Source organism: Cnephaeus nilssonii (genome assembly GCF_951640355.1).
Source record: "Cnephaeus nilssonii genome assembly, chromosome: 6".
NCBI lineage: Eukaryota > Metazoa > Chordata > Mammalia > Chiroptera > Vespertilionidae > Cnephaeus > Cnephaeus nilssonii.
In genome coordinates, this window is record NC_137077.1 from 6,465,481 (window position 1) to 6,533,781 (window position 68,301).

Genomic DNA, 68,301 nt, shown 5'->3' on the forward strand with positions numbered 1-68,301 from the left:
CACCCCCAACATGCCTTCGCCTCGTGTGACTGCCTCATTGTGTCCCACCGCCCACCCCCCCCACCCCCTTGGCCTTTCCCGAGCAGGAGGCCTGGCCTAGACCCCCTTTCCAGCCCCACTCCAGACAGGACTCCCTTGGGGTGGCCTGGGCCCCCGCCCAGCTGCTGAGGAGCTCCCAACCATACCTGGTCGCCAGTGCGGCCGCTCCATCGGCCCCTCCACGCACACCCAGACCTCGCCTCCACACCCACCCACGGAGAAGAGACAGGGATGTGCTTTGGAGGAGAGGCCTAGGAAAGAGGAGAGAAAAAGGAGCCACGGGTGGTGGGCAAGACAGAAAAATGGAGGGTCACCCAGCTGGGCTGAGGGGAGACGTGGGCAAAGAGGAGGAAGAGAGGGGCTGGGAGTGGGAGGGGGACTTCATGATAAGCAGGGACTCCCGCACTAAGAGGGGGCGAGCCCAGTGTGAAGGGATTGGGGCCCAGGACGTGGGGCCCAGAAGCCTTTCAGACCGGCTTGGAGAGGCCCCACAGCCCCGAGCCCAGCCCCCTGGGAACTTCAGTCCTTCTGTCCACCTTGAGCCCCACGGTTACGTGCCCGGGTGTCCGACGAGAAGGGCCCAGGGTCAAGCCGGGCCATCTGCACCGGCAGGTGTGGAGCTGCCCACAGCCTACTAAGCACAGACCCGGATCTCTAGAAGCTGAGGCCGAGAGGGTGGCCAGGTGGGGCTGAGGCAGAGAGACAGCTGGGAAGCAGGCCTGCCCACAGGTGCTCCAGGAGAGTCCTCACTGAAGCAGCACCCGCCAGCCACCCTCACACAGCAACAGGTCCTCCCCTGCCTTCTCATCCCTCCCCAGTTTTTTGCTACTTGCCCATCCTACCACCTGAGGCCCAGAGACTGGGGGGTCAGAGTCGGCCCACTTTTCCTCCAAGCAACAGGTCCGACCCCGCCCATGCGCATCCCTTGACTTTCCTGGCCTGACTACCCTCCGCCTACACCTCCCCACCCCAGCTCAGACCCCAAGGTGGGCCTGGGGCAGCAGCGTAGGGAGCTGGGGTGGGGGGGGGCCTGGCGGAGGAGCCCTGAGTGTTGGGGATGAAGGAAAGCGCTGGAGGCTCCACCTTCTGCCCTTCCCTCCCTCCCCTCCCCCTCCCCCTCCCCCTCTCCCCCTCCTTCCTTCCCCAGCCCTCGGCAGCAGCTCAGTGCTCAGTCAGTCTCAGGCTGTCCGGCCAGGGTGGTTGGTGGTGAGGATTCAGGCTCCGTCCCGACGAGGCCGTGGCCTGAGGCTCAGGGCCCCCCAGCCCCTCCCTCCCAGCCCACCAGCGTCAACCCCCAGCTCCGAGCTGGACCGCACACCTTGGGACACGGTTTTCCACTTCCTAAGGACGAGCCCCAGGCTGGAGGACAGGTCCGAGGAGGTGAGTGAGTGCGCAGCCCGCTCCTCCCTCCCGCGGCCCAGGCCCGGGACCCTGCAGTGAGGTCTGGGGGGAGAGAGGCTGCCACCCACCTGCCCCCCACCCTGCTCCTCTGGACTCCATGGGGCGGGCGGAAGGGAAGAAGGAAAGGTGAGAGAAAAGGTGGGAAATTCCAGGAGCCAGGATTAGAGCCGAATAAAGAGTCCGTTTTTCTTCCTTTCCATCAACAAACCTCCACCCAAAAGGAGGTTTTAAAAAATCCCAAACCCACCCACACCAAGAGACGGTTGGGACCAGGTGGCGGGGAGACGTGGAGGCAGGAGCGAGGAGGCCGAGCGGGTCTGGCATGTGCGCGCGTGCGGGGGTGCAGTGGGTTGAGGGGAGCAGGGCGGGCGCCACCTCGGGCTGTGCGCGTCGCGTCCCGGCCGCCGTCGGGGCTGCGCGCGGCCGCTCCATCGCGCACTCCCTCCCGTCCAGGTGAGCGTGGGACTCTTCGCGAGGACGCCGGCGGCGGGCCCCGGGGAGGCGGCCGAGGCGGCGGCGGTCGGGGGCGACATGGCGGAGGAGCAGGACCTCTCCGAGGTGGAGCTGAGCCCCGTGGGCTCCGAGGAGCCCCGCTGCCTGTCCCCGGGCAGCGCGCCCTCGCTGGGGCCCGACGGCGGCGGCGGGGGATCGGGCCTGCGAGCCAGCCCGGGGCCGGGAGAGCTGGGCAAGGTCAAGAAGGAGCAGCAGGACGGCGAGGCGGACGACGACAAGTTCCCCGTGTGCATCCGCGAGGCCGTCAGCCAGGTGCTGAGCGGCTACGACTGGACGCTGGTGCCCATGCCCGTGCGCGTCAACGGCGCCAGCAAGAGCAAGCCGCACGTCAAGCGGCCCATGAACGCCTTCATGGTGTGGGCGCAGGCGGCGCGCAGGAAGCTGGCCGACCAGTACCCGCACCTGCACAACGCCGAGCTCAGCAAGACGCTGGGCAAGCTCTGGAGGTGAGCGCCCGCCCGCCCGCCCGCCCGCCGGGACTGCCCGCGGGCCCTCCAGCTGCGGGGGGGTTCAGGCCCCACGGAGCTCCTCGGACCCCTCTCCGGAGGTAGCCATCTCCTGGTGGCGCTGGGAGGCCCCCCCACAACTGCCCCCTTGGGGTGGTGTTGGCTCCCCAGCCGGGGCAGCGGGCAGAAAGGCGCCCCCTCGTGGTTGGAATTCTGTCGGTGGCAGGCGGTAGGGCCTAGGCTTCTTCCTGGGGGTGGGGGCCAGCGAAGGCTGGAGGGAGGGAGGATGGCGGAGGGCTCCCACCGAGGCCGAAGGCCGTCACTAACCGCTTCCCCGCAGGCAACACTCTCGGGGTGCGGGGGGGGGGGGGGGCACTGCTACCGGTTTGGTGGCGGGGATGCTGGGGAAACGTTTGGCAAAGAATTGAGGGCCTGGCTGGAGAGGCAGGGAAACTGAGGCAGCCATGCAGAAGAGGTGCAAGGTCGGGGAAGCAAGGGGTCGGACAGGAGCCTTTGGAAGAGGGAGGGATGGAGAAACCTGTGGCCCAGGACCCTGGCCCATCCCAGCTGCCCTCACTGTGCCTTCCTGACCCCCCTCCTTCAGACCGGGGGCTTCTCTCCCCCCCCGCCCCCACGGGGAAGGGGATGCACAGGAAGAAGCGCCTCCCACCCGTCCCAAAGCTGCCAGGCTTGTCTCCCTCCCTCTCCCGTTCGGCGCCATCTTCCTTTCCAGGGCCCCACCCAGCGTTGAGTAACCTCCTACCCCTCCACCCCAAGCTGGAGCTGAGAGCCTGGCCCGAGGAAACTTGGGGCCCTTCCTACCCAAGTCCCTCAGGCTCCCAGGCTCCCAGGGATCAACCAAACCTGGTGGGGACAGCATCCCCCCCAGGAGGAAGTCCGCCAACCGCGGACTCAGCCTGGCCTCCTTGGGGACATGTTGAGAAAGGCAACCCCCACCCCCACACACCCCAGTCCTGGGCAGCTCACAGAGAGAACAGGGGCTCCCCGAGGGGCGAGCCTGTGTAGGTCACCTGATTGCCCACTAGACTGCCCACGAGATAGCCCCGAAAGGCAAAGGACCGAAAGGCCACCTAACGGCTAGGGGCAGAGCCCGGGAGCCAGGGCCGGGACCCGGGCTCCTGGCTCTTCGCCCAGCGGTCTTCCCCACACCGACCCTGGTGACAGTGGGGGCCACCCTGTCACTCTAAGGTGTGCCCAGGAGGGTGTGGGGATGGGCAGAGGAGCGCTGTGGTTTGGGCTTTGTCGGAGGAGCTGCTGCCCTCCTGCTGCTGGGCCCCCTGCCTGCCCCTAGCCCAGTGGAGACTAGGTCCCAAAGCCAAAGGCTTCGGTGCGGGAGGAAGCAGGAGGGCCTCCAAGAGGGATTGACATCTGGCCCCGGCCTTGTCCTTGGCTGTGTGTTTGCTGATGGCCTGGTGCTCCCTTACCCCTCTCAGCCCTCAGCCCACAGGTCAGACCCTCTGCCCAAGGTCCACCCACACCCATGTAGGGCTCAGCCCAGGCCAGTACCGTCGGTGCCAGGGGACAGAACAGAGCCAGTGAGAGACAGACAAGCAGGAGGGAGACAGACTGGCAGACGGAGCAGGCCGTGGGGACGGTGAACAGACCACAGGGGGAGCATTGGAGCAAGAATGGCCCCCACTTCTCCAAGCACTCCATCACCAAGGATTTAAGACGGGGCCTCCATTGCCCCGTCCTGTTCCCCAGCCCACAACCCTGGGCTTAGGCTCCCTCAAGAGGACTCATTCCTGGCCGCCACTCACAGTGTGAGCACCGGGGCCCAGGGTGCCAACCAGGGGTGGGGCAATCAGGAAAACAGGCGCTGCTTGCTCAGGACCCAGTGCCAGGGGTAGGAGGGTTGCAGGACAGTGGCAAAGATAAAGACCCTGCCAACATGTGGGCGGGCTCCCTGGATCCTGGGTGGGATCTTGAGGGACGTCCTGGAATCCTGGGACTTGGACTAGGCTGGCTCTCGCCACGGGCTCCTCCTGAGGTCCCCGCCCCAGGTTCATGACTCCCAGGCCAGCAGGCAGCAGGAAGGGGGGTGATTAGGGAGGCAAAACTGGAAAACAGGGGCCCCCAACCCTGAAGAGAGACAGACAGACAGACGACTATATAGGGAGCTGGAAGGGAGCTGGGGTAGACACACCAGCATCCAGGTCCTGGCTCCTATGTGGCTCCGACAGTCATGCTAACCCGTGCCCACCTGGGAAAGGACGTGAGACGCGGTCACGTGGTGCTGGCTGTATGTAGCTGACCTGCCCAGAGAGAATAGCTAGAGCCAAGAGACTAAAAGGGGGGTCACAGGCTGGCCCCCCAGGCCCTTCCCCTGCCCGGGGGAGCAAATGGAGCAGCAGCCAGTGTCCCACCTTGGGAGGCCCCCAGGTTGGGGTTTCCGGTGGGGAAGCAGCCTCCCCATTCCCTGCCTTATCCTGACCTTGGAGACCCAGAGGACAGAGGTGAAGTGAAGGTGCAGAGGAGACTGGGTTCACGGTTAAGAGCTGTGGGCCATGGGGAAGGGCAGGGAGGGTTTTATGTGGGGGGAGGGGGCGGGGGGCAGGAGGGGTTGGGGTCAGGAGAGAGCCTAAACTGTGAGGTCTGAGTGAGGCTGGGGCTGGGGCTAGAGGTGGTGCCAGAATGGGCTGGTGTCTGGGTGGGCTCAAGGTTAGGGTTCCATCAAGGTTAGGGTACCGGGAGGAACTAGGGAGGGAGGCTGGAATGCAGTGTTGGAATCTTCCCTCTCTTCTGGCCCGTGCCCTCCCTCCGCACCCCCTGCCATTTTCTCACTGACTCACACCCCACTGACGGCTGGGCAGAGGGCACAGGGAAGGTTTGAGCTCAGTGTCCCCAACCATCCAGGGATCCTCCGTGCTAGCTAAGCCTGCTCTTCACCTCAAAGGCAGTTCTATCCCCACCCCAACCCACACACACCTTCAGGGCCCGCCCACCCACTCCCCTGGCCCAGCCTTCCAGAGACCTGGCTGCGGGGAGGAAGGCACACCCCTCCCTGAACCCTGCGGCCCTGATCTGGAGTCCCTGTCCCGTCCCTCAGCCAGAGGGACCCTTGGAGCAAGCTGGGCTAGGGCTGGGCTCAGGGCCTCGCGGGGGGGAGGGGGGAGGGGGGGGCTAAGCTGCAGAGGAATGCTGCTGCCGGCTGGAGGCGCCTGGTATGACCACCCCCTCCCATCCCGGGTGGGAGGGCCCAGCCTTCTGCTGACTAGGGGAAGAGGGTGCCCACTGGGGGTGGGGTGGGGGCTGAGAGAGCGCCTTAGGGCAGAGAACAGAGCTGCTCCCGCAGAGTCCCTTTTGTCTAGGACTCCCCTCAGCACCCTCTGCAAGTACCCCATCCTGCCCTCCTCCCTCTGGGGCAGCCAAGCCCTGAGCACCTCCCCTCCCCACCCGAGCCCCGGCCTGAGGCTGAAGTCCGTGGGCAGGGGCAGTGCCTTCGGGGCCTGCACTGGTTGGTCTGGGCCTGCAGAGAGGGTCTGTCTGCCCGTCCCAGGTCTGGGAAGAGCGCTAGCTCCCTCTACCCTGTCAGCCCTGGCTGAGGAGATATGGCCCTCCCCCCATCCCCCCCCCCCCCCCCCGCCCCCAGGAGGCAGGGAAGGGCTCACACCCTGCCCTCGCCCAGAATCAGAGTTCCAGAGCGGAGCCAGCCCACCCCAGGGCCTGTCTGGCCTCCCCCGAAGCAGCATCAGAGCAGCACCTATTTCTCAGGCGCCAGCCCCCACCCCAGGCCTGGTGCCAAGCACTTCACATCCCTCATCTTGGCCAGCTCCACACCTGGTGAAATGGGCACTGTCACCTGGTTTTGTTGGTGAAGAAGCTAAGGCTCAGAGAAGGGACCTGCCCACGGTCACATAGCCAGTAAGTAGCAGCGACGGGGCTCTCCCCCCTCACCACGCTGCTTCTCGGTTTGTGCACCTCTAGTCCCAGGGAACTCACCCCTGACGAAGCAGAAACCCCACTTAGACAGCTTTGTAAAAAAAATACATATTTTTTTACTTTAGAGAGGAAGGGAGAGGGAGAGATAGAAACATCAATGATGAGAGGGAATCATTGATCGACTGCCTCCTGCACGCTCCCCACTGGGGATGGAGCCTGCAACCTGGGCACGTGCCCTGACCGGGAATCGAACCATGACCTCCTGGTTCATAGGTCGACACTCAGCCACTGAGCCACACACACCGGCCGGGCCAGACAGCTTTGATGGGAGAAGTCTTTCCTCTCCTTGAACTGATGTCTGCCCCTCCTAAGCTCTGTTCCTACTTCTGACTCCGTCCCAAGGGCTGCCAGGAGCAGCAGGCTGGCCGCTCTTATACCCCAACCCCCTGAGAGATTTGGGGGAGAGATCACAGCCCTCTGAGCCTGGGGTTCCGTGGGCCTCACATCTTCCAGTCTGTAAGTCAAAGGGCAAGCTCCCACGCTGGGCGCCCATCCTCGGCCTCAGTTCTTCCAGGGAAGACACTCACAGCGGCCCCTCTGCTGTCTCCCCACGCCCGCCCCAGGCTGCTGAACGAGAGTGACAAGCGCCCCTTCATCGAGGAGGCCGAGCGGCTCCGGATGCAGCACAAGAAGGACCACCCGGACTACAAGTATCAGCCGAGGAGACGGAAGAACGGGAAGGCGGCCCAGGGCGAGTCCGAATGCCCCGGCGGGGAGGCCGAGCAGGGCGGGGCCGCCGCCATCCAGGCCCACTACAAGAGCGCCCACTTGGACCACCGGCACCCGGGAGAGGGCTCTCCGATGTCAGACGGGAACCCTGAGCACCCCTCAGGTGAACACTGGGCTGGGGGCTAGGTGGGGTGTGATGATGAGCTGTGGGTGGGGGAGCTGGGTGTGGGGAGAGGTGAAGGCTGGATGGATGGCGTGAGACCCTCACACTCCACGATAGCCCTGTGCGCTGGGATGGGCTTGCCAGGCTGTGTGGTCACTCCAGCAGGGACCCAGGTGCCAGGGAAGGCAGTGGGTAAGATGGCTCTGGCTGATGGAGGGGGCTCTGCTGCTGAGGAAGGGCCAGTTAAGGGGGCCCTGGGGTGAGCTACAAGAAGGAAAGGCGGGACCGGATGGTTTGAGAAATGGGAGAGCAGATAGAAAAGAGAGCGTTGCCTCTCCCACCTCCCGGTCTGATGGGGACACAGACAACAGGGCCTGTGACGTTGAGCAGTCAGGCCATCTTGTTTCATTCTCGTTAATGATAATAACAGCTAACATTAACTGAGCACCTACGGTGTGCCAGGCACTGTGCCAGCTGCCTTGTGTGTCTGCTCATTCAATCATTCTAAACTGGGAGGAGGCAGCCGCCCTGCCTGGGCTCCGACCTCAGCTGAGGCTCGTTATGCTCACTGGAAGGTGACAAAACCGAGGTGATGTGCCACACGGCTGAGGCCTGAGCCCAGGCTCTCTGGCTCCGGGGCCTCTGCCGGCACCACGGCTGCCTCGCTTGGGCTCGCGATGTATAGAGCGCCGTGCGTGGGCCGGGTGCACGGGAAGTCAGAGCTCTGCCTTTAGAAGATGTGTCCCGAGTCCCCATTTGATCCAGGCCCGGGAGCAGACACTCAGGAACCAGGGTGTAGGAGGAGCAGGAACACACGTGCCTTAGGTATAGGAAGAAGCCAGTGCACCCAAAGCCGCCCAAGACCCAGCGGGGCAAGATCTCTAGGGAGGGGTCCCCCACCATCCATCCAGTCAGGTCTCCCAAAGCACCCAGCCCCGCCCGACTCGGGGCCAGGAAGGCTTCAGGATGGAGGCTGTGCCTTGCTCCTTGGTACTGTCTCTGCTTTACTGATAAGGAAACTGGTTAGGAGACGACAGGGGTCTGCCAGGGTCATACGGTAAGTAACAGTCCAGAACACTTAGCCAGGGCAGGACCCGGCCCTCCCTCTGGTCTGATGGAGGGGCACAGGCCTGCCTGCAGGAGCTCTGATCTCTGTGACGGGATCTCCCGTCCAGTCTCTCTCTCACACACACACACACACACACACAGAAGACCTGGGCCGTGAGAACCACCACCTCAGAATATAACTGTGGGCTTGGGCTTTTTCTCAGCCTTCAAGGCCCAGCTCAGCTCCTTCCCCTCAGGGAGACCTTCACCAGATTCCCCAGGGCAGGGTGAGTGGCTTCCGTTGGCCTGAGCCCCTGCGTGCCCGTCATCACGGCACTTCTGAAGCTGCCTCGTGTGGGTCTTGGGATCTCCCCAAGCCCCTGAGCTTGTGAAGACAGCAACCCGTTTTATTGATGCTTGTGTCCCCTCTACCTGGCACAGGGCCCCCTACGTGTTTGCCGAATGAACATGTGAATGTGAAATGGACAAAGGAGCAGGGTGGAGAAAGTCAGGTATCTCAGTGCCTCCTGAACAAGCGGGAAAAGCCGCTGGAGGAACACTGGGCAGCGTGGTGTGTGTGAGGGGGGAGGGGAGGAAGGGGGCAGGTGGAGACATTGCCAGGGGGACTGGCTCAGCGGGAAGGTTTCCTGGAGGAAGGGGTTGGAGGGAACACTGCTGTCTGGGGAGGAGGCACAGGCAAGCCAGCAAACCTGAAAGGGAGTCAGGAGTGAGGCAGGCGGAGGTCAGCGAGGACAGCAGCCAGCAGGCGGCTGAATGGAGGGCCGGGCCCCACTGGGCTCAGCAGCTAAGGAGCCAGGGGCGCAGGAAGGCAGCGACCTCAGCTGATGGGAGGAAGACTTCCCAACGGGAAAGGTTTTTCCAAAGGAGGCAGTCCTTCCAGGAGGGTGACAGGGAGCAGGACCCATCCGTAAAGCTGGGGAACTTCAAGAACCACTAGAGATCAATCCAAGACGGTTACATAAATCAGTGCCAACCCAGACTGCCCAGGCAAATGTACAAGGCACGCAGGGGTCAGCCCTCAGCTCCTGGAGACCCCTTCTCTGAAGGTGAACCATCAGCATCTAGAAGCCTCTGACCTGGTTTCCTGCTTCTCTCTCTTCCTCCCACGCAGGCCAGAGCCATGGCCCCCCCACCCCTCCAACCACCCCAAAGACAGAGCTGCAGTCGGGCAAGGCAGACCCCAAGCGGGACGGGCGCTCCCTGGGGGAGGGCGGAAAGCCTCACATCGACTTCGGCAACGTAGACATCGGGGAGATCAGCCACGAGGTAATGTCCAACATGGAAACCTTCGATGTGGCTGAGTTGGACCAGTATCTGCCACCCAACGGGCACCCGGGCCACGTGGGCAGCTACTCAGCAGCTGGCTATGGGCTGGGCAGCGCCCTGGCTGTGGCCAGTGGACACTCCGCCTGGATCTCCAAGCCGCCAGGCGTGGCTCTGCCCACGGTCTCGCCACCTGGTGTGGATACCAAAGCCCAGGTGAAGACGGAGACCGCAGGGCCCCAGGGGCCCCCGCACTACAGCGACCAGCCGTCCACCTCGCAGATCGCCTACACCTCCCTCAGTCTGCCCCACTACGGCTCCGCCTTCCCCTCCATCTCCCGCCCCCAGTTTGACTACTCTGACCATCAGCCCTCAGGACCCTACTACGGCCATTCAGGCCAGGCCTCTGGCCTCTACTCGGCCTTCTCCTACATGGGGCCCTCACAGCGGCCCCTCTACACGGCCATCTCTGATCCCAGCCCCTCAGGGCCCCAATCCCACAGCCCCACACACTGGGAGCAGCCAGTATATACGACGCTGTCCCGACCTTAAAGGGGGCCCTGTCACCTCCCCTCCCAGCCCCTGGGTAGTATGCCCTTCCCCAAGCCCTCGCACCCAGTTCCTCGCCCATCTCCGTCCTGGTGGCGGCTGGGGAGGAGGCGGCAGAGGCTGACAGCTGAGGGGAGGCTTTCTGTCTGGCTCACTGCCTTTGATGACCCCACCCCATCCTATCCAGGCTCCAGCCCAGGCAAAGCCCTAGACCTCTAGGCTGGGCAGAGGAGGAGGAGGTTGATTTTTGCCCCTAGACTGGACCATGAGGGGCTGCGCCTTCCCCCAGGATGACCCTCCATCCCAGGACCTGAGAAGGACCCGCTCACCCTCCTCTGGGAGGGGGGAGCATCCAGGGTCGGATGGGAATCGGAGGCCTTGCCATTCCTGTGACTGTGTTTCCTCTTTCGTGGAGAACGAGGGGTCTGACATAACCCATGCCACCTGTGCCACGTGCCTAAGATCAAGGCCAACCCTGCCTCAGTGCCTGGAGTGGGCTATGTCTGCCCCTTGGGGGCTGAGGACAGCTTTGAACAGCCTCCGAGAGCGTGGAAGTGGGTGGGGGCTCAGAGGGAGGTATCCTCATCCCCCCAGCGCCCCCTTCCCTCCTGAACACAGAAAGGCATCACCTTAGAGACCCCAGTTCTATGCCAACAGCCTGGCTCTTCGTCTAATTGGAAAGAGGCCCCAGGTCCTCCACTACAGCCTCCCAGACCTTGAGGAGGTGAGGAAAGGATTCGGAGACAATTCACAGAGCCTTCCTCCTGGCTCTCCGCCAGCTCCCTCTCCCCTCACCAGGCTCTGTGGCCCCTGCTCTCAGCCCCACTCCTGGGCTCCCTGAGAGCTACGCTGCTCATGCCCAAACCCTTGGCTCCGGGAGGAGAAGGGGCCCAGCACCAGGTTGCTAGCAGCAGCTGAAGACACTAAACTCCTGACATGTACATTCTGCCCTGGCCTTCTGCCCTTTGCTTCCCAGTGGTATCTGAATAAAGTATGTAGTTCTGTCTGCCCCTATTATCCTGTTCTGCAGCCCCCACAATCCACATGTAACTCATTACTACCCCCTCTTATTTATCTCAGTAGCTCCCTCTCCCCTCCCCCTGCTCCTAGGCTCTCCAGCTCCTATTAACTCTGCATTAAGCATTCCCCGTAATAAAATGAAAGGTTCCAGCTACCTGCTTGGTGGGCCTGACCTGGCCTGTCTCTTGGTCTCTTCTCCCTGTGCCTGTGCCTCCTCAGACATGTCCTGGAAGTAGCTAGGGGTGGAAAGCAGAGGATAGCTAACCCAAAGGTCTCCTCTCTGCCTGGGAAGGTGGGGGCCTCGCAGTGGGTCAGTGTGCTCAGGGGCTGGGGCCTCCGATGGGAGCTCTTCCCCTAGCCCAGCTGTGCCCACTCTGCAGATGGGCCCCGCCCTGGCTCAAGCTGGAACTCAGCCTGAGCGCCTTCCCAGGAGCCCCTTTGCTTGCCCAGCAGAGGAGAGGGAGTTTGCAAAGAATTCAAGAGACAGGTACTTGAGAGGTGCGTCAGGCCCGCCTTCTTGGTGTCTGGCCAGCCGGCCCAGTCCTTTAGGATGTGATGCTGGGCCTTCTCTCTCTGCACCCCCCTCCCCCCACACACACACATAAACACACACTGGTCCAATCTAGGATCTAGCCGATCTTCACAGCAGCTGCCTGTGTCTGAGTGTAAACCCAGGATGGCAGATGTGCAATCTAACCCTTCAGAGCTTACTCCATCGGAGCTCTTTCCTCAGCTGAATTCCAAGCTGGGCTGGGCGGCAGGAGCCACTCCACCTCAGGAACAGGGGGAATCTTTTTACCACATGCTCCACTGATGGATGGCTCCGATGGTTGGAGTCTTCCTTATACCCAGCTAATAGTAACGGTAATAGCTACCACTTATGGAGTGCTCCCTGGCCAGGTACTTTATGTCATTCAAGCCTATGAGGGAGTAGATCCAGTCTTTGTCCCCATTTTCCAGATGGGCAAACTGAAGCTTCGAGGTTCATGCTAAGAAGTGCTGATGCTCTGACTCCATTGAGCTCTTAACCATCATCTCTTCCATCTGCCCATCACCTGCAGGCCCTACTTCCACTTTTCATCTGAAATGATGCTTTTCCCACTGCTCCAGACCAGCAACCTCAGCTCCCTTATCCACCTCTCACCTCCTAGTCAGGACCTGGGGTAGGGTGGGGTTGGGAGGGGTGGGGTAGAGCGTGCCAAGACCTAGCCCAGTCCTCCAGGGTGGCCAGACTCCCATCTGGAAACTGCATCATGTGAGCGCTTAGGCAACCTCACCAAAACCGCTGGCTCCGTGAAGCTTAGTGGTAGCTGCGAACCCGTTCTCATGAACAATATCTGCTGCCAAGTCCGATCGCCCCAAACTGTATGTAAGATGTGTTCCGGTGTTTCATTTTGTTGTAGATAAATGCAGGATTTTATACTGATCTTTAACAGAGTTCATCTTGTTGGAATTGACCATTTCCCATCTACATTAAACCTTTTGGAATCCTGAATACAACTTACTAGCTCTCCTTCTGTATCTGCAAACCTGAATATCCTATTCAGGTCACTAATAAAAAAGGTTGAAATGAAGAGAAGCAGGCCCGGTGAATCCACTAAATCCTTCATCATTAGTTCTGTTACTACACTCTTAAGGAAAGACTGGCAATCAATTCCGAATCTATTATCACCACAAAGTCCACACTTCATCATAGTACAGACTGCCTGATGCCTTGCCAAGATTTGCTGTAGCCTCCGACCTTCCAGACCAGCCACCACTGAAAAAAACATTTGGTAATATTCTGAGAAACCCTATGCTAGCCCCTGGATCTCTTCATGATCTGATTTCTAATATGCAATAACCGATTCTAGATATGTGTCAGGGATCAATCGGTGCTAACCTTACGTGCTCGTAATTTTTACAACCTGCCCTTTCACCTCTATTGGAAAACAGGGTATTAGTCCATTTCCAGTCTGTTCACTGCTCCTGCTCTCGGTGGGACTCTGCATCTCATGAGATTGACTAGGAAGTCAGTGGGGACTTGGGAAGAGGGAAAATGGACCTGGCTTGTGTTCATCCCTTAGACTCAAGGTTCTGGATGTGCTGGGGCCTCAGTCAGGGAGTGACCACATGTAAAGAGAGGAGCCAGGTGAAGACTATGCTCAGGCCTGGCCAGCTGAGGAGCCAGGGACTGACTCCCTGAAAGAGGAACAGAGTGGAAAAGGGGAGGTGGGAGGAAAAACACCCCCTTCTCCCTCTCTCCTACACCCTATTCCCTAAGGGTTAACCCCCCACTCCCTCTCCCAGCCCCCTCTCTTCTCCCCCACCCAAACCCCATCTCCCTTTAATCACATCTGATACTGAGTGGCCCAGCAGGAACAAAGAGACCATTTAGAGAAACGGGGCCGAGAAAGTGACCCCGCACTCTGGGGCGGCCGCCTGGATGCCAGCACAAAGGCGGCATTTCAGAGCTGAAATTTCAGCACCCAACTTGATTAAAGGATTCCACAGGGTTGGAGGAGGGTGGGAGGGGGTGCGAAGTCCACTGCTCCCTGAATTAACCCTCTTCCAAGGCAGCAAACACCCCTCCTGGGACTGACCGCTCATCACTCCCACCCTGTCCAGCCAGGGTGCGCCCACCCTGGGCCATGCCTCTTGTGGAAGTCAGGTTGGCCCGCTCCTCCTCTTCCTGGAAGGGGAGCTGACAGTAGAATGGAGGTTAAGGCTGGTATATTCAGGGAGCCAATTTTCCTTTCTATCTCCGTTGGTGTCAATATAAACCCTCTCCTTGTCCCCCGCCCCCCAGAGAGGGAGGCTCCAACGTGATTGGTCTTACCGCATGTCCGAATGTCGGGTAAGCAGGGTGAAGAGAACAGGACCCATTAGAACCTAGGACAGAGGGTGTGCTCCAGTCCTGATTTAAAGCCCCGCCTTGAACCCAGGCGTCCTGCTTCCCTGCCTACTATGACCCCAGCACCCATCCCAGACAAGGCCTCAGAGGGTCACGGGCCCACACAGAACAGGAAGGACATCTTCCAGAGGCTGGGAAGGAGAGGGTATGGGTGTGGCAGACCAGGGAGGCGGGCCATGGAGGACACTGTGTGGGCAGTGGCCTGAGGAGCGGTGACAAGGGGGGCAGGTGGGCAGGTGCTGGGTCCTTGCTCCAGCTGACTTGCCCAGCAGGGCTCTGCCTGGGGAGGGCGGAGATCACTGCGTCCCCAAGCTTCCTGCTGGGCCACTGCTCCTGAAAGGGGATCCGAGCCCATGATAAGAGGCTCGAGGCAGGTCCTTAGGAAACAATGGGTGGTTTGATGAGACCTGCTCTGTGATACTCCTGAGAAGGGAGAAGCCCCTGCAGCCAGTCCCCACTGGAAAGGAAATTGGGAGTTTCCATGGCAACCAGCTCCCTGGGCACAAAGGCTGGTCTGTCTGCTGGGAAGGCAGCTGAGGTGTCTCCCTGCAGCAGCCTTTGCTCTGGTGAAGGGGAGCTGGAGGAAAGGATGTGGGGTATCCACAGGGGTAAAGGCCCCTGGTGTTTCTTACTAGTAAAGAGCTGACAGTCACGGGGCCACCGGGATGGGTGCAGCTCTAGACAGCGGGGCAGAAGCTGGTGGGCATAGCAGACAGCCGGAGGCAGAGGGGTGGAAAGGTTGAATAGTTTATTATTTACACGTGTAACGAGTGTGGGAACAGGAGGTGGGTGAGGCGCAGTTGGGAAGATGACTCCAGCTCAGTCCGTGATGATGAGCTCGTCTACCCCCCAGTCTTCATAGCTCCCGTCAGGCAGGTAGCGCCGAATGATGATGGGGATCTTTCGGGCCCTGTGGCGGGGAGAAGGCACATGTACATGAGGGCTGGAGACCCCAGCTCTACAGCAGGAGGGCAGACTGTCTGCAGAATGCAAGGAAAGAGAAGTCTCAGGGAGCATCTTCCTGGGGCTGAGTGTACTTTGTAGGAAAAGAACTGCAATAAAAAGAAGGTTCCTGCATCCGGGAGTGTGGGACAGTGGTCTGGAAGGGCTCTGCCAGCCATGTCTGAAGGGAGGAGGAGGAAGAGTGGGGGCCTGGGAAGGCAGACTGCAGCAGGAACAGGGAACTCTGACAGCCACGAGAGGTGCTGTCTCCTCAGTGGCCTCCCCTTTGCCTGCCCCTCCTCCCTCTCCCTCCTTCTTCCCCGTGCGCTGACTCCTAAACAAGCTAAGATCCACAGGAGCAATCACCTCTTCCCCAGGCAGGGAAGTGGGGTCAGGGTGTGCAGCAGAGAATCCAGGGGATGCCTGCCAGGGCTCTGGAGCAGCAAACCGTGATCTGGGCAACTTACTTGAGCTCTTTCATGGCGATAAGCAAGGGATCTGTCTCCCCCTCCAGCTCCACCATCACGGGGGCACACATCCTGTAGGTATAGGGACAGGTGTTGGGGAGACTGCAAACGCAGGGAGAAAGGTCCAACAGGAAATTGGGAGTGGGGGTGGGGCTTACTTCACAAACAGGATTGGATGGGCACCCCAGTCCTCAACTAGAAAGGTCACCTTCTAGGCAGATAGGCATGGCAGGTGGGGAGCAGTGGTTCAGGGGCACTGACAGTGAGGGTATGTGAGTGGGAGCCAGTAGACCTGGTTTGAATTTCTATCTAATGTTCAGTACCCTCATTTGAAAATCAAGACAAAAAGCCCTGCCTCACCTACAATGACGCTAGGACACTACTGGCTAACAGGCAGCTCTCAGTTCTCTGCATAGACCATTTTATTTGAGGTGAGTATTCTATTTTACTGATGAGGAAACTGAGGCACAGAGAGGTCAGTAACTTGCCCAAGGTCACACGGCCAGTAAGTGGCAGAACCAAGATGTGAACCCCACATGCTCCTATCCACTGTGCTATAACACCCCCCATTTATAAGCTGAAGATCCACAAACTAAGAAAAGGGTATTGTGCATGGGACAAGAGTAAGCTTTAATCACAAGGCCATTCCGTGTCAGCTCCCCTCTCAGGACCTTCCCCAGGGCCTAGGGCAGAGTTTCCCAGCACAGAGAAATGGCATGAGCAAAGGTTCCCCTCCTGATGGCTCTAACCCCCCCGCCCGGCCCCCTCCACCCCCCGGCCAGGCCCTGCCTCAGGGCCCAGCTCCCATTTTCCTTCTCTATCTTGGCAACACCCCTCAGAAGTCCTGCGCTTCCAGCCTCCGCACAGGGCCCACGTCGCCTGCTTACTGGCCCCTGCTCACCTTTCTGGCACGTCTCATGCTACTTGCCTATATTCACCCCGTGTTCCCATCACACCACACTCCGGAGGCTCCCTGACAGGCACTGCTGTTACCTTTGTGTCCTCTTACCACGCGTCCCCTCCCTATAGGCCTGGAGAGACTCAAATGCCTCCACTCGGGATCATGTGCTGGATCCTCAGTGCCGGCTCATTTACATAGGCTTCTCTTGGCACCAACCTCCCGGGACTCTTACTTGTTTGAAGTTTTCCACATTAGACCATGATGAGCACCTGTGGCCCAGGACACGCGCTGGCACAATGCCTGACCCACAGCAGAGGCTCTCAACACAAATGGGAGGGGTGCCAGTTCTCGGCCCGCCTTCTCTAGGAAGCCACTAATGATTCCAGCTCAGGTTTACACTAATAGACCCCAAACCTGATCATCAGTTACCAGGAGAGTACACTAACGTCAGGGTCCCAGGACCCTTTTCCAGACCCTTGGAATGGACTCTCTAGTGAAGGGGCCTGAGAAGCTGCATTTACAAAGCCCCCTGCTGATTCTGGTAATCAGCCAGTGGGAGAGCCCCCAGTTCACACCAGATAATTTACTCATTTTATTACTAAATACTTTGATTTACTACTCCCAAAAGCCTGAAAACTTCCCAAGGGCAGAGACCAAGTGTTTAACTTGCCCTATAGCCTCTCTCAGTAGGTGTTAAAGCTTTAAAGAATGTGGTAAAAATGCCTTTCATGAGCTGCATATGCCTTCTTTATTTTCACGATATGAATAATTAAAGAGCATTCGTTCATCCAGCCCTACTGTGTGCATGCAATGTGCTAAGTGTGAGTGTGTCCTTAGGTAATTTGTCTGCACCAGAGCCACCATAAAAGAACACGGCAATGATTCTTAGGAAGTGGCTGTAGTACACGTCACCACTAGGTGGTGCTAAGGAAAGGCGTGAGACTTCATCCAAAAACTATCCAAGAAATGTTTGTTCAGCACCTAACTGCAGGGTTGCATGCCTGGTGCGAGGGATAAGCTACAGCCCTGGTGTCCACCACTCACAGCAGGCAGGGAACCGCTGGACGGCGGCCTACCCCTTCATCGGAAGGAGCACTACAGACCCAGCTGAATGGGACCATGCCTTGTTCCCAAAGAAAAGCAGGTCCTGGGCCTCAGCAGTGCTCTGAATGTCTGTCTCCACACTTTTTAGCGCTGCACACTGCCCACCAAATGCACACCCATCTTCTGAGCTTGTCCCTCAAGGCACGTGACATCTTTTCCAGTCTTGTGCCCCAAGCCACTTGCCATTCCCCACCACAAGCCAAACTTGCCTGCCTCCACTTGGCCTTGCCTCGTGCTGTTTCCGTTGCCCGGGTTACCCTCAAAACCACCGCCCTTTCCTGTCCCCGCTTGAACTCTAACCTCCTCAAGCAATTACTCCCTTCTCCCCGTTTTTGTGCCTCTAACAAAGCACCACACCTGCCTGCCTTGGGTTCTGGGTATTTGTGAAGGGGTCCACCTCCCCACCAGGCTATAAACACCTGGAAGACAGAAAGATTGTGTTTAATTATCTTCACATTCCCAACAGGTACAAGTGCAGTATCTTATTCAATGTTTGAAAGACTTAACTTACTTGAAAAATAATTTATGAATTATTCTTCCTGCCGGTCATTTTTAGCAGAGATGAGCACTAGACCACCAATAAACTGCTTTGCAACAATGGAAATGTCTTCTATCTGCACTATCCTTATGGAAACCACAGCCACAGGTGACTACTGAATATATAAAATGTGGCTGATGAAACCAAACAACTGAACTTTTCATTTTACTTAATTTGACCAGCTGAGTGCGCCCAGGCCAGCAAGGTCTACTGCTGAGGAACGGATGAGGAGCAATGTTGACCGACCATAAAGCCCTTAATCGAGGTGGGCATGGTGGCCATCTTCACTAGAGGAAGTCAAGTCCCAAGCTGACTGAAAACTCCTCCAGCACGCCGAACTCCACAACGCTGGCCCCAGCTTCCTTTCTACCCTCGTTTCCAATACTCCCTACTTGAAGCAACCCAACTTCCAGAAATACTTCCACTCCAGCTCGTAAGAAGTCTGGGTAGGGCTCCTATAGGAGACCTTCAATGACAGCAACAGTCCCAACCTGCCCTCTCTGTCCCCCGACTTCCTCCTCCCCAGGAAGGAGGAGTGACTAATCTGACAGGGGAACCTGAGGGGGGAAACAGGCATCTGTGGCCTAGGTTTTGGGGGAGTCCCTGCTCTCTGAAAGCCACCTGCCTGCAGAGCGGGGGCCTTGCAGCCTTCGAAGGCAGGCTTGCCCCGCAGACACAGCCTCGATGCCTGCACTGTCTGCACTCATCAGACATCTGCATCTCCGCCTATCCAGTGGCTAGCTCCTGAATCTTGTTATTCTTCAACTGGTTTCAGACTTGGAAGATAAAGGACAGGTTGCTAATTTCAAATCCCCAGAACCCCATCATTGTTCTGTTTTCACATCTCTAGCATGGCCTCTACATGGAGGGCTCTCCTACTCCTCTGGGCTGGCCATGGACAGGAACCACCATAAGCCCAATGCGGGCTGCCACAGCACCCCAGCTAACTGGCCCACAGTGGTCTAGGGTTCTCTAAATCCACACTTTGAGCATGTGAAAGCAGGGAGAGTCTGTTTTTAGGTGCCAGGCTGGGCCACATCAACAGCTCAGAGGCTTACTGTGGCCTGACGGATGGAAAAGACAGCAACGGGGCACACACTCACGCGATCTGGAGGGCTCGGGTGCCCAGCACGCGGGCTCGCTCATACTTGGTCATATATGGTGTGGTGATCCGCTTCTGGTTGGCCTGCGGTCGCTCTCCAGAGGGGAGGATCTCAACATTCTCCTGGCCCTCCTGCACACCAAGGCGGAAAGAGGGAAACTCTCAGCGCGCCTTACTGAGTGAGGGGGGATGGCGATGCCAATGATGATCACCACCACCACCACTACTGCTTATCACCCCCCAGCAACCTTGCAGGTGCCTTACTGACACCTTATTTAACCCTCACAATAACCTCATGAGGTAGGGATTACAGTGCCATTTTAGAGGCTTGGAGAGTTAGCGAACTGGCCAGTCTCAGACCTAGTAAGAGAGAAGAATCATGATCAGGATCCAAGCCAGCTGCCTCATCCAGAAGAGAGAAGCGGAGGGTCCAGAGATGGGGCTGTCCCAGATCAGTGGTCCCATACAGAGAAGCCCTGAGTACAGACGACAAATCACCCTAAGCAGGAAGCGAGGAGCAAACATCGCATTGTCAGACAGGATAACTGAGTCAATGGTCAAGTAGCTACAAAGTCAGTGAAGGCAGAAACTAGCAAACATTTTTCAATTGTTAAGTATATTCTCTATATATTTAACAATTAATTAGCAAGCATTTGTCACATGCCAGACATTGTAATAGGTGTTGAGACAGAAAGCTAAAAGTTTCTACTCTCAAAGAATTCAGAGTCTGGGAAGGAGAAAGAGTAAACAGAACAGCAGTGCTTTGAAGGTATGCAAGTGTGCAACAAAGTTCACAAGAAGGTGAGGGTCAGCTGACTCATGCAGGGGGTTAGGAAGACAGTCCAGAGATGAGACTTGAACTAGTGTAGAAGAATTAACTGGCGTTCCCAAGCCAACGGGAAGGGAAGGACATGGAGACAGGCTGAACTGCATGTCCAAAGGACAGAGGAGGGAGAGAATGTACTAGGTTTAGACAACTAATTGTGGAGTATGATTAGAGCAAAGGTGCACTAGGGTCGTAGGCAGGAGAATAAATTCTATAATAAAGAATTAAGTCAACAAATATTTATTGAGTGTTTACTACATACCTATCAGGTAGTGTTCTAAGTTTTTGAGACAGAGCAGGAAGACATAAAATTCTTCCCCCATATGCAGTAGAGATTAAAAATGGCAGCAGATGCCCTAACCGGTTTGGCTCAGTGGATAGAGCGTTGGCCTGCGGACTCAAGGGTCCCAGGTTCAATTCTGGTCAAGGGCATGTACCTTGCTTGCGGGCACATACCCAGTAGGGAGTGTGCAGGAGGCAGTTGATCGATGTTTCTCTCTCATCGATGTTTCTAACTATCCCTCTCCCTTCCTCTCTGTAAAAAATCAATAAAATATATATATTTTTAAAATGGCAGCAGAGTGAGTGGATGCTGCACAGACATGCTCCCAGGAACAAATTGGAAATACAACTGAAATACAGAAAAACTTCCTGAATAATCAACAGAAGACTCCCTGGAGAGAACCCTGATACCCTAGGACTGAAAGTGGAGACCACATGGAGCTGTGTAGACATTTTAACAGTCAAAGGACCTTGGACATCCTTTAGCTCAAATGGCCCATTTTCCAGACACAACAGAGACAGAAAGTTATCTGCTCAAAGATGTGCAGCTATCGGCAACAGAGCAAACATAAACACCAGCTCTTGATGTGGCACAAAATGGGAGAATCATTTCACCTCGCATGATTTATATGTCTGGTTAAATCTATACTGAAATTTCCCAAATAAAATGTCATAAATGAAAACATTGATGAAAGTATTTGACCAGAAATTTACTGACAGGTGTTTCTACAAAATAAAATGTGTTATGATTTTTTTAAAAAAAATCTTCCCCTATAGAGCTTATATTATAATAAGAAGAGATAAACAATAAAATAAGTGTACAGTATGACAACAGAGAAAAAAGACAGGAAGTGCCAGGGCAGTGATGTGGGAGACAGGGGAGGATGCTGCAGTTTCAATAGGATGGTCACACAGGCCTCAGTGAGATGCCCTGGACAGACCTGAAGGAGGCGAGAAGCAGGTCATGTGGATATCTTAGGGCAATGGTCGGCAAACTCATTAGTCAACAGAGCCAAATATCAACAGTACAACAATCGAAATTTCTTTTGAGAGCCAAATTTTTTAAACTTAAACTTCTTCTAACGCCACTTCTTCAAAATAGACTCGCCCAGGCCGTGGAATTTTGTGGATGAGCCACACTCAAGGGGCCAAAGAGCCGCATGTGGCTCGCGAGCCGCAGTTTGCCGACCACGGTCTTAGGGAAAAGTGTTCCTGGAAGAGGGAACAGCATGATCAAAGGTCCTAAGCAGGAATCTGCCTGGCATGACAGGGACAGCAAGAAGAGATAAGGTCACAGAGGGAGCAAGTGGCCAGGTCATGGAGAACCTTATACATCTTTCTGGCATTTACTGTGAACAGAATGGGAAACCACTGGGTGAGGGTTCTGAGCAGAAGAGAGACACAATCTGACTTAACATTTAGAATGATCACTCTGGATACTCTGTTGAGAATATTCTGTAGGGGCAAGATCAGAAGCAACGAGACCATTTTAAGGAAGACCAATAGCAATCAATCACGTGGGCAGGTAAGAAAGATGACTGGATGCCGAAACCGGTTTGGCTCAGTGGATAGAGCGTCGGCCTGCAGACTCAAGGGTCTCAGGTTCGATTCCGGTCAAGGGCATGTACCTTAGTTGCGGGCACATCCCCAGTAGGGGGTGTGCAAGAGGCAGCTGATTGATGTTTCTAACTCTCTATCCCTCACTCTTCCTCTCTGTAAAAAAATCAATAAAATATATTTTAAAAAAAAAAGAAAAAGAAAGATGACTGGCAGCAGAAAGGCAATCAGGGCAGAACGAAGGCAGGAAAACCAGGAACACAATTTCTGCAGTAATGTTAGTGCAAAGCAATACAGCTCTAAACCAGCTGAGCACTAGGTATGTAGAAAGGGACCAGAGCTAAACCACATGTCGGAGGCAAAGCTGACAGGACAGGAATGGAAGGGCCCAGAAGGGTGGGGAGGAGGTTTCTGACACAGTGAATAGGAACCTGAGAGAGAAATTCAAAAAGAGGGGCTGCAGCTTCCAAACCTAAAAAAGTCAAGGGATCACTCTGTCCAGGAGACACAAAGCACTTCTTCCTCCATCAGTCACACAAGAGGGAGAGCCCTATCTTATTCATGAAGCTAGGAACCCATCCACCTAGCCGCTCAAGCCAGAAACCTAGGAGTCCTCCTTGTCATCTCCCACTTTCTCAGCCCCATAGCCAGCCCACCAAAATATCTTTCATCCGTTTCTCATCATTGACACTAGCAATGCCCAAGTCTAAGCTACAGGCCTCCCACCTGGAGGTCTATGGGAGCTCCCTAGTGGGTCTCTCTCTTTTACTCTTGTTCCTCCAATCCGCTCCTTACTCAGAGGCCAGAATGCTCTTTCTAAAGGGCAAACTGGATCATCCACTCCCTTGCTCAAAACTCCTCAGTGGCTTCCCACTACCTGTAGCTATGAAATCTGCCTGATCTGGGCCCTTATCTTTCCAGCTTTATCCCAGGTCACTCTCCCCTTGCTCGTATGTACCCCCACCCTGCAGAGCACCTGGCACATAATAAACACTCAACACGTTTGTTGAATGGATGAAGGTGACATTTCACCTATCAGTGAATTAACTGTCCCAGAAGCCATGGGCTGTGATCCAAATGGACCAAAGTCTTCGGACCCACCCTTAGAGCTTCTCCACCACCCAGGACTGGAACTCTGCTCACTCTAACTGGGGGTGCGTGTGGCAGGGGCACAAACAGGAGGCAGATGCATTCGGGGAATTACCACTGGCCAGGCTATTTGGCAGCCTGGGCTGCAGAAGAGAAAGCCCAGGGTTAAATACTGACCTCCTCAGCATTCTCCAAGTCATCTAGTCCTTCATCCTCCTCCACATCATCGAAGTCGTCGCCATCAAAACTGTACAAGAAGAGACCAGTTAGTTAGAGCATCACTTAATAGCATCAAAGAGGGCAAAGGGGGTCTCAGCCAATATTGAGGGGGTGCTCGATAAATATCTACTTAATGAGTGAAGCAAACTTGTGTTCAAACTTACTCCCATCAGCCCCCCAAATTGTGCTAGGACTCATGCATCCTGTTTCTTTTCTCACTCTACTGGATCATTCCCATCAGCATATAAACATGTAGATACTGCTCCACCTTAAAAAACAAACAAAACTTCTCTATCCTCTCCCCATGGAGCCCTATTTCCATGCTCTCCTTGGGAGCAAAATTCATGGAAGAGTTGTCCAATGTCATGGATTCCCATTCTTCTTCTTTTTTAAAAAATATATTTTATTGATTTTTTACAGAGAGGAAGGGAGAGGGATAGAGTTAGAAACGTGGATGAGAGAGAAACATCGATCAGCTGCCTCCTGCACACCCCCTACTGGGGATGTGCCCGCAACCAAGGTACATGCCCTTGACCGGAATCGAACCTGGGACCCTTGAGTCCACAGGCGTCAACGCTCTATCCACTGAGCCAAACCGGTTATGGCCCATTCTTCTCTTCTTATTCTGTCATAATTTCACTCCAAGAAGATACCCACCTCCATAACTCCCTCAAAACCACTCCTTCTTTCGAGCATGTTAATGATTTCCACGTTGCTAAATCCAATGGACTACTCATGTTCTCACTGAGCTTGGCCTACCAGTTGGCACCCTAGGCCACTCCCTCTCCCTCAGTACACTCTCCTCACGGGACTGCAAGGACCCCTCCCTCTCTTGGTGTTTCCCCACCTCACTGGCTGCTCCTTCTCAGTCTCCTCAGCAGGTTTCTCCTCTTTCCCCACAAGCACTCCTGTTGGGATGCTCTAACTGCTGATGGGGCCCAGTGAGCAGGAAAGGCGGGGAGCCAAAAGCATCGCCCCGAGGTTGGGCACAGAAAGGCTCAGGCCCCGGGGTCCAGCAGTCATTTCCTCTTCTCCACTGACACTCCCCCGATGATCTCACCTGCTTCTTCCTTTGGAATCATACACTTATGCTGACCAAGCCCCTATTTTTATCTTCAGAACAGGCCTCTCCTTGGACCCCCCACACACACATCAGAACATCATTGTGGCCCTAACTCCAAAATAAATCCAGAACTCAAAACCACTTCTCACGACCTCTGCTACTATCACCCTAGTGCAAGCCACTTCCTTCTCTCACCCAGGTTACGGCAACCCTTCCAGGCCTTCCTCACTTCTTCCGGAGAGCTTCGGTAGCGAAAGTCCTCACGTAACATCGTAGATAGCTTCTGCGACTTTAAGCAAACCAATTTTACCATCGGCTAACCGATACAAACAGGAGTTACGTTCCTACAGCATCTCATCAACGTTGAAACAAAACGACTTTATTCGAGGACCTGCCTGATCTCACAGGATGCTGTATTATCTGTCCACGGGCCGGTCCCCTCTTCTAGAAAGGGAGCACGTGGAGATGGGGGACTGTGCCTGATACACCTCAATGGTCCCAAAACAAGGCACAGAGCCCGGCTCGGCGGAAGTTTGCTGGAAGGCACTTTTGCACTGATCCTCTCTGGACCCTCGAGCCTGAGCCTTTCTGTGCCCAACCTCGGGCTATGCTCTCCGCCCCTCCCGGCTCCAGCACCGCGGGCCCCCTCAGCAGCCCAGGTCCCTCAGATTCTGCTCCTCGACTCCAGGCTCCTCAGCCTCCTTCGACCCAGGTTCCCGCTTCACCCGCCCCTTCCGAGGATCCGCAAAGGCCACTTGGCTCCCGCACTCACTTGTCCTCGTTGTCTGACATGACGCCCGCGCCCCAGCGACCCGGCTCCGCGCCCCACACCCGTGCGCGGAGACCCACAAACTGCGCGCTTCCACCTCGCACAGCGCCACGGTTCTCTGCGCCTGCGCGGTAACCCGGAAACAATCCCTTCCAGAAGGCGGGCCAGTGCTATAGGTGTGCGCGCATGCGCCGAGTAGCTCGCGCGCTCGTTACCATGGTAGCCAGAGCGTCTAGCAGCCCGCTCTGTACACCAAGATCTCAGAGTATTTCTGCTGGGCCTCCGCGCGGTGCCGCGGTAGAACCGTGATTACGGTCTTCCGAGCCCAGCCACCGCTCTCCGCTGGGGGCGGGGTGGGTCCCAGCCGCCGCTCTTTGATGGGGGCGGGGTGGCGTCCCAGCCGCCGCTGTCTGCGTGGGGCCCACCCAACCGGCGTCTTACTTTAGGGTGAGGTTTCAATTTGGGCGTAACACCCAAGGCACTGTCGTGGCTAAGGCCCCCTTCCTAGGGCTTTTCCTGCCACAGACACCGGGTCCAGATGAGGTCTCTGTTCACGTGTGTGCATCCGCCTGCGTATCTGCTCGGGGTGGAAGGATAGGGCACTGTCGCAATAGTGAAGGGCGGCGTCACAATTCTAATGGGACTGGGCTGCTCCCAGACTTTCCTGGTGTTGGGCTGGGGGCGGGGGTGGGGGGAGGGGCTGGAGTAGAGATTGGACCTGGGAGACGGATGTGTCATTGCGTTTTTATCCTCCGCAGAGCCCTCCAATGGCTTCCCAGGATAGGGTAAAGGCAGTGACCAAAGGAACGGGGTTCTGTCGCTGCCCCAAGCAGACCACTTACACCCCTGGAACCTGCGAGCTCCTCAGAGGTTAGTACGCTTAAAGGACAGGGTAAGAGAGGTGGTAAATCCTCTGAAACTCAGGTCTCCCCTATGTGACCTGTGGCTTAGTAAGTGCTATTTTCATTTTACAGAGGAGAAGCGTTGGGTTCAGGAAGGCTCAGGTCCTACAACTTACTTGCAAGTGGCTGAAAGTCAAAGAACAAAGGATTTCAGAGTAGATCATTCTTGCGCATCCCTTAGATCGCGCTTTCCCTTTCCTCCCAGGGAAGCCTATCTCCTCCCCACCCACCACCACATGGAACCAGCTGTTACTGCCCTCACCTTACCAAATACCCTTTCTTCATTGGACTCAGCATAACCTGTAGTCAGATATTTAGTGTGTCCTGTTGGATCAGCATCCTTCTACACCTCTAGCCCGTGAACTCCATCAGGGTACGATTATTCCTGTTTTGGCTCCCTATTGTAGCTCCAGTGTCTGACACATGCTTAATGAATACTTGCTCATTCATTCATTTATGCATTCCTTCACTCAATGAAAAACACGTAAAAGCCCACTGTGTGCTTTGTTCTAGGTCAGTGGTCGGCAAATTCATTAGTCAACAGAGCCAAATATCAACAGTACAACGATCGAAATTTCTTTTGAGAGCCAAATTTTTTAAACTTAAACTTCTTCTAACGCCACTTCTTCAAAATAGACTCGCCCAGGCCGTGGTATTTTGTGGAAGAGCCACACTCAAGGGGCCAAAGAGCTGCATGTGGCTCGCGAGCCGCAGTTTGCCGACCACGGTTCTAGGTGGTAAAGGATACAGCATAAAAAAGGAAGAAGAAAAACCAGCAAAAATGTTTGCTGTCATGGAGCAAATATTTTAGTGGAAGGGTAACAAATTAAAATTATAGAGCTTAGATGGTGGTGAGTGCTATAGGAAGAAAAAAAAAGCAGGAGAGTAAGAGCGGGAGTGCTTGGGTGCAGAATGGTGGGAGGAGGTGGCAATTTTGCATTTCAGCGGTGTGAGATGAAGGCTTCTGCCCGCAGCCCAGGCGGCCTTACTGAAGGGCTTTCTCTTGCAGTGATGATGAAGGAATCCAAACTGACTAAGTTCCAACAGCGACACATCATGGACACGATGAAAAGTAAGAGTCAGGCCCCAGAGGCTTGCTGGGCAGAGGGGTTCTGGGCCACATTCTGAGTGCTCCTGTCTTCAGGAGCAGTGGGCATCATTTTCAAAGGCCAGAATAGTACAGTATCGTATTTTTTATCTTGCCCCTGGGGGATTGACCTTGAGGGGCCTTTGTTACTCCCTCCTGACATGCGTCCTGGGACAACAAGCTTCCTGCAGTCCCCCTCTAGCCAACCTTCCCAAGAGATCACAGAGCCATTGGAACTTCTCGCCCAGCCAAAGTCATCTCAAAACTGTCATGTCTGCAATCTGTTCCTCCCTGTTACACACATACCATATGAGCTCTCCAGAGGAGAGAATTGTGTATATACACTGAGTGGCCAGATTATTATGATCTCTGAACGCATAATAATCTGGCCAATCAGTGTGGTGTGTGTGTGTGTGTGTGTGTGTGTGTGTGTGTGTGTGTGTGTGGCCTGGTACATGAATTCATGCATGGGTGGGGTCCGGCCAGCCTGGCCAGGGGGAGGGAACATGGGTGGTTGGCCGGCCTGCCTGCTGGTCGAACTCCTGGTCCAGGGGACAATTTGCATATTAGCCTTTTATTATATAGGATATACACTGAGTGGCCAGATTATTATGTGTTCAGAGATCATAATCATCTGGCCACTCAGTGTATGTATCTTGTTTTATCCATTCATGGCTTAGCTAGCAGAAACAAGAAAATTGGCAGAATTCCAACTTAGGAAGACTATGCAAAGCCTTTGCACGGCTCACCTCTGACCACAAATTGTAGTATTTATTTTTGGGCACTAAGATCTTGTAAGCAACCTTGCTTTCTGAGATTCAACTGAATCAACATTTAATGGGTCAGAACAGAGACCTGGAAAGTTGCCTTTAAGAGACAGAATGCCAGCCCCGGCTGGTGTGGCTCACTTGGTTGGAACGTAATCTAGTACACCAAAAGGTGGCAGGTTCGATCCCATCGGGAGGCATCCATGATGGTTCTCTCTCCCTCAAATAAGTAAGAGAGAGAGAAAGAGAGAGAGAGAGAATGAGAATGCCAGAGCAAGCGTGACAATTTTACTTGATTCTATCGAAAGCTATTGCCTTCTCTGAAGAAAGAATGTGTGTATTGGGAGGGCATCCGATTAACCACAGAAGCATAGGGAAGGGAGAATCAGAGAGGCAGATAAAGGCAGCGTCTGTTCAGCACTGGCTTGGGGGAGGGAGGATCCATCAGGCCAGGTCATGGGTCAGATGTCCTTCCTTATTGTGGGCAAGGGCAACTCAGGCTGCCAGAGCCTAGTGCCATAGCACATCTGAGTCATAACTGAGTCTCCACAGTCAGCAACATACTAATAAAGTGGTGTCCCCTGTCACACAACTACAGAGACTGTCCTAGAAATTCCACTAAAAGTCAATGCCAAAAGACCCAGGATCATGTCTGCCTTGTTCACCAGAGTAGCCCCAGCACCTAGGTGCTCAATATTTATTGAAGGATTAGTGGTTAGGCTAACACAAGTAACTGGCTCACATAGCTGTGTTATTCCCCTTAGAGGTTTGGGTTTTTTTTAATTGCCTCCAAGCATTGCTGTTGAATCTGCTTTCTTCTAGACTCTCTTTACTTCTCTCCTCTTATCCAAATCCTACTGTTGTTTTGAGCCTTGATTCAAATTCTGTTGCAAGCCACAAATTTCTCTCCTTTACCTGAACTCCCAGAATTACTCGGGCCGTAACTATTTGCTGAGAATGGACCAAAGGAAGAGGTAGCATCTGGCACTGGACAGGCAGAAATAGGGAGCGGAGGGAGCAGGGGGGCATTCTAGGAAGCACAGCATCGCTTTAGAAGAGAGGGGCATAGCGCTGTGTGAAGAGACGGTCCATGGGAAACCCTGGCAGCTCCATCCTTCCAGGTCCTCAGGTGGACACTCAGCCATCCTTCCTCCTCATCTCCCAGACCCCACATCTGACCATCAGCCAGCCGTTGCTTGACCTTCAAACCATGCCCTGACCGCCTCTGCCCTTGGCCCCCAACACTGTATTATATTTTCAACAACAACCAAGAGGGTCATGTTATTCCTCTGCTCAGAACCCTCTGATGGCTTCCAACCTCACACAAAGTAAGAGCCAGTCTTTCCAGAGGCCTACAAAGCCCTGTCCTTCTCTTATCTTCCATGACATCTGACCCCTACTTCCACTACACCCCCCTTGCTCACTGCTTTCCTGGCACCCTAGCCTCCTGGCTGTTCCTGACATTCCAGGCACATTCCCACCTCCGGGCCTCTGCTCTAGCTGCTCCCTCTGCCTCCACTGCTCTTCTCTGAAATATCTGCAGAGCTGGCCCCTCACCACTGTTGGGTCTTTTCACGAGGGCGTCCCTGGCTACCCTATTTAAATTGTGACTCCTGCTGTCACACACTCTATGTGACATACTCTGTATTTTATTTTATCTTATTCCACACCCCAAATGCAGGCGCCATGAAGGCAGGACTTAGTCTTTCTTACCACTTCACCCCCAGTGGTCTGGGCCTGGCAGAGTAGATGCTCATTACGTATTTGCTGGGTGGATGATAGAAGAAGGTGGGATGGACAGACAGGGGCCAGATCCAAACAGGCCTGGCCTAGCGGAGGAGCCCCAGGTCTGGGCCGGGGCAGTGAGACAGATTTGTGTCTATTACCATCCAAACCATCCCTCCTTCCCTGTGGACCAAGCAGGTTTTAGGAATCCATCTATAGAAATAAAAGCACCAGTACGAAGGCTTGATGTGCAAGAATGTTTATTGCAGCATTGTTTGAAGTGGTAAAAATAAAATAAAAACAGCCTGAATTTCTGAAATGTGGAGACTAGTTGAATATATGATGTAGCCATCATAAGGACTAGTATGCAGCTGTAAAAAATAAGTTACATGTAAATGGAGTGATCTTGAAAGAGATCCATGATACACTCTTAAGTGAAGAGTCTACTATGGAATGTAGCACAGTGTGGTCCATTGTATGAGCTCGTTTGTATAGTATCATAAAGAATGGACCAAGCCCAGCTGGGTGTGGCTCAGCAGTTGAGTTTCGACCCAGGAACCAAGAGGTCACCAGTTCGATTCCTGGTCAGGGCATATGCCCAGGTTGCGAGCTCGATCCCCAGCAGGGGGCGTGCAGGAGGCAGCCAATCAATGATTCTCTCTCATCATTGATGTTTCTATCTCTCTCTCCCTCTCCCTTCCTCTCTGAAATCAATAAAAATATGTATTTTTTTAAAAAAGAATGGACCGAGACCACCAAATTGCTACCATTGCAGAGGGGGGCAGGGAGGGGAGGAGGGAAGACTCTTCTGCACTGTTAGCCTCATTATAAAAGGTGCCACTTTTATAAATGGGTAAGAATCCAGTGGATCCCCCACCCCAACCTTTTCCTCCCCAGGAGGAGACGCTCTGCCCCTGTACTGCAGCCCAACATCCAGCCAGAGGGTCTTGCCTTCCAAGCAGCCGGCCTCAGCCGTCTACCTGCCTCCCATCCTGGCGGCCCGGTCCCAGCTCCGACCTGCCAGCATGTGCCAGGCCAACGGGGCCTACAACCGGGAGCAGTTCAAACCTCGAGCCACCAGTAAGTTAGAGGGCCTGGACCGGAGCCCCTCTTCACCCCGTCCACAAGGGGCAGGGGGTGCGGGGAGATGAGCAGGGCAGGTGAGCACCAATCTAATCAAATTCTCCCACTCTTTATGCCAATGCTCTTGAGCCTTGGCACGTTAGCTGGGGAGCGTTCAGGGTGCAGCAGAAAACAGGTTGTCCTTTTTCAAGTTTTCCAGAATGCTCTTTTACCATTAACTGGATTCTGTCAATCTCTGCTGAGTGGCTGACCGGCAGACCTCATGGCCACGGCTCTCTCAAGCTTACACGGTGCCTCAAGTCCAGAGCGCTCTGCACCCCAGCCTACTTCAGGGAGCCCTTCATCCCTCCCTCCATGCACTTCACAGAACTCTTGGCCCAGTCCCTCCTACACCACGTGCGACCAGTTTTCTTAGCCTTGCTCTGCACCAGGGCGGTGTGTGGGTTTTGAAAAGCTCTTGGTTCTTTCAGTCCTTTTCCTGCCTGACTTCACAAGAGGCTCAGAGGCGCGTGGCTAGCAGTGCCTGGATTACAGCAGCCCCTCCCTGTTACCCAGGCCCCTTGGAGCAAGCATGCCCAGTTGGGAACGCCGGCCATGAACCGGGGTGCCCTTCGGGCCTTAACTAGGCCTTTTCTGGGCCTTACAGGAGATCTGGAGAAGGAGAAGCGAAGACTCCAGAACATCTTTGCCACGGGGAAGGATAAGGAGGAACGGAAAAAGAAGCCCCGTGCTGTGCAGCGGAAGGACCCAGCCCCCGAGCTGGACCGGTTTGAAGAACGTAAGCCCCGGGATGGGCCTGTTAGCGCTGGGGAGGGAGTGTGAGGGGCCCAGAATCGGGGAAGGGTTGATCCCTGAGGGTGAACTAGCGAGACACAATGTCTGACCACAGAACTGCTTCCTCCCCCAAGAGGCAGTCCCTCCCCACGCCCCCCTCCCCACCAGGAGCCTGAGGGCCCCATTGCCCAGTGCGATGATGACCCTTCTCTCTGTCCAGTGGTCAAGGAAATCCAGGAGAGGAAAGAATTCCTGGCTGAGATGGAGGCCCTGGGACGGGCCAGACAGTACCGAGGGATCATCCTCACGGAAATCTCCCAGGTAGGAGCAGCAGCAGGCGGGGGGAGGGGACGTGGCCATGAGAATATGGGATCCGAGTAGAAATGAAGGGCCAGCTGTGGTTGAGGTTTGCGGAGTCCAGCTCTGGCCTCACCTGTGTTGGCTCCTAGAGTTCCTGCCCTGATCCCCAGCTTTCCCTGCTGCCCTTTGCAGAAACTACGGGAAATGGAAGACATCGACCACCAGAGGAGCAAGGAACTGAGGAAGGCTCTGGCCACCGCCTGATCTGTCTCCAGGGGGCGGAGTAGCCCAACCTTGACCACTGGAGCCCACCCCATTGCCGAGCAGGGTCATCCCAGGTCAGCCCACCCACTCAGGCCTCCAGCCATGTCAAATGGTCGTACAGCACTGCCCTGGCCTAGGGTACGGGGTACCCGGGCATACACAGCACCCTATAAAATGGACATCAGAGAATGAGTTGATTCTTCCCGAAACTGCACCCAGGGGTCCTGGGTCAGCTGTGCCTCTTGAGACCCAGTCTCAGTCTCTCTCTCTCTCTCTCTCACACACACACACACACACACACACACACACACACACACACACACGGCTTTGAATCTTCCCTTGGGGAAAGAGCCCCATTCAGAGTGAAGGCAAGGCCGGTCTCCCCATTGTGGGCGGACGTCTCGGCCGCCAACAGGCCCGCGTCCCACCACCTGCAGCGCGGGGTGTCCCACGGTTAGTGTCTGAACTCAGGAATGAGCATGGCTCCTTTCGTCCTGCCTGCCTCAGGGCCTGCTTCTTTGACTTCTTACAGCCTTAGGCAAATGTTTAACCACGACGACCGATTGGCCAATAAAACACATTTGACGCAGGTCATTACACATTACACACACCGTTTTGTTTCCAGAGGGATAAGGCTTGTTTGTTCAAGGAGTTAGCCTTTTCCAAGCCTGTTTCTAGCTGTTGGCATATTTCAAGGGGAAAAGGGAACGAACCTCTTGGGCGCCCCATAGCGGGCACTGTGGCAGGTACTGAATTCCTCTCATTCTCTCCATAACCCCCGTGCCCACCCCACCCCTTCCCCGCCCCCGTGGTTCCTCATCCTGCGAGAAAACGGAGGCTCACCACGCTGTGATCACCACGGTCACATCGCTAGCAAGTTGAGTCAGCTTTGCGTCTTTCCACTAAGCCCACGGCCAGAGGAAGAAACAGGGCTGGGAAGGATCCAGACCCGGCCCTGGCTTTGGTTCCGACCCCAGCTCTGCTGCCTGAACCCGGGCACCCCAGCCTCAGCCCTGACTCTCTGTGAGGCCCGGCCTCACAGGAGGCGTCTGCCGCGAGAGCAGCCCGGGCCTGGCGCACGCGGCACGGCCCCGTGGCTTTGGCAATCACGGACCTCCGTCCCCGTGTTCTGTCCTTTCCCGTCTCCATAAACCACACTATTTTGGAAATTCCAAGCAGCCCGCCCACCTGGGAGCCATAAAATCCTGCAGGCCACATGACCCGTTTAGTTTGTGGGTAAACTCTGCCTGCAGCCTCAAACAGATAAGGGAGTGGGGCCAGATCCAGGGCGGCTTCAGGAACAGTCCGTGGGAAGCCTGGTCCACGCCCTCCGGACCCGGAGGCCAGAGGGCGCAACACGACAAGGCCAGCCACCGTCCACCGCATGGCCCCACCGCACGGCGCGAGGCAGCCAACTGGAGGACCCAGATCCGCTCAGCCTGCCCTCGATTTAGTTTCAGATTAGTCGCCAACATTTACAAATTACACACACACACACAATCTGGATTTCTAGCTTCTTTTGAAAAATGGAAAGATCTGACGACACGGCACATTCCCACGGTAGTTCGCACCACCCGAGTCTCCTGACACCGAGGCAGCCCAACGGAGCCACCCCTCAGGTTCCCAGCCCGGCTCTGCATCCTGGCCCCTGAAAGGCCCTGGAGTCGGTGACCCGGCCCCAGGGCAACAGGCACATGAGGAAGGGGGCTGCCAGGGGCTACACGGGCAGGAGCCACCTCTCCCCCCAGAGCAAGGGAGTCCCGCCCGAGGGCAGGCAGTGAGGCCAAAGCCCCCACACGCCTCCTGGGCCACCTGCGAGGCCAGGCACCTGGAGGCGGGAAGGCAGGCAGACCGGGCCAAGGCACAGCACCCGAGGCTGAGGGCCCTGCAATGAGGTGGTCTCCGTTTATTGTTGGCGAAATACAGTGCGATCCTTCCCCAGAGGTGTGCTGAGGGAACGGGCCTGGAGGTCCCAGACTAGCTTAGAGCAACAGTGCTTCGACCAAGAGCTGCTGGCACAGTCCCTGGGAAAAGGCCCGTCCCCATCGCTCCTCCCAGTGGGGAGAGTGGCCATCAGTCCTCTGGTGGGAATAAGTCGGGGAAGAACAACAGGAGTGTGAGGAGACAGACTGGTGATGACCACAGGCAGGAATACGCCCCCCACCCCCCTGGGGGGCGGGGTGAGCCTCAATGGGGCCTCAGACTACAGTGTGTTAGAGAACCGGGATTAGCACCTACGAAGCAGACCCCTCAGTCGATCAGGGAGCTGCCACCAAGCCTGCCTCCAGAGGCCCTTGTGGGGAGACTCAGCTTGGGGCCCCCAGCTCCCCAGGGCGGCCAGCACAGCCCCTGTCCTGTGAGGTCCCTACAGAGCAAGGAATGAGGGAAGCACCTCCTAGAACTTAAGAGATGGAGGGTTTCATCCATCAGCCCCACTCAGGCTGAGGACACAGTCACTGAGCAACCAGGAGACTTCATAAATAGAGGTCCCGAGGGAGAAGCAGACTCGGGCCACCTGCCCCGCGAAGAAGACGGGAACTGAGCCGGGCCCCGCCGGGCAGGAAGCAGCCAGCGCAGCCAAGCCCTGCTCTCTGCCTGCCGAGCAGGACCCTAGAGGCAGGAGGCGTGCGCACACCTCAGGGAAGGACCAAGGAGCTGCCGTCACAGCAGGGCTGGGCGACGAGGGGCAGGTGTGAGGGGCAGGTGTGCGCAGCAGCTGCCGCTCCCCGGCCCCAGGAGCCTGGACCTGCTTGCTCCTTGGTCTGTCACAGCATCTGAGTCCTCAGAACCAGACCGTCAGGCTGAGCCAGCGGGGGCGGGGGAGTCCCCTCGCGTTAGCTCTTGTCCCCCGGGGACTTGCTCTTGGTGTCACGCTTATTTGGTGTCAGCAGCTTCAGCACCTTCACCTTCTTGAACTTCCCCTTCTTGCTGCCCTCGGATTCAGCCTCCTTCTGGAACTCTGCCGGAGAGAGAGGGGAGCCTGAACAACATGGGGGCGGGAGGGTGTGGCAGAGGCCGGCACCTCCTCCCGGGAGCCCTGGGCCGTCACTTCGCCCTCAGCCTCTGGTTCTTTGCCTACAAGATGGGAACCATATTCTCTCCCAGGGTTTTGGCAAGGATCCGAGATAAAGGAATGTGAGAACTCTGAAGTATGGCATACGTTTATCTTTAAAAGGCTGATTCCCTAGGCCGGTGCTCACAGCTCTGTGGGCTCCAAAACAAACACTGACTCAGAGCTGGAAGAAACCTCAGAAATCATCGCTCCTTGCCCCTGACTTTATAGACGAGAAAATGTGGGTTTGCAACGGACCAGCACCGACTGAGCTCTTCGCAGGTGCCAGGCCCTGGCGAAGTGCTTCCCACACGTGTCCCAGCACCCTCAGCACACGCCTGGGCGGCGGGGCCTCTGCCACCCCTTCTGAGGGCCAGGAGTCAGTCAGGTCCCCACTAATACGCACCAGAGCGGGACTGGAAGCCCAGCAGCCTGACTGGAGTCTAGACGCAGCCGCAAGGCCACAACATGAGTCACGGTGGAACTAAGATTAAACCCAGGTCTCCCTCCTCCCCGCTCAGTGCTCCCTTCACCGCTGCAGGCCCTGCCTTATTGCTGGACGGTGCTGCTATTGGAGCCCACAGACTTCTAAGACCAGCTGCAGCTCCCCGGGAGGAATGCAGAGTTCAGGCAAACCACGCTGGGAAAATGCTCACTGCACACCGGGGCTCCCTGTGGGCACCGGGCAGCCCACACCCACCCTCCAAGCCCAGGCCACGGCCTTCCTGCCCACAGGCCGCCTGCCTCGCCACACACGGCCTTCTCAACAAAACAGAACTGGGAGTTGGCACACGCCATCCCTGTAGCGCCCACTCCACCCCTCCGTTCAACCTGGAGGTTAAAGGGGCCAGCGCCGAGGAGGGGCCTCACCTTTCTTCTTAATCATGGCTTCCAGCATCTTATCTTCCTCCTCCTCCCTGAAACGAGACAGGGACGCTGAATGTCCACAGGAGGGAGGGCCAGAAATCTCAGTCCCTTCCAGCCTCCGGCTCCACCAGGTGAACAGGGTGCACTGGGGTCGATGCAGTGAGGGCAACTCTGAGCCCTTCCCCCGGAGCCCCAGGGGAGCCCTGACCCAGCCTGCTCACCTCTGCCGGTCCTCATCCAGGCAGTTGACAATGGCATTGCGCTGCTCAATGAGGGTCACCATCTCCTGCATCAGCACCTTCTCCCGGCCCCGGTCCTCCTCTGTCCAGTCCTTTTCTGCCCAAGGAGAAAGTTGGGGGTGTGAGTGGTAGGAAACCCTCCTGCCTTCCCAGGAAGCCAGGCAGCAACCCCTACGTGCTGAGTTCGGGCCAGCCCTGTGCGAGAGGCCAGGACGGAGGAGCAGATGGGTGGGAGCCCACGTGGGGGAAAGATGAAGGTTATTATAGAAGGGACCAAGGTTATTAGGCTGCCTTCCAAAACACCACCCGTGGGGGCTCAGGAGGGCCAGCACAGCACCTGCTCTAAGAGCAGAGACCAGCGCCTGCCAGACGGCTTCCTGCTTCTGGGCATCCATTCATTCACTCATAAATGCTCACGGTGGTTTCTTGGAGGAGGCAGGGTTGAGCTGGGCCTCCTGAGAACCTCCCGAGGCGGCTGGCCAGAGGGAGCAGGGTGCAGAAAGAACAGGGAATCCCAGGGGTCCTCGTGCAGGAGAAGCCAGGTGACCCACGTGGCTTATTGGAATATTAATGCCATGAAGGAGGGCAGACTAGAGGGGGCCCTGGGGCAGGGAGCCCAGCCATGCACCTGCTGCTCCTCCAGCCTCCTCTCAGGAATCCTCAAGGACCACCTCAGGGCCCACCCGCCCCTTAGGATTCCTCCCACCCAGCCCGCAGGCCCCCCCCCCACATCCGCCACCACAGGACTCGCTGTTTGAAATAAGCATCTAGGCCCCCCAGCCATGCCCCAGCGTCCCTCCGCTTCACCTCGCACAAGGCAGCAGCAGAGGCCCGCACAGTGAGGGGACGGCTCGGGCTTCAGCCACCACCAGTCCAAGCCCTACTCTGCCACTCCCAGACCTGGGGCCCGATCTCCATGGGGAAGCTGAGGCTCAGGGAAGTCAAGTCCGTGATCAGTGTCACACAGCAAGGATGGAGCCCGTATTTGAACCTGGGTAACCTGACACTCACCATCTGCAGCCCTTAGGGTATCTATGGGTCTCCACCCCGCCAACACAACCTCTGGGACAGGGTGACAAAGCCAGGATGTGCTGTCACCATGCAGAGGGCTGGACAAGCCACACAGTAAGGCCAGAGCCAGGCTGGCCGCCATACAGGTGCTCTGCCCACTCTGGCCACGGGGTGTCACTGTGGCTCCCTCCAGTGTGGTCTCTCCTTAGCCTTCCCTGAGATTTGGGAGGGACTATTCTCCCAGGCCTTCCCAGGGACCCTCCGGCCTCCGGGTCTCATCCCACCTCCCAACTTCCCCAGTCAATGGAGAGGCAGGGCCACCGACCCCGCTGGCAGGAAGGGCTGTGTCTACAGGGTCGGGCGCAGGTCAGAGACACAGGTAGAAGCCCAGGTCCACCATCCATGGGCAAGACTCCACCTCTCTGGCTCTGCATCTCCTCACCTGTTTGTGGAAATGCCGGTGCCACACCTGGGCCACAGGAAGTGGCCAGAGCCCTGGCTCCCTCTAAACACTCCACAGTCCCTGGGCCTCTGGGCCTGCAGCTGCGGCTCCCATGTCACAGCCACAGACCCCAACTTCAGCCACTTAATGACCATCACTGTCCACCCCTCAGGGGCCACAGAATATTTCCACATCCACTGCCACCTGGTCCCAGGAACACCCTATGAGGTAGATACCCTCATCCTGTCTGACACTTGAAGCCACTGAGGCTCAGGGAGGCCCGCCCCCAGAACATGAGCAGCAAAACACAGAATGGTCTGCCTCCACACCCAGCCCTCCAGCTGCCCCTCCCCCGCCCGGAGCCGGCCCTGCCCCTCCCTCCCAGTCATCCTGAGTCACGCTGTGCAGGGGCTCCCTCCACCTTCCCTCCCAGAGCGGGCAGGTCCTGCTGAGCTCTAGCCCAAGCATGCGGCCGAGAGTTTGACGTGCTTGCTCTCGCCTGAGGGCGTGAGCCCAGAGCTGCCTCTGGACAGGAAGCTGCTGTCATCTGCTCATCAGAGCAGCCCTGGGCTCTGCAGCCTGAGCCCCACCCCCCGGGGATCCACCCACCCACACGGTCCAGGACGGGGGCAGCCACAGGTGTCTGCTCGGTGCTCTGTGGCCAGTCATCTCCGACACCGTGTGCCCACACGCCCCGCTGGCTCCAGCCAGTTTATCACTGATGCACCCAGACGGCGCCTCCCGGCCCTCCCCCTGGCCCTGTTCCCAGAGTCGGTGTGTCCCATCAGGGCGCTGTCCGTCCACCCCCAGCCTGCAGGGGAAGGACTGGGCCCGCTCCCGTGTCCCCAGGCCCTGGCTGGTGCCGCGTGCAGGAGGCTGCACTCACCTGGCTTGTTGAGAAGGCACCTGAGCTCATACTCCACGTCGGCCTGGCGCTGCTCCAGGTTCTGCTGCTTGAAGCTGGAGGGTGGGAATAAGACGACTATTACTTCGGCCCCACACAAGGCTGCCCTGCCAGCGCCGTCAGTGATGTGGGAAGAAAGTGGGGCGTCTCTCCCCTCCCAGCTGCACAGGTCCCAGGGCGGGGAGCGGGGCCGCGGGGGGAGGACTCACACGTAGATGAGCTCGGACTCCCGCCGCACCAGCAGGTGCTTCTCGTGGATGAGCTTGAACCAGTCCACCAGCATGTCGTCCTCGTGGCCCTCTGCAACCAGATGCCCACTGAGGCCAGGGCTGGCAGCGGGTCCCGCCCTCAGCGAGAGCGGCGCCCGCCACCCCCGCGGCCGCCCGCCGGCCCTCCCGCAGCTCTCGCACCATTCACCCCGCCTCGCAGCTTCTTCTCCAGCAGCACCCCACGGAGTTCCAGGGCGTCCAGCTGGCGCTCGATGGTGTCCACCTCGCGGTGGATGTCCTCCTCGGGGATGTACTGGTCGGCCTGGACCTGCCCGACAGCACCCGGTCACTGAGGAACAGCGCCCCGCCCCCGGCCTGCTGCCAGGAACTCCACGTTCTCGGGTCAGCACTGGCCGCCGCAGGCCCCGGGCCCGGGCGCCCTCCCACGCCCTATGCAGCACCCAGGGTGGGCACAGACACGGCTGCTCCATGCCCCTGGCCCCAGCACCAATGGGCACTCACAGAGGGAGGCTCACTTCCCGCCTCTCGTGGCAGCCCTGCCCTTCTCTGCCACTCCCTGAGCGACATCCCAGGGTGAGTGGCCTTGTTACAGAGAGAGGGACACTGGAGAACACTAGACCAGTGGTCGGCAAACTGCGGCTCGAGAGCCACATGCGGCTCTTTGGCCCCTTGAGTGTGGCTCTTCCACAAGATACCACGTGCGGGCGTGCACGTACAGTGCGATTTAAACTGCGTGGCCCGTGCGCAGAAGTCGGTTTTCGGCTCTCAGAAGAAATTTCAGTCGTTGTCCTGTTGGTATTTGGCTCTGTGACTATGAGTTTGCCGACCGCGGGCCTGGCCCATCTCACTGGGAGCCATCTCAGTGCTCTGACCCTTGAGCTCCTGTTAGTGACGAGCGGGAGGCCCCGCCCATTGCTCCTGCTTGCAAACAGCTGACCTGCTCGAACCCCCCCCCCCCCCCCCGGCCAAGTGAACCTTCCAGCTGGACCACCCAACGCCCCTCCAACACCCGGGCACAGCTACCCAGGCAGCCCATCCTCCCCAAGTGCCCCATGGGGAGCCTGCGGCTGCCACGGGGGGGCTGGGCCCGGCAGTCTGGAGCTCCCAGCTGGTACCTTGCGCTTGATGAGCGGGAAGCCGTGTCCCGGGGCGGGTGGCCTCGCCGGCCTGGGTCCTTTGGTGGCTTTCTTTGTGGCTGGGGACGCTGTGGGCGATGCCTTCCGGTTAAAAGGATTCTCCTTGCAGGACGACTAAAGGCAGGTGACAGGACAGAGGGTAAGTCTGGGAAGGGAGCAGTGGGACTTGGGAAAGCAGGCTGCCCGGGGGCAGGGGAGGAGGCCCCCGCAGAGAGGAATCCCCCAGCATTCAGTCTCAGGCGCTCAGTCATCCAGCACACACCCCCACTCCCCAGCACGGCCAGTGCAGCCGCTGCCCTGGGAACTTGTACACATGCTGGTCTAATTCTCACGGCCGCTCCGCCAAGTGGGTATTGTAATGCCCACTTTACAGCTGAAACTCAGGTTCAGAGAGGTTAAGTAATCGGCTCAAGGTCATGCACTTCCCAAGGACCCAGGCCCGCTGAGAATGTTTCAGGGCGGGCAGCCATCAGCCCTGGGGGCAGGGGGCAGGTCTGGGAGTTTAGGGCAACAGAGCTGTAGTAGCTAATTCAGCCTCATAGCCGCCCCTTCCCCAGCGAGGACTCCCAGCTCAGACAGGCACTGCTCCCTGCCCAGCGTGGCCCAGTCAGGAAGTACGAAAGCAGGAACACCGCCCGCTCCACCCGCCCCTCCCCGCCTTGCATCTGGCCAGCAGGTGGCGGAGAGCAGCTCCCCCTCCTGGGTGAGAACCCTCTCCTCCGCTGGCCCCTGCGTGCACCCAGAGCCGCCTCTGTCCCTCTGCGGACAGCCCTGCCCGCTTGAGGCCAGCACAGCCGGCAGCCCTAGCACCTCCAACCACTCCCCCAGCCACTGGAAGCACAGGGGTCATCAGGGCCCCATGGAGAGGCCTCACAGGCCGGGGAGTGTTCCCCGAGTGTTTACCCAGCTTTCTCCAGCAGCTGGGGAGGCAGGGGGCCCTGCTCACCCCCCCCCCCCCCCGTGCAGCCCGGGGAGAGGTTCCCTCAGGGGTAGCTGCTCGGAGTCCAGGCATGGCCGGGAAGCAGGTATGGTTCCCGCAGGACAGCACCCACCCAAGACCCCTCTTCTGCCCACAGTGCCTCTGCCATCCTCGCCTCACCTTGGGGTTAGGGTGTGGGGATGCCTCAAAAGGAAGCCCACTTGGGACTCTACCTCCTCTCTCCACAGTCGCACCCTGAGGGGCTCAGCAGGGCCAAACAGCCTGAAACCCCAGCCCCTCGGGGGTTCTCAGCCTTTTCTCAGACACACAATTCCTTCACCCAAAAGGGTGTTTAAAGGGAGAGGCCTAAAGAGGGGCGGTCCAAAGTCACCCCTCCCCCACCTCCCACCCAGGAACCCTGGGGCTTCTCAGAGCCGCTGAGGCCTAGAAAGGGGGCGGGGCCAGAGAAGGGGCGGGGCGGCCTCCTCCAGGTCTAGCAGGTGGTGGCCGAGCTGGACAGGCAGCCTTGGTGGAGGTCAGGGAAGGTTAAATGCCCGAGAGGCACATGGGCAGAGGCTGGACCAATAGCTCAGCTGCCTCCCCGCCTTGTCCTCTGTCAGTGAGACCATGACCACAGCTGCCCATAGGAGCCGTCCTGCCCCTCCCCCCGGGGCTGGACCAGCCTCGGGCCTGCAGAGAGCGGCAGAGTGGGGGGGCGAAAGTGGACGATCAGAACCTGGTGGCCCAGAGGGGCTGTGGCTGCAAGAGAGGCCCCTCAGGAACCAGGTGCCCAGAGGACTATCCTGACCCCTGGCGACCCCCCGTTCTTGGCATGGAACTGAAACAAGTGTGCAGACAGCCCACAAAGGTCATGAGCTCCCTGGGATGGTCGCCTCATGCCCCCTCCACCCCCGAGAGGAGACGGAGTGCAGGATGGGCCTGGGAGGGCCTCTGGCATAAACAGGGCCTCAGGGAGCAGAGGGGTGGACAGAGGACGTGCGGATGGATGTGGCTGGGTGAGTGGATCCCGAATGGAGCAGTGCACGGATAGGCAGGTGAGCAGGTGCCTGAATGCATCAATGCCTAGAGGCCAGGCGGGTGGACAGGTGAAGAAATGGACGGGAGGTCTGGCCGATGGACGAACGACAGACAGATTTTCTGTGCCTCAGTGAATGGAGTGGTGAATGGGTAGATGGCCACGGCCAGGTCAGTCAAGAAGTAAGAGGCCACGGACATTCCTGCCCTGAGACCAGACCCCATTCACCGACAGGCCAGCTTCCGGGCGAGGGTGAGGCACTCACCTTTACCTGGAGCTGCGGGGATGAGGTGCCAGGCAAAGGCCTGGGGACCTTGTCTCCCACCAACAAGAGAGGGGTGGGGGCAGCGCCACTGCAGGGCTTGGCTGGCGGGACACCCGAGCTGCCCCTGGAATCGGGGGCGAGGCCAGGGCTGGCTTGGGGCGTCCGGTCCGGGGGAGGCTGCACCAGCTCCCCAGAGGAGGAGAGGGAGGAGCCGGCAGAGAGGCCGGCAGAGGTCCCGGGGGTGCCAGGAGCATGGACAGCAGGCTCTGAGGAGCTCTTGGGCACAGCCGGCAGCTCCAGGAGGTCCCCGCCGGCGGGCTGGCTGGAGCCCTCGGAAGACAGGCTCTCCACGCTGAGGGCCGGCGACGGGGTGGCCGAGGGCGGCTCCGAGTGTGAGAGGCGGGAGGCGTGGAGAGCTGTACAAACAGATGAGCAAGTGGGCGCCACGCCTAACATGGTCCCCTCAACAGATCTGCGGGTGGCCGCGGACACCATGTCCTGCCTCGTCCAGATGGAGCCCAGCACGGCTACCATCTCCACTTCCCCTCCCATATCTGAGCCGACCCAAGCCAAGCCAAGTTTAAAAGGCAAATCTGAAAATAAATTAATTAATTAATTAATTAAACAGAATAAAAATAAATAAAAAATTTAGCCTTAAAAAAATAAAAATAAAAAAAGGCAAATCTGCCAGGGGAGGGGAGGCACAGACAAAACGGAAAGGAAAGCGAGGCGGCGTGCCTGTGCCCCCAGCAGAGGGGGAGGGGCCTCAGGAACGCGAGGAGCGGCAGCCTCGGAGCGGCCCGCTCTGGCCAGCTCTGCCCGCCCCACTGACATCCTCGTGCGGTGACGACACCACGCTTCAAAGTGTTCGAAGTGTCGTCATCTGTGTTTCCAGACAAGGCCGCAGGCGCAGAGCGACGGCACCGCCCGGCACCAGCTGGGGGTGAACCCAGTGAGTCTGCTCAGAGCTCATCTCGTCGTCTGCGTCTCACACCGCCCACCACCTCCTCTGGCTCAGTTAGAGGGTCTCAGGGCTCCAGCAGGGCCAGAGTGGGACCCCAGACCACCTGCCTCTGATCATCTCCAACCCGCTCTAGGCCCCACAATCTGAGGGCTCCCCTGAGGTCTCGGAGGCAGCCGGCCCCGCCACGGTGGAAGGTGACGGGGCCCAGGGCTGAGAAGACTGGCAGCTGGGGAGAGCCCACGATACCACGTGCCTGGGAGGAGGGAGCCCGGCAGAGGGACGCACGCCCGGAGCTGGCCCACCACCACCAGCTTCCAGGTGAGCAGACCGGGACAGACACACGGACAGACAGGGAAGGAACTGCTCAAAGTCACAGGGGCCGAGTCACACAGCCAGGTCAGAGCCCGAGGCTGTCAGCGGCCACGGGAGGGGGTGACTAGCTAGGCAGGAGGCCAGCTAAGCCCTGCCATGTGCTTTGCTGGGAGCCAACGCCATGCTCAACACTTCACCCGAGAACTCTCAGGTGAAGGGGGGTCACCGAGCTAAACGAAGAGTCTAGGACCTGGATTCAAATCCTACCTCCGCTGCTTAAATGCTGTGAGGACCTGGGCAAATCACTTACCCTCTCTGTACCTCGGTTTCCCTGCCTGCGAATGGGGGTAGGGCACCTGTCTCACAGGTTAGCTCCAGGTAAATGAGGGGACACAGGTGAACCACCCGGCACCTGGCCGAGAGGGATCCTGCTGAACCACACCCCGCTCCCGGCCCTGACCCCCGCGTTCCGACTGTCAGGAGAGCTTCCAGGGACACACTCACCAAGCGGGGATGCGCTGGGCGCCCGGGGGGCAGGGCGCTTCTTGGTCTTGGGGCTGCTGGTGGGGGTGATGCCGTACCAGGGGTGCAGGGACTTGGGTGTGGACTCCGGGTGGGCCTGGGCAGGGCTGGTGGCCAGACTGGGTGCAGCAGGGGGCTCCTCCGCCTCCTCGCCCTCCTCCTCCTCAAAGGGGTTGTAGGGCTTGGGCTCCAGGCCAGCTGCCGCCGGGCTCCGCGGGGCCACCTCCTCGCCTCCGTTCTCCACGCTCCTGCGGTCCCGGCTGGGCGGCCGGGGGCTGCTGCTCGGGGGCAGCGGGGCTGGCTTCTTCTTCGGCTCTGCCTGGACCAGTGTGATCCAGGGCGGGTCCTTCCTGGGGGCGGGCGTCCTGGAGGGCAGCAGGGAGAGGCAGGAGCCCTTAGGAGGGAAGGAGCAGCGGCCTCTCTCTCTGGACAGCGCTGCGTCCATCTCCAAGGGGACGGGTGAGAAACGGCGCCTTCCTCCTCTCCCGCCCCAGCACGGGGAGGCCGGTCTGGGCCGCAGGCTGAAATGGACTGACGGTCACATCCCCACTGGACCCCTAGAGGCCCAGAGGGGGTGAACCTTCAGCCCAGCCCAGGAAAGACCCACTGGGCTCCCTCTGAGACACTGAGAAAGCCGCCGGGCCTCTGCATCCGCCTCCCACCAGGAAATGGGGACAATAGTGACCCTCACCCCACAAGGTCACGGGAGGGTCCAGCGGGCACAGCACCGGGCACGCAGCGAGTGCTCACTGAGTCTTAACTACTCTTGTGCTGTCACACACCCACAGGGGGCATCGGGGACGTCCTCGCCTGGGCGCAGGGTCCCCGATGGAGGAGCTGAGCCAGGAACCCAGCTGCGCTGTGCTGGCCTTGTCTCCACCTGCCTGCCAATCCTCCCAGCTCAGTGAGCCGGCCCAGGCCGCCCACGTCACGAAGGCAGCACAGGCGAGGGGAGGCGAGGGGACCTCAGAGGTGGGTGTCTCCACCTGGCACCGCTGCCCACAGGACAGGGGCCCCGGGGAGCCTCAGGGGAAGGGATGTGGGCACAGCACTCCCTCCCCACCCAGAGACGAACCTGCCCATTCTTGGGAGGGTACAGAGTGGGTCCTGTGCCTCCCCAGCAGGTCCCAGGAGCCCCCCATTCCCACCACCAGGGCCCGAAAGCCTCTCGGGGCCCGTACCTCTCTGACAGCTTGGGCGTCCCTCTCGGCTTGGGGACGGGGGGCTCGTGCAGCCTTCCTAGAAGGGAAAGGAGGGTGAGACAGGCCTTCATGGCCGCTGTGGGCCGGGCAGCGCAGTGGGGCACCCGGGTCGCCAGCCAGAGTGACCGCCTCACCAAGGAGTGTCCTTCCTTCCTACCTGGCCGGTCCCGGACTCCAGGTGGCCATGGCAACCTCACCTGCACACGTGCCCCTCCCACCCCGGCAGGGAGATTAGATAAGCACCAGAGGGGACAGGCAGAGGAGGTCGAAGGGCAAGGACAAGGCCTCTGAGACCCCATTTGCATTTCCGTTGAGAAGGGAAAGCCAAGTGCCCTCAGACCTGCCCCTGTGGATGGGAAACGTCTCCACGCACCCAGCACCACTCCTCCTGGCGGCCTCCTGACCCCAGTGCCTCCATGAACCCACAGCAGCCCCCTGCCCCCTAACACTTCAGGCTCTACTGAAATCCGCCTGCGCCCGGCTCCCCCCGGAGACTGGCTACACCACCAAGGCACACACAGGTGAGCACCATCTCTGCCCAGTGCCCAGCTCAGAACAGAGCCGAGCAGCCATTGGGAGCCTCTGCCCCAGCCCCACGGCCCTCCTAGCCTAAGCGCCCTCCCTGACCAGGTGAGAAGGGTTGCCAGCTCATCGGAGGTGCCCGGGAGCCCTGCCTGCATGCGCTCACAGAGCCCAGGCAGGTCATCTGGGAAAGTCCTGCCATGAGGGCCGGGGCAGGGGTCTCCCCGCAGCCTGAACAGAGCCCCCAGAGGCCCCCTGACCAGGGACACACCGGGCCTGTCCCCGCCCCTGAGCACTCCCCGGTCAGACAGCAGACAAGGACATGGGCTGGGCGGGAGAGGGAGGTCACCCGGATGGAGTATGCAAAATGGCCGGGCACACAGAGTCCCGGATACAGTCGGGACACGGGCACACACCGTGTGCACTTGCTCCACACCCCGAAACTGAAGCACACAAGACACACAGAAGAACACAAACACCCCAACACACACAGCATGGGCAGCCCGGGGCACCCTCTGTATGCATCTGCTTTGTTCGAGCTGTGCCCGCGGCCTCAGTCACTGTTTGGGGCATGAATGACCTCGGAAACAGTCACACTCACACACACACACACAGGCCCCATCAACACGCCCAGGGCACGTGTCACTGAAACACCAGCGAGTGCCGGCCCAGCTGGACCTGCTCACCGTTCACCAGGCTGCTGCCTCCCTGCTCCGCCGGGTTCTCAGGCTGCAGACTGGACCGGGGCCGAGGCATCGGGGGCACGGAGGGCGTCGGGGGCACAGAGGGCGTCGGGGGCACGGAGGGCGTCGGGGCTGTGCTCTCCAAGGTCCTCCTGGGGGCGGGCATGGGGCGGCCGGCCTGGGGGCTGGCCAGATCCTGTGGTTTGTCCGGAACGCAGGGCTTGGTGGGGATCTGGGGCCGGGCCTCAGCCCCTGCAGCCGCCCTAGGGCCGGGGCCGCCCCCCTCCACATCCGTGGCTTCTGCTGCTGCCTCCCCTCCTTCTTCTTGCTGTCGCTTTGGCTGCGGTGGGGACCGGGGCTTGGCGCCCCGCCCGCCCGGGCCCAGCCTGGCACAGTGCTCCGCGCACACAAAGGTGCCCTCCTCGGGCCCGGCCCTGTAGGCCCCGGGGATCAGGGTGCTGGAGCACTGCCGACACCTGCCGGGAGAACGGGTGGGCACTGAACTTGACCAGGCAGCGCCCCAGCGTGCGGCCGCCCCTCCCCCAGCACCCAGGGCGCTTCCCTCCCCTCCTCCCAAATGCCAGCCGGATCCTGTCTCAATACCCTGGACTTCCCAGAGGAAAAGGCACGCGGGAACTGTCAGGACCGCAGCAGAACAATAAAACCACGGGAAGCAGCAGCAGAAATTGTGAAACGCGGTCAGTTTGCGCTGCAAGAGGAAGCAGTGTCCCCGGAGGACCGTCCGGGGAGCGCGGCGCGGCCGCCATGAGGGCTCGGGGACTGAGGCACGGCTCCGGGCCAGCAGGTGGTTTGTGTTGTTGTTTTAAGGACAGAAGAAACCCGCACAGAATAAATGTCAGCGGGCTCACACTTGCTTTTCCAAACTCTTATTCCAGTTGTGCCTCTACTTTTGTGAGTTTTACTTCAGGTTTGTATTCACACCTGGTCACAATGTCAAGTGGATTTCTTACTGGGGCGGGGGGGGGGGGGGTCACTGTAAAAAGTTTTATAAATACACAGACACACACCACACACCCATCACACACACACCACACACCCATCACACACACACCACACATACCACACACATACCATACACAGACACAGACACACCACACACACAACACATACATACACAGACACACACCACACACCCAGCACACACACACCACACATACCACACACATATGCACAGACACACCATACACAGACACAGACACACAACACATACATACAGACACACACCACACACACACCATACACACACACAGACATACCACACACCACACACACACACACACGCCACACACACACACACACACACACACACACACACACACACTAAGCCACAAGAGTGCATCCTGCAACTGTCAGGCACCGGCTCCCTTGACTCTTCAATTTCCTTTTCTGATTTCTTCCTTGTATCACATCTTTTCTAAATTGCTTGTATTTTCCTTGCCTCTTATTCCATTCTCCCCACGGGGAGCCGTACACAGAAAGCAGGTTGTTACTGAGTTTTAAAACCCTTTCCCCCGCAGTGGCTTTTAAAGCCGACTGTGCTCCTAAAACACGGGCGGGTCGCCTCCAAGAGCACCGCGGGCAGAACCCTGGGCCCAGCTCTAATGACGATGAGCCGGCCGCCCCTCCCAGGCCTCGGCTGCTCCCCAGTAAATGGATAAGCAGGGTGCTCCGTACGGAGAGCCCGCCAAGGTGCCCCCCACGGCGATGCTGAACCACGGAGGTTCCCTCCCTGCTGCTGGGGTGCTGGGTGGAGGCCCCGCCGGTCCGGCACTCACCGGAAGCAGTGCCGGTGGAACAGCCTGCCCGCGGCCAGGTACCGCTGCACCAGGTGCACGTGCTGCCCGCAGGCCGCGCACGCACTGCTGGGGGTCCGGTGGGCGCCCGGCTCCGACAGGTGACCCGAGGCGAGCTCCTCGCCCTGCGGGGAACAGGGCGGGCAGATTGGGGGTGGGGGCACGGTCAGCAGCCACCCTAGTCCCTCTAATGGCCGCTGCCCCCCACGTGCACTGCAGACACCTGCCAAGTGCTAACGTGCTTCTCAGAGCCCTGGAGGGGGACAGGGTGCGAGAGCCACCGTCTCAGATGAGAAACTAAGCCCAGAGCGGGCGAAACGTCTCTGCGTCAGGATGGAAACATGCAAGTCCTGACTTCAGTTTCCCCACCAGAAAGGCGGCTCCTGAGTACCACCCCTTCCCGCGGCTGCTCCTACCCTCACGGCTGCCGGCCCTGCAGGCTGGCCCCGGGGTGACTGTCCTCGCCCGCCTTCTCTGCCTCCCTCCTGAGCCCCAGCAGACTTAACTCCCAGTTTCTCTACTTCTAAGCCCTGTGACCTTGAGCAAGCCTGTCTGAGCCTCAGTTTTCTCATCTGTGTATGAGGACACAGCACAGCCACCTCCAGGGCTGTTGGAGGGTAAACAGAACCATCAGGCGGTGAAAGCTCTGTCTCGCCAGGCGAGTGTATTAAATCCCGTCAGGCCCAGGTGGCTGCCCCGTGCCCCCTTCCCAGGCCTGGCAACTCCTGACCTGACCCCCGGCCTGGCCTGTGAGACGCCTCTTCCAGAGCCACTGGGAAAAGGTCCAAGTGTCCTCTGAACACTGCACTGCCAGCTGCCCCTGCCCACCCGCCCCCACCCGCCCCCCCAGGCATCTGCCTACCTGAGCCGTGTCTTCCGGTTCCACTGGAGCAGGTGGCGGGGAGGAGGGGGACAGGCCCTTTCTGGGTGCTGAGACAGCGGCTGCCAAGAGACAGAAAACAGACCTGAGGCAGGTGGAGACCCGGACTTCCAGGAGGCCCCAACCTACGATTTGAGCTCCACAGACATCACCTTCGGTCCCAATGCAGCGGGACCAGAGCAGGCTCCCCCGTTACCCCGACCAGCGGACACCTCCACGTCCACGCTAAGTCCTGAATGCAAGCTGCTCACCCTCGCTGGGCCTCGGCAGAGGGGGGCGGTGACCCCTACCGCACAGGGCCGTGTGCAGAGGCAACAGCACAATCCCAGAACTAACAGTGCCCAGCCTATGGCAGGATGGGCAGCCTCCTCCCCACCGGGGTACGGGGGCTGGAGGGAAGGAAAAGAAAGGAACCACGGGGCGCTGGCCTGAAGGATCAGGAACATGGCTGGCTCCCTGGGGCCCGCAAGGAGCTGCCCTACCTACGCCCCAGTGGGCAGCTGCGGCCCAGAACCTGCCTGCTGTCCCTCGCACCAGAGAAACCCACCCACCCCACCCAGCCTCCCCCAACATCCTACTCCTTCATTCCTTCAGCAATATTCACTAAGCACCTACCTACTTGGTACCCAGGGATTAAAATAAACACCCCAATTCAGAAAACTGTATTTAAAAAAGTCCATTTTACTGTATGACAATTTAAAAAATAAGACCCAAGTTCCTTACTGTGGTCTAAAATTACCAAACTTCAGGTCACAGTCCATTAATGGACCCTGAAATCAATTTTGTGGACTGCAACTAGCACATTTAAAAGATGAAACAGCCTGGCTGGTGTGGCTCAATGAGCGTCGACCTATGAACCAGAAGGTCAGGGCTCAAATCCCTGGATTTCGGGCTTGGTCCCCAGTGTGGGGCATGTGGGAGGCAGCCGATCAACGATTCTCTCTCATTATTGATGTTCCTGTATCTCTCTCTCTCTCTCTCTCAAATCAATAAATGTACTTAAAAAAAAACAAAAAACCTAGCCAGTTTGGCTCAGTGGATAGAGCGTTAGCCTGTGGACCGAAGGGTCCCGGGTTCGATTCCAGTCAAGGGCATGTACCTCGGTTGCAGGCTCCTCCCCGGCCCTGGTCGGGGCTCGTGCAGGAGGCAACCAATGGATGTGTGTTCCTCTCTCATCGATATTTCTCTCTGTCTTTCCCTTTCCCTTCCACTCTCCCTAAAAATCAAGGAAAAAATCCCTCTGGTGAAGATTAACAACAACCAAAGTGAAACAGAATAGAAAGTATCTGTGTGCATCACATGTGTAAGGGGAAGAATCAGGTCCTGAAACTTGTTTCAGTTACATACGTGCGCCTGAACTTAGACTGTGATGGGAACTGTGTTTCTTACCGTGAATCGTAGTAAAACATTTTGGAAGCCTAGCCGCCTACTCAAGTCCCAGCCCCTCGGACCCCATCTGTCCTCGTCTCCTCTCCCCTCACTCCCTGAAGCACACAGGCCCCTCCTGCCCTCCTGCCTGGATCATTCCTCCCAGATCTTCACATGCCTCCTTCCCCTCCTTCTCAAGGCTTAGCTCAAACGTCACCTCGTCGGAGAGGGCCTCCCGACCACTCCCTATTCCCACTGCTTTCATCCCATTACCTTTGTTTCCTCATTGGACTCTCCTAACATTATGTCCCTTATTACAATTCTCTCTCTCTCTCACTCTCTCTCCCCCGTCTCTCACTGCCCCCCCCCCCCAATCCAATAGACTGCAGGCTCTGTGCGTGTTTCACTCTCAGCTCTCTCCCTAGCACAGTGCCTGGCACACAGCAGGCGCGCCATAGGCATTTGTCACATGAGTGAGTGAGTGCTGGAGCCACGCAGCTGTGAACAGAGACAGTCTGCAGGGGCAGAGAGAGGCGATACTGTGGCCACAGTCTTGGGTTGAACATGGGGCAGGGGCGACGGGAGCACCTGGAGTAAGTAAAGCGGGGCAGACTGCTTAGAGGCAGAATGTGGAGACTAGAGGATCCATCGGAAAGCATGTGCTGGGGTGGGAGAAATGGAACAGACATGGAGTTTGGGGCCGGAGGAGCACCAAGAAGAGATTTAGCAGTACAAAACGTGATGTGTGCAGGCTGGTGTGGCTCAGGGCTGGCGTTGACCCATGAACCAGGAGGTCACTGGTTCCATTCCCGGTGGAACCAGTTTCAGGGTCGGTGTGCAAGAGGCAGCCGATCGATGATGTTTCTCTCTCGTTGATGTTTATCTCTATCCCTCTCCCTTTCTCTCTCTCTAATAAATCAATAAAAACATTTAAAAACAAAAAGAATGTGAGGAGTTCAAGAAGCACAAGAGACTGGGGCCGTGAGTGGCTCGAGCTAAGTGTGGGGAGGACCTCAGGGGCCCCACTCAGAAGCTGGGCTTCATCCTGACGACACCTGCCTTTGCCACCCTGTGGGGCTGGAACCCCTCCTCCCACTTCCCAGGCGCTGGGCGTCCTGGACTCATACTCTGGCTCCAGACCAGGCTGTGGTCCTGGAGGTCAGGGGTCAGCTGATGTGCCCAGGGTCACTGGCACCCACAGAGCGTGGCACAGGCTGAGCACTCGGCATGGCACTTCAGTGTCTCGGCCAGGGCCAGGTTCAAGGTGACCCGGCCCGGTGAGAGTCAAGTCCATTCAAAAGCACCCTTGAAATCCCTCCATTGGCCCAGAAAGTACAGAACGGGCCCATCTGGGGGCGTCTAACAGCCAGCTTTGCCTCCAGGGTGGGAACACATCGCTGGGTTTCCTCTGGTTGAGCAGCAGGTGGGATAAAAATGGTTTGCATTTAGGGGCCAAGTTATATGAAAAGTACAAGCTGTGCTTTTAGCAACAAGAATCCCCGCAGGCCCAGGCACAGCTCAGGGAGCTGGGCCACCAGGGCGCCCTCCGCCCAGGGTGCCTGGTGAGGACCCAGGACCACCAACAGTAGGATCGACGGCCCCCACCCACCCCACAGGTCCCCAGAAGAAGAGCTTAGTAGAGAGAGCCTGGGGGTTTCGACAGGGAACCTTCCAGAAGACAGGACCAAATTGTGATTCTAGGTAAGTAAGCTAAATTTTAACCAACGGAAGAAAGACGTCATAATAACACCAACCTTGAGTCCTAAATAAGAGCCACACGCAGGTTGACATTTCCTCGTTTACTCCTCACATCAACCCTGCGCGGTGGGCGCTATTCTCATCCCCATTGCCAGGGGAAACTGAGGCAGAGAGGTGACCAAGGTGGCCCAGAGAGTAAATGGCAGATAACAAGTTTTGAGTCCACGCTCTTAACTTCCACCTTATTGCCTCTCACCAAAGACTTAGAGGTTAAGAAATCTTTTTAATTTGATTTCTACTAAAAGACATATCATGCTATTTGTTCAAGTATAATATTAATCCCTAGCAATATCTTGGGAAGGGGAGTAACAGATTATTTTAATTTTGATGTCCTTTTCTGTGTTCTAACTTGTCTATAGTAAACATGTGTTACTTTTAAAAAGGAAAAAAAGACCTGACTTGACAGAACGCTTCTTTAAAGATGGGCTGGGACCGTCCACATGGACAGCAGAGGCCGGAGGCGGGGCTGAACTGGGGCAGGGGGGGCCAGGCGCCCACCCCCTCAGGACCCGGAAGTGACCCAGAGCAGGAGTCTGGACACCTGTATTCTCCACCCAGCCTCTGCTTCCTGCTGTGTGACCTTGGGCTCCTTGCTTCACTTCTCTGTGCCAGCTGCCCCCGGAGAGTCCTGCATGGGCATTCTCCAGGCAGGAGGCTCTGTCGCCGCAGGGACCTGACTCAGAGCAGAGAAGTGCCCTTGTCCCCCAGGGAATCCCCAACTCCCCAGCCTCTCAGTTCTCAGGCCTTGAAGGTCACTTCTGGGGAAGAGGCTGCACAACAGCCCACGGTCACTTCCCCGCTGGAGGAAAAACCCAGGGAAGTGTCTGCTAACAGGAAGTGGGGGTGGTGCAGGGAGGTGAACTCAGACAGCGGTAAGCACCGCCCCCTCCCCGCTTTGTCTCCTTTCCTATTATTTTGCTCCGTTATGGGTTGCTGTGTTTGTCATCGGTCCCCGCCACCAGACGGGCGCTCCGGGAGGGCAGCGACCTGGTCACAGCTGTACCCCAGCACACGTGCTGCTTCACCCCGTAAAGGGCATTTCAATGAGTGGACGAACGATCCAGTGCATGGATGATGGGCGGCCGCCCCAGCTGCCTGTTTGCAGCGCAGAAAACCACCACCCGCCCCAGCCCCAGCCCCAGGCCCAGCCCCAGGGCCACGGCCCGTCTCCCTGAAGGGCTGCCCCCTCTCACCTTGGCCATGGCTGGCGAAGTGGTTGTAATACTGGGACACGTAGGTCATGATGCTGAGGCAGTCGGGGACCCTCATGGAGACCATGTCATTGGGGTCCAGGAGAGCAGGGATGCCCAGCTCCTTCTCGGCCACTTCAAAGGCCTGGGTGGGAACAGGTGCAGGGGTGGGGAGCAGCCAAAAGCAGGATGGGGGGAGGAGGCAGGGTTAGTGGGCACCCGTCAGTGGGATGAGGGGTACCAGGGCAGAGGTGGGCATGGGCTCCCCTCAGCTCTGAACCCACATGATGGCCTGGTGCTCCAGGGACAAGCGGGCCAGAGGGAAGCAGGGGTGGGGAAAGGAGCAGCCAGGGCCCCAGTGCAAGGCAGCCCCTCCCACAGTTCCTGCCCTGCAAGACCCTTACCCACCCCACCCCACCCCTCCCCACCCCTCCCCTCCCCACCCCACCCCACCCCACCCCACCCCTCCCCACCCCTCCCTCCACACCCCACCCCTCCCCACCCCTCCCCACCCCTCCCCTCCCCACCCCACCCCTCCCCACCCCTCCCCACCCCACCCCACCCCACCCCTCCCTCCCCACCCCACCCCACCCCACCCCACCCCTCCCCACCCCTCCCCACCTCACCCCTCCCCTCCCCACCCCTCCCCACCCCACCCCTCCCCTCCCCACCCCTCCCTCCCCACCCCACCCACAGCCTCTTGTGCTTGCATCTGTCGGAGGAGGACTCACCAAGCGGTTATTCTCGAAGACATTGTCCTTGGAAAGCGAATCAAAATCTCTGCAAGAGGCAAAGGGGAGGGGGAGCGCTGAGGAGGTGGCTGGACCAAGGAAGGGGCAGGTGGGTGACCTCATCCCAGGGGGCGGGGTCTGTGGACTGGCCGGGAGGAAACTGAGGCAACAGCACACGCTTGTAGAGCTGGGCCTTCCTGGTGGGGCACAGGCTGAGCTCAGGCACCCAAGCAGAAGATGCAAATCACTCGAAGGGGCGGGCTCAAGGTCAGGCTTCCAGGCTGAAGATCCCTTAACTCACTGCGAATCTGGATGCCCTTCCCCAGGAAGCCACATCCTGGCCAGACCAGGGCAAATACTTGTCAAAACAGGGACATCCGTGGATTGAGGGCCTCACGCCAGTGCTGTGCTGAGCTCCTGTCTTGAATTTACATTGTTTTCAACTGCCTGGCTGGTATTTACCCCGATTCAGATGAGAACACTGAGGCCCGCAGAGGGGGAACCAGCCGGCCCTGGGAATCCACATCCCTGGTCCTTGTGCTGCCTGTCTCAGACCTGGAGAAGCCACACCAACATGCTGGACCCCAACCCAGCCGAAGAGGACTGTTTCTTAAGGGGCCGAGACTAGAGCAAGTCTGAACTGGGCTGCAAACAGAACAGCCTCAGAGCTGCTGGCAGGCACTGGCCGGCGGGCTGCCCTGCTGGGCCGCTCCGGGGCACCTTCTCCTGGGGGAGCGGCGAAGGCTTTCCCAGCTCCTAAGCTGAGGCAGGTGAGAGGCAGCAGGGCCGGCCTGGGGGACCCCGGAGGGGACAGCTGGCCAGCCTGCTGGCTTTATGTATCCCCCTCGCCCCCTCCCGGCTCCAGGCTGCTAGAGTGGCTGAAACCGGGAGAGGCAGCCCAGCCTTCTTGCTGGCAGCCTCCCGGGTGCACCGCCCCAGTGGTTGCCCTTCTATGGCTGAAAACTGCAGCCTGACTGCCCGAGGCGGGGGGCAGAGGCTGGAGCAGGCAGCGCGTCCTCCCAGGCCCCGGCCCCGGGCCCTGCTCTTCCAGGCTGGTGGGAGGACTGGCAGAGACTGCGCTGGGTGAAGGGCAGGCCTCACAGACAAGGGAGAGGGCAAGCACGCCCCTCCCCTGGCCCTCCGACCCCGAGCCTCTCCAGGCAGAGTCCAGGTACAGTAAGCTGAGAACCCCGGAAGGAGGTGCCCCAAGGTTGGATGGACCGGACAGAGGGGAGGTGGCTGTGTAAGAGCTTCAGCCCCCTTTGCCACCCCCGGCCAGGCTGCTTCCTTCTCCCCTCAGCTGGGTCCCTAACTCCCCTAGCAAGCAGTGTGCGCGCCTAACCCGCAGCCTCCTGGGCTGTGATGCTGAGTGGGGTGAGGGGACACCAGCAGAAGCCCCCAAGACAAAGGCTTGTTACCCAGGCCAAATGGGACAAAGCACCTTGTCTCGGCCACTTCTTTCGGTCTCCCCAACAGTGTTCTTAGAAAGGTGGGACTTCGTTCGCCCTGTGTCGCCAGCACCCTACATAGTTCCCGGCACGTAGTAGGCACTCAATAAACGTTGATTGAATGAAGACGTCCTGGCAGCAGGGTAAAACTGTAAAGGCCCCCAAGACACTACAGTTCTTCCTCCAGCCTCTCACCCTGCCCCCACCCCTGTCTCTAATCACCCTCTGGGCTCTGGTAACAGATTTTCTGCGAGTTTCAAAGGCCCAGGAAGTTCTATTTGGCTCTGGGAGAGATGAAGGGCACAAAAATGAAACCCACATGGTGTCTGCCCTCCAGGGAGCGTACAGGTGCCTGGACTGGAGGAAGAGGGAATGAACACGGCAGCAGATTCCCCCCCCGCCCCCCCCCCCACACACACACAGAGGCAGGACCCACAGTGCCAGGAGCTTGAACTACTTCAAGATGCTGCTTGCCAGACCCCCCTCTCGTGGAGACCCTCCCCTCCGCACCGCTGAGGTCCTCTCTAGGCCTCAGGTGGGACCTGGGCCTCAGTTTCTGTCCTGTGCAATGGGCTGGCAGCCCCCACACTGGCCTGCCTTGCAAGCGAATGCCTGGGTGAGATCCTAGATCTCTTCTCCGGAGGGGAGCCGCCCTCCATTCCTCACCAACTCCGGCCACATCCCTCCCCTGCTTCAAGCCATCATGGCCCCCACAGCCCTGTGAGCCTCCTTGGGCAGCAGGAGGCCCTAAGCACTCTGGCCCGGCCACTCCTCCCGGCCCTCCCACCACGCGCCATGCTCCCCAGCAGCACTGCCTGTGCCTCCTCTGATCGGGGGTCCCCTCGGCCCAGACGCCCTTACCTGGCTCCTGCTATCCCCTTGAAAACTAGGTGACATCTGGGAGGCCTTGCGCCCCATCCCTGACAGAGCACTTCCCACGGGGAATGATCAGCCCTGCGCCTGCCTCTGTCTGCTCCTCCCAGCGGCGTGGGAGCCTGTGCGGGTTTGCCTCTGTGTTACTTGGTTCTTATCTCCATTGCCAGGCACCGTGCCCAGCACAGAGCAGTAACTCTGTGACTACTTGTTGAATAAAGGAAGGAGTAAGACACTTGCATCCTCACCCCCGGACTGCCTAATAACACTGCTTATAATAACTAATGTTAATTGAATGCTCATTTCCTCATTTAATCCTCACAACAGCCCTGTGAGGTCAGTCTTATTATCAACCCTACTTTACAGATGAGGCAGCTGATGCCTGGGGGGGACCCAGTGATTTACCCAAGGGACACCTGGGACATGGCACTGAACACGGACCGAGCAGCCTGCACCGTTTGATACCCAAGTCCCTTCACACCTGGCCCTGGCCCCTGCCTCCTGCCTCCCCACCTGCCCCCCAGCCAAAACAGAAGACCCCTCCAGCCCTCCCCTCCATTCTGGGTGCCCTTCTCCGTCGTCCTTCAAGCCCCTCCTGAGCACCCAACCTCTCTTAGTGCAGGTGTCACACACCCCACCGCAGGCAGGGCCCACCTACGTCTGTCTCCACCTCACCCCGTTCACTTCTGCACCCACACCCCAAAGCCCTCTCCTCCAGGGCCGACCCACCACCCACAGACACTGTACCACGTGGCACAGAGGAAACTCAGTGCATGCGCCAGCGGATCCTTGAGGCACCCTCTCCTCCCGTCCCTCCGTCCTCAAAGCCCTCTCAGGTGCTGTCCTTGGGGAGGCAGGTCTGGGGGTGGAGCAGATACAGAGACTCTGGACCCTGCCAGGCTCAGGCACCCTTGGTGGGTGGGTGGGGGCGGGCGTTGTAAGCACCAGAAATGGCAGGCACCTGGTAAACTTTCAGTGTTTTATAAATGAATGAATGAATGAATGAATGGGAGAGGGTCAAGGACCCAAGGAGCTGAGATAGAAGCCCCAAGTCCACTGCTGGGGGAGGGGAGGTCTGAATAAATCTCCCATGAGCACCTCACTGGGCAGCTGGGGACAAGAAGGAAGGAGACATTTCATACCCGGTGGCTGCCAGTCAGACACTAGGAGCCTCCACGTGGCCTTCCTGCCCACTGAGGGCAGCAGGACCGTGGGGCACACGCTCGGAGGCAGGTCTGTCCTCACGGGGGTTGTGGCCTTTACATCCATTCATCCAAGCCCTGTAACTAGGTCTCCTCCCGCGTGCCAGGCACTGGGGACAAGATCGCAGGGGGAATCAGGGAAGTGAGGTTCACTGTACTCAGAGCTAGGGGGTCCCCCCAAGAGGGAAAAGGCCTCCATGCCTCCCAGGGAGGGGTGCCAGTGTGCCTGTTCGAGAGGAGTTTAGTGCAGGAAAGACAGGGTCCCCAAAGAGGGCTCGGTGCCCCCTTTGAAGAGTCAAGACCTGGGGGTGGGGGAGTTCCTGAGGCGGAAATCAGTGCCCGGTGGGCGGGGCCACCCCCCAACGCCCGCCGCGGAGGCAACCGAGCGCCGGTGGGGGTCCCGAGGGGCGGGGTCCCAGGCCCTGGGGGGCGGGGTGTGCCCCGGGCTGGGGTCTCAGGGACCCTACGGGCGTCGGGGCCCGTCGGTGGGGTCGGAGTCTCGGTCTCTGGGGGCGGCGCCTGCCACCCGCCGGCCCGCGTCACTGAGGGGGGCGGGGGTCCCCGCCGCGCCGCTCCCGCCCCCGCCCCCGCCGGGCACTCACAGCAGGTCGGGCCGGTGCCGGTGCAGGATGGCGCAGAAGGCCAGGCCGTCCCGGAAGGAGCCGCTCAGGTCGCGGACGTCCACGCCGCGGTAGCCCTCGCACTGGCGGCGGCACCAGGCCAGCAGCGCGCCCCGCGGCCCCGCCATCAGGCTTTCCCCGGCGCCGCGACCCGGCTTTCCCCGCGGACCGAGGACCGAGGACCGGCGGCGGCGCGGCCCTGCCCGGCGCGGCTCCGAACTCCGGCGCGACCGGCGGGCGCAGGGCGGGGAGGAGGCGGGGCCGGGCCTGCTGTCCTCGCTCGGCTCCGGCGCGGGGTCCCGGCTCGGCTCCGGCTCCCCGCCCGGACCTGCCCGGACCAGCCCGGCCGGCCGCCGCCTACGCGCCGCCGCTCCCCGCGCTGTGGGCCGGCCGGGCGCCGCGTCCCGCCGGCCTGGGTCCCCGCCCGCCGCCGGGAGCGGCGAGGGGGCGGCGGCCTGGCGCCCCACCCAGCGCCGGCTCCGCCCCCAAACGCGGACCCCCCACCCCCACCCCCGCCCGACACCCCACCGCCTCTCCCCTCTGCGATCCCCAGTCACCCCTCCCACACCCCGGGGCCGCCTGGACTCCTCACCCCCCGCAGACTAGCCCTTCCCCGCCATGCTTCCCCCACCCCACCACCTCCACCGCGCAGCCCACCCGGACTCGCCCCTCCTCCCATCCTGAGTCCCTCCCACTCCTGGGCCTGAGCACCTACAAACCCCCCTCACCGATGTCTCTCAACCCACCGAGCTTCCTGGTCTGAAACTTTGGGGAGGCTTCTCCCCCACCTCAGGCCAATCAAGCAGTTCCCCTGCAGACTCCAAAGCCCCCCCAGAGGGCCACCTCCACCCTGTCTCACCACCCAAAACACCCTGCCTCAGTCTGCCCGGAGCCTCCGTGCTCCCCGCCACACCAGTCCAGGTGTCCTCTCGGGGATGGATTGAGCCTGACCACCTGCCCTGCAGAATTCTGACCCTGGGTGTGGGCTCTGGGGTCGCCCCCTCCCCACTGGGGTCCTCTCCTGCCCTGATGAGGACGGTGATGGGCTGGGCTCGGAGGGGAAGGACCTATGGGAAGCAGGCCCTTGTCTGGCAGGGCAGGAGGTGTCTGGCCTGGAACCATTCTCCTGCTCCCCCTTCCAGACCTGGGAAGCGACCCCTCCCCAAGGCCTCTCTCCACGAGATGAATCAGCCTTCCACTGGCTGGCTGCCCGGCCACGGCAGTGATGTCACTCTGACCAGCGCACTGCTGAGCCAGGATAGGTCTGTGGCTACACCACCCCACCCAAGGGAAGGAGCAGGGTCTTAGTCATCTCTGTCACCCCTCAGCCCTGGGGGTGGGGCGGGGCGTGGAAAGAACAGGGATTTAGGAGTCATATTGATCCAGCCTCAAATCCTGGCTTTGCCCACTCACCCAGCCATGTGATCTTGAGCCGCCCTGAACACCTCAATTTCTATATCTTAAAAATGGGGATAATTTATTTTTTTTGGGGGGGGGGAGGGGAGGTGCTAATTTCTTAACAAGGTGGCTGAGAGGATTAAGATGTGCCTGACCCTTCAGTCATCACGCATAAATGCTAACTATTGATACCTGGTAAATGTGGTAATATGGATAGAAAGCATTTCATACCCAGCTTGTCACCTGAGCCTTGAATAAATTATCCAGCAGGGAGGTGGTCTTAGGGAATCCCCCCTCCTGAAAGGTCCACTGAGCCCCAGCCCTGGAGACAATGATGACCCAGGGCAGGGGACCCCAACTTGCCAACCTGTGCCGGCCTCACCCCCTGGATCTGAGGCTGGAAGGCCACCACCTAGGCCCAGAGTGTGGACCCTCAGGCTGCCTAGGAAGGGGCTGCCATGGGCAGGCTGCCTGGCCAGCCCTCCTGGCCCTTAACCCCCTGTGCTGCCACCCCCTACCTGCCCTGTCCTCTCTGGGAAAGCAACTCCAGGAAAGGAGGGTTCCAGGTGCCCTCATTATATGGGGGACTTGGCCTCGGGACCCTGATACCAGCACCCACCTTGGCCTTCAGAGTCCACCAGGACTCTCATTAAAACCCTGTCCTCACCAGCTTAAGGTCCCCGGAGGCAGCTCCAGGTCTGACCTTGACCCCATTGCCATATGGCTTACATGGCAGAGCCCTCTGGGCTCCCACTGGTCATTTATTTGTGGGTTTTGTAAACTCATTCTTTGAGTCAGCTCATCGTGATAGGAAGCAAGAACCTGCATGACCACAACTGTGTGACCACAGGCCAGACAACTCACCCCTACGAACCCCAATTCCCCCCCCCTCCCCGGTAGAATCAGGATAATGATCTTTGTTTTGCCTGTGTCCCAGGGTTGTGGGTAATCAGGTGAGATAATGGATGGAAAAATGCTGTGCAGACTGTAAATCCGGGTCCCGGCGGGAGGAGAGACTATGTTTACAGGTGAGGTCAGAAGCCACAGGCAGCTGGGCAAGTCAGGTCACTGGCCCAAAGCGAGGCCGTCATTTCAGGATTAGGACAAAGGGCTCTGGGCCCTTCCTTCTGTGCTTTTCTTTATTTTTAAACTATCAATTAGAAGTGAGTACATTCTTATAACATTATTAAAGTAAAATAAAGCTAAAGTTCCTGCTTGACTGTCTCTCCCTCAATTCCAGCCCTTCCTAAGAAGTAGCCACGGTTGTCAGTTTGAAACTTAGCCTTCCAGACCTCATGCAGCATTCCCATTCAAACATGGACTCAACAAACACTGAGCATCTGAGCCCGGGGAGGTGGGGGTGAGCAGGACAGGGCTCCTGTCCTCAGGGAATTCGCATTCTAGTTGGGAAGAAGGGCAGTAAACAAGTAAACAAATCATGCCCAGCCGGTGTGGCTCAGTGGTTGAGCATCGACCTATGAACCAGATCACAGTTGGATTCCCAGCTGGGGCACATGCCCTGGTTGTGGGTTCGATCCCAGTGTGGGGCATGCAGGAGGCAGCCAATCAATGATTCTCTCTCATCATTGATGTTTCTATCCCTCTCCCTTCCTCTCTGAAATCAATAAAAAAATTTTTTAAATTAAATCAACAAGGATAACTTCAGATGGTGGGAGGTGCTCAGAAGAAAAAGAGCAAGGTGCTGTGATGGAGACCATGGGAACAGATAGGGCGGCCTTCAAAACAGCTGCAGGTCTCCGAGTAGCGGGGCAGGATCCTGGCAGCGAAGTGAGACAGACTTCTTGCGACTTTTTGTCCAGCATGCTAAGGGGACAAGGAAGAAGGAAGCCCAAGGATCTCCAGGCATCCAGAGGAGGCCCCTGACTAGTTTGGGTCAAGGTGCCCTGCTTTCCACTCACCATGCTCCCTGCCAACCTGCTCTGTAGGAGAGCTGCGAGGAGGGAGGTGCAGAAGCTGGATGAAAACACACAGAACCACTGGGTGGGAGAAGTTAACACAGAATGAGCGCTGGGAATGAACGAGTGAATGAATAACCATGACCTACGACCTACGGTTTACATTTTTTCCCCCACACAGATCTCAAGGTAAGTTTCAGAAAGATAAAAGGGAGAGGACCCACCATGGAGGGACCTGGAGAGGCTGTGGGGGAAATGAATTTCATCATTGCCCTGAGAACCCCGGACTGTCTACCTGATTCTGCACCTGTTCAGAGGCCGGTGGACTTGGTGGGTCCACGTGTGCATGTGTGTTCCTGGGGGTGGGGGGCAATGCCTGGCTGGCCCTATTTCACCCACCACCGATTCTCTATGCCACTGACTTGCTGGAAGATCCTGGATGAGGATGTCACCTGTCCAAGGTTTGATGTTAACCATCTATAGAAGGTAGGGATTTGCCCACCCTTGCATGCAGCAGGCCTGTTTCTAGTATTTCTGTCCTCCAGAAATACTATCTCGGGGCCCTGAGATGTATATACAAAGATGTTCATTGTTCACAGCAAAGCACTGGGAACAGCCTAAATGTTCATCAGTAAGGGACCGGGTGATTCAGTTTCAGCACAGCTGGACAGCAGAAAAACCCGCAGCCATTAAGAGAATGTCATGCAAATACATTCTTAAGTGGAAAAGCAAGCTGCAGAATAACAACTAAAATAGGATCCCATTGTTGCAAACAATATTACACCTCTATATGTCATGTATGTTTATGTAGCTAAACATTTCCAGGTACATGTATCTGGCATGTTAATTCATCAGGAAGAAAGGATACCTGCCCAAATGCAGGCAGGGGTTAACGGAGGGTTGAGATTGATGGGTATGACAGACTCACTTTTAACAAGTCACTACGATTTGAATATATAACAGACAACTTTTTATTATTTTTTAAAAATATATTTATTGATTTTTTACAGAGAGGAAGAGACAGGGATAGAGAGTTTGAAACATTGATGAGAGAGAAACATCGATCAGCTGCCTCCTGCACACCCTCTACTGGGGATGTGCCCGCAACCAAGGTACATGCCCTTGACCGGAATCGAACCTGGGACCCTTCAGTCCGAAGGCCAACGCTCTAGCCACTGAGCCAAACCGGTTAGGGCAACAGACAACTTTTAAAAATAATTCACATAGCATAAAATTCACTTTTTTAAAGTATGCAGTTCAGTGGTTTTCAGTATATCCAGAGAGCTGTGCAACCGTCACCACTATTTAACTTAGAACATTTCCACTGCCCCCAAAACTCTGTACCCATTGGCACTCACTCCGAATTTCCCCTCCCCTCCCCCCCACCCCTGGCAACCACCAATCTAGTTTCTGTCTCTGAGCATTTGACTACTCTAGGTGCCACATACAAGTGGAAACAGATTCGGTTGCTAATTAATCATTAATATCTTGCTCTGTCATTCTGTTAACCAGACACTTGAAAAAAAAGTCACTTTCACTTTCTCATACCAACATACATTGTTGGTGGTTCAACGTTGCTAGAAGCAAATCAGGCTTCTTGGGAGAGAGAGGATGAGAGAGAGAGAGAAAGAAACATCTCCTTACACCCCTGACCAGGTATTGAATCTGCAACCTAGATATATGCCCTGACTGGGAATGGAACACACAACATTTTGGTATATGGGACAACGCTGACCAGGGCCAGGCTCTAGTTTTAAAATAAAACATCACCCCCCCCCCCCAACTACCAAATAAAAATTTAAAAAAAACAGTCCCAAATGAACAAGAGAAAATTTGTCCACATAGCAGTAGGGCCACGAGCAGTTGACTGTAAGACGAGAATAAGACCGATGAAGCTAGTATCCTATATAATAAAAGCGTAGTATACAAATTGTCCCCTCAACCAGGAGTTCATCTGGGAGTTCGACCAGGGGGTGGGGCCAGCTGGGGGAAGGGAGGGAGGCCCCGGCCGGCAGCCGCAGCCGCTAGGGACCCTACCAGTGCATGAATTTCATGCACCAGGCCTCTAGGAACTTTATAATGAAAGAAAGAAAAGATGAGGGAGACTTTGTGAACTGGGCCATCCCTCCAGTCCAGCAGCCTGGAGCTCAGCACCTTCGGTCTTCTAATTCTAGGACTTTGGTTTTCTAAGCTTTCCTGACTTCCAGGTTCTGGGATTCTCCACGTTCCGTGTGGGTCTGCCCACTGTGCCCCGGGATTCAGGGCCTTGTTCATGCCCTGGGCTCTGAGCTGCTCCCTGGGGGGCAGCTTGGCAGAGCTGTGGACAAGAGGAGCATTGTGGGACCTCAGGAGTGGGGGCTTGGGGCAGCAGGAGGCCTGTGGGAGGCTTGAGTGCAGGAGTAGCAGCTGCTCTGCAGCTCTCCTCTGTCCTCGCTGGGCCAGAGTCGCGCCCTGAACGTGCCAGGACATCCTAGCCCCAGCCTGCATAGATGAGGCCTGGTCCCTTGGAATCCCAGCTATGTCTGAGGATAGCTCAGCTCTCTCAAGCCTTTCCCCACAGGCCATGCTGCTGCCCACATATACATACAGACACATTCTGGAAAATCCACCCGGAACTGGGCAGGTGGGCTTGCTTACCCCCAAACAACACAACCCTTCCAGAACAGGGAGAACCACATGCTACCTGAGAGGGGAGACTGGAGCCCAAGGAGGGGATGTGTTTGCCTGAGGTGGTAGAGGGGGAGCTGGAAGTAAACCTCATCCCCGACACTCACACTCTGCTACAGATTAGGTCTCAACCTGCCACACTGTCCCTTGCCCCTTTTGACTACCTCTGAAATGCTTATCACTGCTGTTCTAAATCCTACACAGGCTTCAAGGCCCAGCTCAGCCATCACCTCCTCCCTGAAGCCTTCCCTGATAAGCCCAGACAGAAGCCAAAACTGCAGGTCTGAATTAAGGTTAGAATTACGTGGAACCCAGAGGGGATATCCTTGTTGATTTCAGATGCGAGTTTCCAGATGCCCACTCTGGGGGGACCTGCAGACCAGTGTGTGAGACACACACAGAAACTGCAATAAACAGTCACAGAACGACAAGATAAGGGATGTGATGGGAGAGATAAGCGAAGTGCAACAGGGCTTCCAGAAGGAGCCTCTCATCTTCTGCCTGAGGGTACATCCCTGAAGGCTGCACGGAGGAGGTGGCATTGAACAGTTGCCCATATTTTGTGGCATTTATTTGTACATATGTCTCTCCCCACTTGACTGTGAGATCCTCAATACTGATAGCTCACCTTTATGAACATTAACCATATGGCAGACATTGTGTGTGTGTGTGTGCTGTTACTACATCTTTGATTCTTTTTTTTAATTAATATATATATATATATATATATATATATATATATATATATATATATATATATTATTTCAGAGAGGAAAGGAAAGGAAGAGATAGAAACATCAATCATGAGAATCATTGATTGGCTGCCTCCTGCATGCCCCACACTAGGGATGGAGCCTGAAACCTGGGCATGTGCCCTGACGGAGAATCAAACGGGGACCTCCTGGTTCATAGATCGATGCTCAACCACTGAGCCACGCCAGCCAGGCCTCTTTGACTCTTCACAACTCTATCACATTGTCCCCATTTACTGACGAGGATAAGGCTGTGAGGGCAAAGCCTGCTTGAAGCCACACAGCTGTCGAGGCAGGCATTGTGTCCAGTTCACTGAACACCTAGTTTTCACTGTAAATTCACTCACGGTTATGTAGCTATGAGCCTGGTGAGCAAGAACCCTCCCAGGAACCCCAACTCCACAGTCCCAGAGGCCCCACCCACTACGCTACCATCTCACTTCCAACTGCAATAAACATGCTGGTTCTGGGGTTCCCCCAGCAGGCTAGCAGGTGGGTGCTGTGGGCTGATGTAGTATTCAAGGCACTAATAGTTGAGCTCCTGCTGCTAAACAGGAGGCTCAGGGGCAGAGATCTGGCAGGAAGGACAGAAAGGAAACAGGAAATGATTTCTGAGCCTCCTGACGCCTCTCCTCTGAGGACCGAGTGACCAGCAAGGGCTGTCAGGCTGGAGAGACTGCAGTTAGCCAGAAGGTCAGACCACCTGACAGCCCGTCAGACACTAGAAAAGGACACGAGTGTGCACACAGAGCGTGAGCAAGGCGGCTCTTCCTGTCTGAAACAGAAAGTGAGGCTTGTCTGGGGAAGCTCTAAGCGTGAGTTGCTTTTTCCTCTAAGTAGCATAGAGGTTAGAGAGGGCACACCTCTACAGGTAAACAACACAACCAGGACGGATGCGAGTAACCTCATGTTATCACACTCTACAGCTTTATATGCTGAGACTAGAGGGCCAGGCACCTGGGGGAGGATTACTGATGAGGAAGCAGAGGCTGAGAAGTTAAGCAACATGCCTGAAATCTCCCAGCTTCTAAGGGTGCGGCGTCAGGGTGAACCTGAGTTCCCTGCCACTTCCCAACCGTGACCAGAGAGCGAAGTCCACACTCCCGTGTCCACTGGCCCCAGGGAAAGATACGGGGTTGAGAGCAAGGGTAGATGGGAGGTACCTTGACCTTGATCAAGTGGCTGGAGAGGAACAGGGTAGGGCCAGAAATAAGAAAAGGCTGCGATTTTCAGCTGCAGGTTTGACAAGAATGTGGAGCCACAGGAACCGGGATGATTTGCTGCTTCCCAAACCCTCCTCTTTCCGGAAAACTTCAGGAAACTGCAGGTCAGCTTTGGATCTTCCAACTGCAGCCGCTTTCTCCCTCTCAGCCTCTTCCTGATGCCCTTTCCCCGCACCGGAGGCCACTCCTGACCCCCAGCCCCTCTCCATGTAGGGCAGGCTGGGCGGGGATGAAAGGCCACTGTTAGGAAGAGCCAGTGACAGCATAGCTGGTCTTCATTTGCTAAGAGACTGCTAGACAGTGCATACATTCATCATTTATTCATTCTACACCTCTATGTTCTAGAAAGGATTTAAGGCACACTTCATCCCTTATTCATACAGTAAATCCTCACTTAACGTTATCAACAGGTTCTTGGAAACTGTGACTTTAAGTGAAATGAAGTATAATGAAACCAGTTTTACTTACCATCAGCTAATTGAAACAACAGTTAAGTTCCTACAGCCTATTTTGGGTCACAAAAACACCACCAAACTTCTAAACAAGTCCCCCAAATACTTCTTCTTCTTCTTTTTTTTTAAAATATATTTTATTGATTTTTTACAGAGAAGAAGGGAGAGGGATAGAGAGTTAGAAACATCGATCAGCTGCCTCCTGCACACCCACCACTGGGGATGTGCCCGCAACCCAGGTACATGCCCTTGACCAGAATTGAACCTGGGACCTTTCAGTCCGCAGGCCGACGCGCTATCCAATGAGCCAAACCGGTTAGGGCCCCAAATACTTCTAATATTAAACATTTAAACAAGTGTAAGCTATCCATCCATTTAAGAAAGATTAATAAAAACAACTAAGAGAATTATTTTCCAACCCCCTTATTCCAATTCAGGCAACGGGTGGCCTCTCCCAGCCGCTCAAGGACCCACCCACCCTGAACAAGATGCCCTCCCACGGCAGGGAGCACTCACGCACCTCCACTCACTCAGATCAGGGCCACGTAGACCCACCAGTTCCCCTAGCATGCTCGTCTTTGGGATGTGGGAGGAAGCAAGTCCCTGAAGAAAACCTGCACAGACATGGAAAAATGTGCAAACTCCACAAAGGAGTGACCTCGCTGGGAATTTTTTTCATCAACTTTTTAACAAAATGACGCTACAAAACATATTATTCAGGCTCTGCTGTACCCTTATATGGTTTCATCCAACCCTGGTTCACTCACTTCCTCATGCATCATGTATTCATTCTACAGCCTTTTCACTGCAAAGACCATTGATCCCACATGCTGCCTCTTTTCTCAGGTGCTCCCAGGGCGCCTGGCCTGATTCTGGATGTAACCCAGAATTCTAGAACTGCAGAGGAGTTCTTGGACAACAGCTGCCTCATTCTGCAGAGGAGAAGGTGGTCAGCAGCCACCTAAGGTCAAGGCCATACTGGAAAGAGAAACCCCATTTTGAGCTTGTAGTCCAGGGTGTGAGGAAGCCAGAGAGAGACGCTGTGAAAGGAAGCCGAGGCCCCCAGAGGCTGGTCTATGTGGCGAGAAACCTGTTCTTAGCTTTGGGGTCTGAAGACCAGGGTTCCAGCCCCAGCTGTTCACTGCCTCTGCCCAAATTCTTACACCCTGGGCATGTCCACCAGGATGTCTCATAGGCACCTCAAACTCATGTGTAACCTCAGTTCTCTACCCACCTGCATAGGCCTCCTATTCCAAACCTGCTCCACCCACCCCATCTCAGCGTGGCTCCACTCTCTCCCCAGCTTCGAATGCAGAGGTCTGGGCATCTCCCTCCCCACCACTCCCACTCGACCAATGCCAAGGCCTGTCCTCTGTAACATCCCAAGTTGCTCTTGAATCCCCTGCCCCTCCCCATGCCTGCTGCCCGCTGTGCGAGCCACCTCCTCTGCCAATGGACCACTCCAGACAGTGCCTCAGCCTCTCCGTGGACCGGCCTCTGCATTGTCTCTCCACGGGCTGCCCTTGGTCCCCAGAGGAACAGAGATGGCAAAAACGCTGGCTGAGTCTGGAGGCTGCCCCAGCTCTACCACAAAGTAGCCATGCAGATCCACACATGACCTTTCTGTCGCTATAATCTGTGACTGGTTTCTCAGGTGGCAGACAGCTAATAATAATCACCTTCATTCCCTAATCACACCCGAAAGCCAGGTGCAGTGCTAGTACTTTATATAATTTAACCAACAGAACCCTGAGGCTGGCACTACCCCCATTTTATAGATGAGGAAAGTGAGGCATTGAGAAGCTACATAACTTGGCCCCTGATTATACAACTACTATGTGGAGTCGGGATTCAAACCCAGGTCTGACCAAGCCCAAGCCCACACTCTGCTGGTGCGGGAAGTTTAGGGTGCTGGGAGCACCCAGAGCTCCCCATTCCTTGGTTGACAATACCCT

At 57.5% G+C, this 68,301-nt stretch overlaps 4 protein-coding genes across 5 annotated transcripts; 2 read left to right on the plus strand and 2 right to left on the minus strand.

The window, feature by feature from the left end:
* Nucleotides 1-1,971: 1,971 nt before the first annotated feature.
* Nucleotides 1,972-10,077, plus strand: SOX10 (SRY-box transcription factor 10; the record flags this gene model as incomplete). Its single annotated transcript, XM_079775951.1, has 3 exons — nucleotides 1,972-2,399; nucleotides 6,926-7,194; nucleotides 9,374-10,077. The coding sequence occupies 3 exons, from the start codon at nucleotides 1,972-1,974 to the stop codon at nucleotides 10,075-10,077; spliced, it is 1,401 nt and encodes a 466-aa protein (XP_079632077.1).
* A 4,620-nt stretch (nucleotides 10,078-14,697) lies between these two features.
* POLR2F (RNA polymerase II, I and III subunit F) lies at nucleotides 14,698-24,972 on the minus strand. The gene is made up of 5 exons (XM_079773543.1): nucleotides 24,850-24,972; nucleotides 22,973-23,042; nucleotides 19,043-19,173; nucleotides 15,397-15,468; nucleotides 14,698-14,897 (listed from the first exon to the last, which is right to left on the minus strand). The coding sequence occupies exons 1-5, from the start codon at nucleotides 24,867-24,869 to the stop codon at nucleotides 14,807-14,809; spliced, it is 384 nt and encodes a 127-aa protein (XP_079629669.1). The 5' UTR covers nucleotides 24,870-24,972; the 3' UTR covers nucleotides 14,698-14,806.
* A 126-nt stretch (nucleotides 24,973-25,098) lies between these two features.
* Nucleotides 25,099-32,526, plus strand: LOC307101738 (UPF0193 protein EVG1). The gene is made up of 7 exons (XM_079775091.1): nucleotides 25,099-25,293; nucleotides 25,605-25,716; nucleotides 26,758-26,820; nucleotides 30,225-30,407; nucleotides 31,057-31,188; nucleotides 31,405-31,505; nucleotides 31,677-32,526. The coding sequence occupies exons 2-7, from the start codon at nucleotides 25,614-25,616 to the stop codon at nucleotides 31,746-31,748; spliced, it is 654 nt and encodes a 217-aa protein (XP_079631217.1). The 5' UTR covers nucleotides 25,099-25,293; nucleotides 25,605-25,613; the 3' UTR covers nucleotides 31,749-32,526.
* A 729-nt stretch (nucleotides 32,527-33,255) lies between these two features.
* Nucleotides 33,256-58,357, minus strand: MICALL1 (MICAL like 1). Of its 2 annotated transcripts, none has more exons than XM_079775088.1 (16): nucleotides 57,921-58,357; nucleotides 53,796-53,844; nucleotides 53,068-53,209; nucleotides 48,731-48,810; nucleotides 47,851-47,993; nucleotides 46,058-46,530; nucleotides 44,829-44,886; nucleotides 43,630-44,012; nucleotides 41,850-42,265; nucleotides 39,609-39,743; nucleotides 38,674-38,800; nucleotides 38,473-38,563; nucleotides 38,246-38,319; nucleotides 35,889-36,003; nucleotides 35,671-35,717; nucleotides 33,256-34,707 (listed from the first exon to the last, which is right to left on the minus strand). In XM_079775088.1, the coding sequence occupies exons 1-16, from the start codon at nucleotides 58,064-58,066 to the stop codon at nucleotides 34,583-34,585; spliced, it is 2,604 nt and encodes an 867-aa protein (XP_079631214.1). In that variant the 5' UTR covers nucleotides 58,067-58,357; the 3' UTR covers nucleotides 33,256-34,582. The 2 variants fall into 2 exon arrangements, with proteins under 2 accessions (XP_079631214.1, XP_079631215.1); XM_079775089.1 differs by lacking the exon at nucleotides 57,921-58,357 and adding an exon at nucleotides 57,259-57,904.
* Between the last annotated feature and the right edge of the window lie 9,944 nt (nucleotides 58,358-68,301).

What these genes read in the sequence shown, in the direction of transcription:
- POLR2F (XM_079773543.1), bottom strand. Translation starts at nt 24,869, where the DNA reads ATGTCAGACAACGAGGACAA. An exon ending in ACCCGAGCCCTCCAGATCGC is followed by an intron (nt 15,469 to 19,042) that starts GTGAGTGTGTGC and finishes CTATACCTACAG; the next exon opens with GATGTGTGCCCCCGTGATGG. An exon ending in ATCGCCATGAAAGAGCTCAA is followed by an intron (nt 14,898 to 15,396) that starts GTAAGTTGCCCA and finishes TCCCCGCCACAG; the next exon opens with GGCCCGAAAGATCCCCATCA.
- LOC307101738 (XM_079775091.1), top strand. Translation starts at nt 25,614, where the DNA reads ATGGCTTCCCAGGATAGGGTAAAGGCAGTGACCAAAGGAACGGGGTTC. An exon ending in AACCTGCGAGCTCCTCAGAG is followed by an intron (nt 25,717 to 26,757) that starts GTTAGTACGCTT and finishes TTTCTCTTGCAG; the next exon opens with TGATGATGAAGGAATCCAAA. An exon ending in GCTGGACCGGTTTGAAGAAC is followed by an intron (nt 31,189 to 31,404) that starts GTAAGCCCCGGG and finishes CTCTCTGTCCAG; the next exon opens with TGGTCAAGGAAATCCAGGAG.
- MICALL1 (XM_079775088.1), bottom strand. Translation starts at nt 58,066, where the DNA reads ATGGCGGGGCCGCGGGGCGCGCTGCTGGCCTGGTGCCGCCGCCAGTGC. An exon ending in TTCCACCGGCACTGCTTCCG is followed by an intron (nt 46,531 to 47,850) that starts GTGAGTGCCGGA and finishes TTCTCCCGGCAG; the next exon opens with GTGTCGGCAGTGCTCCAGCA. An exon ending in GCTGCGAGGCGGGGTGAATG is followed by an intron (nt 38,564 to 38,673) that starts GTGCGAGAGCTG and finishes ATCTGGTTGCAG; the next exon opens with AGGGCCACGAGGACGACATG.